Below are 72089 nucleotides of genomic sequence, written 5' to 3'. Positions count from 1 at the left end.
CTTTTTTCTCTCCACCTACGTAAGTGGGTGGTTGATATTTTATGGGCATTTGATAGGAGAGAGTCTCCTTCATCTTAGAACAAGAAATATGGGCATTTGATAGGAGAGAGTCTCCTTCATCTTAGAACAAGAAAGGAAGTCAGAAAAATATACGTTATTAAATAGAGAAAAGTGTGCTCTCTGTAAGTTTCTGAAAAATTCCTTTCCCTCTTCACTTCTCTAAAATTCATTCCCTTCATTCCAAAATAACTAGAGCCCACCACTCCTAAGTTCTCTACCTGAGAATAGTGAGGTATCCATCGTGGTAGTGCCCGTTTCTTATTCAAGTGATTCTTGAATAAGGTTTTCAAAGGTATGGGTTTTTGAAACTCTAGTTTCCTTTTATTTAAGCATGTTGCAATTTATGTAAATGCATAGCTTATTCTTTCTTTCTATAAAAATTACATTCTATGAGAAATGGGAATTGGGATGATCTCTTCTGCTCAAGGTTCCCTTCTATAAGGGATCCTTCAATTGGTATTAGAGCCAGGTTGTTGGTTTACTGATCCCAAATTCCATTTCTTATTGAATTAATTTTACAATGCTGGTGGGTTTTACTATTCTACATTCTGTTCTTGATTCATACGATGAATGGTTTTGTGATGAATGTGGTTTTGTTGATGGATGTTCCGAGATAGGATACTTAGTTTTAAGGCTTTATTCTTTTACAAATTTGGTTTGTAAAGGCCTCTGTTTCTGGCATATTTATGAATTAGAGTATGTATTCAATGTTTTGAGTTGTTCGTGCTGTTCCCGGGGAGCTTCAAAGAGGATATTCAAAGCAATGCTTCAATGAAGAAGAAAACAGTTCTACAAGATCGTGTAGCTTTTTGCTACACTTTTGCTATACCATCATGTAGCTTTTAATAAATGATCGTGTAGCTTTTGGTAAACAATCGTGTAGCTAATGCTATAAGATCTGGTTTTTGCTACAAGATCGTGCAACAAGTTAATGCAACATTTACAACAAGTTTGCTACACGATCACTGTAGAGAGTTTTTTGAAGGGCGGTTCGATTCAAGCGGTTCAAGGCCTGGTTCACTTGTTTCAAACCGGAGGCTCTTATTCTTGTAATAATTAGCTTTTAAATTCCTTTTAGGTGTCCTATCTCGGTCCATTAATTGTTAGATATTAAATATATATATGATGTATGTTTTTTCTTGTATGTCATATTGTATGTCATATAGATTTAAAACCCACCATACGTTATGCATTTATATTCATGCATCATTTAATATTATAAGTGTTATAATAAATATATTTGCATGATTTAAATTATATAGCATGCACATGCATCATATAGTATAAATGTTATAGTATATGAATGCAAGCATTTATAGCATATTCATGCATCAGTTACATTATAATTGTTATAATATATGGTTGAATGAGTGTATGGAAGTATGCTATAGTATGATTCATTACCTTATTATATAATTGTTATATGTGTTAGTAACGAATGGAAATTGCATGAAGTATGACACTACCTTAGGTTAATTTATAATTGTTATGATTAGCTGAAGTATGTCAAGCATGCAATGAATGTTTTAATTGTTTCATTTATTTATAATCATTATAACTAAATAAAATTAGAATTAAAATCAATAATTAAGAGTTTCATGCAAACCTTAGGTTACAATCATTTTTAAAATTGTTTTAAAACATGATCGAGATAGAGCTAAGATCATTTTTCTAATAAGATTAGAAATCTGAGTTTAATTTTTTTAATTGGTTTAATAGGATTAAATTGATTCTTAATAAAAGATTAAATATGTAACAAATATATCTATAAGGGACCTTTTGTCTAAGGTGGGTTTTGTCTAGGCTGGGGTACTTAAGTTGACGGAAACGTCGCACCCCTACCTGGGAATCTACTTAGAAAGGTGCATTAGATAGATTTGTTAGATGCATGAAAGTTTGGATAAAGTCTATTAAAGAGTTTAATGAGATTTCAATCAAAATTGTTTAACCATCAAAGACAAGTGTTGTTTTTGAGCAAATTAAATGTTCACTTAGTTAAAATCAGTAGCTGGGTTTTTCCTAAGTTTATTAACCCTAGGTAAAACACTCAGTGGGAGGAAAATGAGGTATATGATACTTCATTTTATCCTCTATACGTTTCTCCCTGTAAATTCACACCTTGAGATCTACACTTGGCCTCGAGGCACTATGGGTGTCCCTCTACGGGAGGCATTTAGGTAGGTCAATAACAAGGTGAATGGAGAGTGTGTTTATAGTAAGTGGGAGTAGGACGTGTAACAACACATCCCTCGATCTCTCTCATTAGGTTAAATAAAGTTTCATGCATGACCTCGTGGCATCGTGGATGTCCCCCTAAAGGATGAATGTATTGCATGACGCTTTATTCAATCTCCAGAAATGGATAGGGTCGCTTTTGTTTCATGTCCTAATCGGTTTTTCCCTACGGTTGGCTTATTGGGGTAGAACTCTAGAACCTAAAATGAGGTACACTTACAAGAATTGTTAAGCAAGTTAACAGATTTTGGATCGAACAATGGTGACTGTTAGTCATAGTAACAAGATGTTGTTTCTGTCTAATGGTTGAGAATGTCTCATTTTAGTGAAGGGATATTTGATCATCTTACGGTGGCTTTTGTCCTGCCTCACTGAAACAACATTGCAAAATTAGATGTCACTTAGGGTACATTAAAATTTTGCTAAAACTAATTGGTTGTATGAGTGGTTTAATGTAAGTAAACTAATAGTAAAAAGTTTGCTCATTTTCAACAATTATTTTATTACGGTTACCATTACACTAAACTTACTCGCTGCAGATAAATTAACGGGAGAAAATTACACTAGTTGAAAAAACACAATCAACATAATACTCATCATCGATGAAATTCATTTTGTCTTAATGGAGGATTGTCCTCCCATTCTAGCTCCCAATGCTCCTCGAAACGTTCGAGAGACATACGAGCGTGGACACAGGCAAACGAAAAGGCTCGAGCATATATCTTGGCAAGAATTAACAAGGTCTTGGCCAAGAAGCATGAGCCCATGCTCACAGCCCGTGAGATCATGGAGTCCCTGAGGGGAATGTTCGGACAACCGTCTACATAGCTCAGGCATGACACTCTAAAACACATATTTAATGCTCGTATGCAAGAAGGGGCATCTGTTTGAGAACATGTTCTCAACATGATGGTCTACTTCAATGTGGCAGAGATGAATGAGTCAAGCATCAAAGAAGCCAGTCAGGTTAGCTTCATTTTGGAATCTTTGCTTGAAAGTTTCCTTCAGTTCCGTAGCAATGCTATTTTGAATAGGATTGACTACAACTTGACCACTCTACTAATTGAGCTACAAACCTTTCAATCCTTGATGGAAAGCAGGTTGAGGGAGTTGACTATGGGGAGACTTTCTCATCTGTTGCCATGCTTAAATCTATTAGAATACTCTTGTCCATTGCCTCATATTATGACTATGAGGTTTGACAAATAGAAGTTAATACTGCCTTTTTGAATGGCAATCTTGAGGAGACCATTTACATATAGCAACCTGAGGGATTCATAACCTAAGGTCAAGAGCAAAAGGTTTGAAAGCTTAATCCGTCCATGTGAGCTCTAAAAAAGAGCTAAGTTTATGGCCTTAACTTTCCTATGTTTGGGTAATTCTTGTGTTATATTTGTCTTATTTTGTAGGAGAATTGATCCCATGGTGCAAGCACGTTGCAAGGATGAAGAATAAAGCAAAAGGGAATGAAAAATCGAGAGTCAAATGCACCAAATCGAGCTGAGATGACAAAGGAAAATTCTTCCCTATTTCAGCATTGCACGCTCTTCAAAATCCTAGGTCCAATGCTTGCTCGATGCCTGAAGGAAGTAGCATCGGGTAGAGGGCAGCATTGCAACGCTGCCCCGAGCATCGCAACGCTTCGGAGTTAGAACATCGCCACCGTTACAACGCCAGCTGACGCTTGACTCCAACATTGAGAGACAGAATGCTCAGCGTTGTGACACTACGAAGATTGAAGAAAATTCAATGTCGCGTGTGCAACCGAGCATCGGAGGGGAGCACTGTGACGTGGTCGGTCAGCGGATTCACCATTGTTCATAAACCCATGCCAAACACAAATAAAAATCTGTATACTCTGAACTAACCCCTTATACTAATTAGTAGTACAAGTAGTAAGTCTGAGGTCAAACCATAGAGAAGCTGAATATGGATTCTCAAAGGATTGGAATTGTTAGGAAGTAACCGGGGGGGGGGTTATTGTGAGAAAATTTGAATTAAAATTGTTAAAGAACAAAAGTGCATTGGAAAACAAATGTGAGAATTTATTAAATGAATAAATACTTTCCTTGGGTAATTATAGTTTAGTTCATTCCTCATCAATTCTATCACAGATTATTCTAAAGATGCGTGAGAATATTCAAATTAAAACTTAGCCTACTCAATTAGGATCCTAATCGGTAGTCCATAAAATCAAGTTAATTAACAGAAAAGTGATAATCCTCAACCAATCAATCAATCAATAGACATTAAGATTAAGGGTAAAATTAAGCCAATTAATTGATTTCCATCGTCTTACCAATTAATTGAGCGAGATTTATCTAAGTTAGAAAGTAAATGCTTGCTAATTGGAATCCTAAATTAACACAACAAACCAACTTAACTCTTGCTTCTAGGTGATGAAATGATTATAAATTAGGGTCAATCAAAGCAATCAATTAAACATGCACAACTAATTTGTCAGATTATCCCATACATGAAAATTGAAGAATAATTTCAAGATAAATACTCATATATTCATAACAAAAACTCACAGAATTACAATATGAGTCTCAAGTATTGAATTCGAACCTAACTAAACTAACAAACCCAAGCTAAGTTCTCACCCTTTAGCATTTGATCATGCTTGAATTCAATACAATTGGCAAAGGGGAAGAATTTTTACATAATTTTGGTGTAAAAAGGAAGCTAAAGCTATGTTGGGCAAATCGGAAGCGTTCAAGGATTTGTGTACTTGGGATGATAGTGATTATCTTCCTTACGGATGATAGTGATTTGTTTTTAAAAGAAAAGTGAAAATCGAATTTTGCATGTTGCAGAAAATGGAGAATGAATTTTTTCCATTACCTTTATCTTCATGCTCACACAAAGGCCATTAACTTCTCTTCATTAATTCTCCAAGCATGAGCTGCAAGCCATGCACTTCACTTCTTTGCATGTTCATCTGCAATATATAAAGAAGTTTGGAGTCATATGTGAAGAACTAATGCAGAAATTTTGAGTGAAAATCTCTATTAGAAAATTTTGAGTGAACTAATGCACTTCACTTCTTTTCAAATCAACCCTGGACTTACCAGGAAACTCAGTAGGATTTATACTTGGATTTTGCTGAGAAAACTTGTTACACAATGCATTCCTTTCACCGCAATTCATTTCATAAAATCACCGCATACAAGGAACGCATCAAATTTTTGGTGCCATTGCCGGGGACTTCGGAAATTCAGTGTGCTAACGGTAATTTTTCTGATTTCTTTGCAGCTCTCAATCTCTGGAGAATTACGACCCAGAGATTGAAAGGACGTTTCGACGAAAACTGAGAGACATCCACCAACAACAACAACCAGATAAAGACGACATGGTGGAGCAACCTGGAAACGGAGCACCAAATGAAAATAATGTCATGGCGAATCCAATCCTACTAGCAAACGATCGCAATAGGCCCATTCGGGACTATGCATCGCTCAACCTCTATGTTTTCTCCCCAGGAATCATGAGGCCTGCTCTTGATAGATCTCGATTCAAAATGAAACTGGTGATGCTGTAAATGATCCAGACTGCTGGACAATTCGGAGGAAGGCGTGGTGAGGACCCGCACGCCCACCTTTGGAGCTTCATAGAAATCGGCAACACTTTTGTGTTCCCAAATATCTCTATCGAAGAAGTTCGACTAACTTTTTTTCCATTTTCTCTGTGTGATCAGGCACGAAAATGGGCGTACTCTCTCGAACCGGGGGGGATTACTTCTTGGGAACAAGTGATAGAAAATTTTATGAAAAAATACTTCCCACCGATTGAGAATGGCAGGAGAAGGAAATTAATAACAAATTTTGAACAAGACACTAACGAAATGCTCAGCGATGCTTGGGCGAGGTTTAAGAGTAATAACAAATTTTGAACAAGACACTAACGAAATGCTCAGCGATGCTTGGGCGAGGTTTAAGAGGCTGGTAAGAGACTGCCCACATAATGATTTACTAGACTGCTTACAGATGGAGATCTTTTACCAAGGGCTGAACCCTACTTCGCAGACTGCTGCTAATGCGGCAGCAGCTAAAGGTCTGCTAGACAAAACGTATGAGGAGGCCAAGAATATCCTTGATCACATTTAAAAAAATCACGAAGACTGAAGAGAAAGCGATCAAAGATTAAGAATTGGAAACAATGATGCAAACAACGGGGCCATCGCATCCCTTCAGAACCAAATGACTGCAATGATGATTTGATACAAGACATCACAATTAACAACACGGGAGCGAACAAAGGGCAAGTCAATGCAATTTCTCAAATGACCGCAAGTTATGTCATCATCTGTGGAGACGCGCATCCAATGGAAGAATGCCCAGGAAATCCACAGTCAGTATGCTTCATAAAGAATAATCCTTATTCTAACACGTACAACCCCATTTGGAGGAACCACCCCAATTTCGTATGGAAAAATCAACAACAAAGCTTTCAACCAGTGGCGCAAAAAGAAGGGCCATCCAGAATTTTCCCGCGAACCAACGGTCCAACGCACAACCAAGCCAGTAGTTCCCAGACACCGCAATCTTCGTCCTTAGAAAGCTTGCTGAAGCAGTACATTGAGAAAAATGAATCAGTGCTTCAGAATCAAGCAAGGTCCATCCGAAATCTCGAAATTCAGCTAGGACAGATTGCGGGCGAACTTAAAAATAGACCACAAGAAGCTTTACCGAGCTCAATTGAGCTCCCTTGCAACGCTGAGAGTACGAGGAAGGAACAATGCTTAGCAGTCTCCTTGCTAAGCGAAAAAATGACTGTAGAAGTAGAGGAGGAACCCATTACGACTAACTTGAATGCAGTAACAACTGAGGATCCATTGACTTGTAATTCAAAAGAGCTCGAGCAAATGAAACCAGAAGTTGCGTCCATCCTCAAGCCTCTAGATCATGAGATAGAAAAAGTCCAACTACCACCATCTCTGCAAAGATTGAAAAAGAAATAGAATGATGAAGAAAAGATTGTGACAGTGACAATAACACAAAATGCGATGATCCCACCAAAAATGTGCGACCCAAGAATCTTCACGATACCATGCTCCATTGGAAGGGTCTACAGTGGCCAAGCACTATGCAATCGTGGGGCGAGTATAAACGTAATGCCACTATCAATCTTCAAACGATTGAATATGGGCAACCTCATGCCCACAATGGAGACTCTCCTATTTGCAGACAGATCTCGAATACATCCTGAGTGGGAGTTGAAAGATGCCACAATCTCAATTGATAAATTCATCTTGCTTGCAGACTTCATCATTTTGGATTATAAAGCGGACAAAGATGCACCCATCATATTGGGACGACCATTCCTCTCAACCGGTAGCACTCAAATTGATGTGCCAAGGGGGAGATTGTGATGAACATTAATGGGAAAAAGCTCCGGATGAAGGTAGTCAAGATTCCAGAGGACAAAGAAAAGAAAAAAAAGTCGCCATGGACGTAAAAAGTCCAGCTTGAACCGCAAAATAAGCAGTCCCTGCGTTACTATGCAACTCAAACTCATCAGGGATGCATTCCTTTTGAAATATCCTTTTTATACCACTGCTTCATGAACTTTTATCACATATCTTTTAATTGCTATCATATCTTTGTCTTTGCTTATCAAAAAAAAAAAAAAAAAGTGATCGTGCTGAACGATTGCAGTAAACAATTTTGTTAACTCTGTTTTTTTAATATTATTTGTCCCTCTCAATGTTTTTTGCAAACGATCGAGGTACACGATTGTGGAGGTGCTTCACGAAGACGCAACTACTTTATTTTGTCATCGCAATCCAAAGAAAGGAGATCGTCGCAAAGCAGGATGCGTCAACAAATAATATGGGCGACAGCGCAAATTTGGGGGTTGTATCTTTCCTTGATTTTATTCCAAATTTCGTTATCGCATTGCATTTTAATTTTGAAAATTTTTATCACCGCATCCTCTTTGGTTACCACAATCATTTAACATTGATCAATTTAGTAAGTCACCGCATGATTTATCTTTGCCAATTAGATTTCAATGATGAAATGCATGCTTCTATTTTTTTCTTATACACTAGAGTCAACTTAATTTTAGGACAGTCACCTCATGAAATATTTCTAGAAGTTAGTGGTTTGCTAGCTTTCTTTCAAGCTGACCCTTTACAAAACTTCCTAAGAACGTCGCATGACTTCTTTCAATCTATTGGCAATGAGGACATTGCCGCATTTTAAATTTGGGAGTGCGGTGTTCATTTTTCAACCTTGCTATTTTTAGCCTAAAAGTGTGTATACATATATATATATATGTATGTATGTATATATAACACTGCGATCGGATCCTACTCGTAGTTGGATGTCCGCATGACACACGTGGGGGCAAGCCAAAACGAATGTAGGAATAGTGATCAATGCATAAATAAATGACCGCAACTCCACTGCCAAATGGGCATGAGTTTAGTTTGAGAAAGAGCGCCTTGCTCGTAGTTGGATGTCCGCATGACACACGTGGGGGCAAGCCAAAACGAAGGCGAGGCACTTGGATCAACACAAGGTTAGAGAAAAAAAATACTAATAATAATAATAATGTCTAAAATATGCAAGGATAAAAAAAATCATTTAACAACCCAGTGAAAAAGTTTTTTTTTGGAAATAAATCATGCTATGTCTTGGAATCTAGTAAAGTCTTTTTGAAGGTTAAACTTGCGGTCCCTAAAATTTAGAAATATTTTAAGAAGAGACCTGGACAAAAATTAAGGAAATTTTTTGTGTATAGGATTTGAATAAGCCATCCTTGAGAAATCTAGGAAAAGAGTTTGCGGTCGACTTTCTAAAGGAAATCATTAGCTTATGCTTGAGGACAAGCATTGTTTAAATTTGGGGGTGTGATAACGGGCAGAAATGCACGTTATTACAGTGCTAATTTATTAAACAATGTAGGTTTGCATTGATAAAAATATACAAGATTACGTCCAACAGCATTAAGTTCACAATATTGCGGTCGCATGCATCAATCGCATTAAAATAATTAACTTATGTATTTTTGTGCAGAACATGCGTTGATGCAAGGCGAAAAATGCGATCACAAGAAATCAACGGTCGATCGCATCAAGAAATTGGGTTAACGCAAGGCTAAACGAGCGCATCAAAAGATTGCATTAACGCAAGGCTGCATCAAAATATTGTGTCACTGCAAGGCTATGTGGTGATTTGTGCTCGCAAATATCTGCTCAAGAAGGTTGCCGCATAGAACTAGCGCAACTTGGTGGGTGCATCGGGGTGAAAAGCATAATAAATCACGATGGGACAGAAAGCTGATGACAGTCGATTCCTAATTGAGTTGACAAGCTGATGCGTTATTTTATTGAATAGAAATACGGATGATATGCGTTGATGGATTGCGTTGTGCACTCAAGTTTCCCCAGTGGAATTCAAGTGTAAATTCCCCCGAGTTTTCTGGTAAGTCTAGGGTCGAACACAGGAACTTGTGAAAATAGTTGCGTTGGTAATGTTTATGAAAACTTTGCGGTAGCCAAGTAAATAAATAACGTGTTGGGTGTGTTGTTGCGTTGATGAAAAAGAAGTAAATAAAGGTGGCGGATTTGAGAAAGATAGTTGCGTTGATAGATGCAATAAGTATGTGATCAACAGGTTGAGAAGATCTTTAGCTAGCGTTACTCGGAAATGCGTCAGACTATGCGATCATGTTACAACCATGCACAACAAGTCATTTTCCAATGTAAATGTGATGCTCCTAAGTCTAGGATGCGTGTGTTGAATGCAAAATGTCCATAGAGCTTATCCCTAAGTCTCTACTCTTGTCCTATGCGTTGATGAAAAATGCATGAAAGCAAAGTGACCGCATACAATCATATCTTATCGCTAAGATGCATGTGATGCATTAATAACAAATAGTGCTCATTCCTAAGCGCCTATCTCTCGTTTATGCATTCTAATCTTGTTTTTCCAAACCTAGATTCTAACCTGACCTTCCCAAGTCTAGATCCTGTCCTTAGACTACCCTCCCGAGTATCTCTAATAGACGAATGAAGTATTCATAAACAAGACAATCGCAAGAATGAAGATTCCCTCGTTATACTAGCTAATTGCTTCCAACCCATTCAACTAATTTAGTTACTCATGCGTGAACAATAGAGAGTGAATAGATATAGAGAAAGAAATTACATTCTTATAAATAAGTTGAATACAAAATGACAGTGGAAAGTAAAGGTAAAGAGCCTGGTAGCAATTCCTTGCTGACCGAGGCTTTTTACACTGAATCTCTATTCTGATCTAAAGATGTTCCCGCTTTCAATTCGGCCCTCTCTCTATCTTGGAGCTTCCGGTGCTTTCCCAAGCTTACCGGAACGATCTACCGGCACACTTTCTTCCTCGCGTTCGCCTTAAAATGAAAGAAACTATGGATAGAGGCGTGAACTTGTAAAGTGGTGAATTAATTGACGCTTAACCCCTTCTCTGAAGAATGCACTTGGTATTTATAGAGCTTCCATGGTGAAAGGTAGCTTCTCTCTCCTGGTTGTACAGATGGGACAGCTTTAATTCCTGACTGATGCGCCAGATAATTGTCACCGATAAAGCTAAATGTACTTTGTGACCGTTATCGGCTGTCAACTTAATTTGGATCCGACTATCATCAACTTTTTGTCCCATCATTCTTAATTATCCTTTCACCTAGATGTGCCCACCTTGTTTCACTGTCCAAGTTGCGGCGATCCTTCTCGGGCGAATGTGTACGAGCACGATCAACGCAAAGTCTTGCGGTGAAGTTGCGCTCGATCGATAATTTCCTATGATCGTAATCTTGCATTGCGTTATGCATATTCTGCACAAAAATACAAAAATCAATAGTTCTAATACGATGAACGCATGCGACCGCAATATTATAGAATTTATGCTTAATGGACCCAATTTAACATTTTTTATCAACGCAATCCAACATTGTTTAATAACTTAGCACTATGATAACGTATATTTCTGCCCATTATCACCAGCCGCTAACGAACTACTGTAGCAAGTACACTCAACTTTTCGGGGACAAATATTCAGCTCATCAGACAGAGAGTTAATGCCATCCCATCAGTGCAATCATAAGAGAGAAGAAGCCTTTCACCCAGAAGCTCTATAAATACCGAAGGCACCCTTCAGTGAATGAGTCAGCTAGTTAGAGAGTTAGACAGTAGATAATTTTCTTAGCCTTGTTCATAATTTTTATTTTACTTAGAAGGCAGAGCGAGAGAAGGGAAGAAACGCTGGAAGATAGCTCTGGTCAGCTCGAGAGAGAACCCAGAGGCGTGGAAAAACAGAGAGAGGGCCAACTCTCATGACAGCGAGATTATCTTTTGAGCAGAGTAGAGAAAACAGTGTAAAAGCCTTGGGAAGCAAGAGATTGCTACCAGGCTCTTTATTCTTATTCTGTATTGTTATTCTGTATTTCAGTTCTATATCTATAAAATGGAACTTGCTTATCTACATCTGTTCACTCTCTTAAAAGCACACATGAGTAGCTAAATTTACCGAATGGGTTGAGAAGAACTAATCTAACATGACCTAGGATCTTCATTGCATGCGATCATCTTGTCTTATGTTGCGCTCAACACCCCTTTAAAGCTACTCAAGAGAGAGTCTAAAGAAAGAACCTAAGACTTGAGAGAGCTAGATTAGAATCTAGACTTGAGAGAGCAAGATTAGATCTGCATAAGCAAGAAATAGGGACTTAGAGATAAGCTCTGCTTGCCAACATACATCACATGCACCCTAGAGATAGGTTATGATATTATATGGTCGCCTTGTTTATGTGTGTGTCATTTGTCATCACATAGACAAGAATAGAGGTTTATGTGTAGGCCCTATAGACTTATCGCATATATCGCATGCATTCTAAAACTAGAAGCCGTAGCATTTGCATTGAGAGATGATTTGCTATTGTATGTGTGTTGCATGATCACATAACATGAACGCAATCCTAACTTCTCAACCTGTTCCCCGCATACTCATCGCATCTTCCGTACTATTAACTCTTTTCTTAACTCCGCCGCATACTTTTATTATCGCATTCAACAACCCAAAACCAACTCTTTGATTTATTGGTTACCGCAAAGTTTTCTTAAAAATTATCACCACATACCGTTTTCCTTAGTCCCTGAGTTCGACCCTGGACTTACCAGGAAACTCAGTAGGATTTATACTTGAATTTTGCTGAGAAAACTTGTTGCACAATGCATTCCCATGACCGCAATTCATTTTATAAAATCACCGCATACAAGGAACACATCAGTTGCACATGCAAGTTTTCCTAGTAAAACCCAAGTATAAATCTCACTAGGTTTCTTGGTAAGTCCAGGGTTGAACACAAGGAGTACTGAGTTAATATGCGACAATAAATTTGATTCCTTTGCGGTTGTCAAAACAAATAAATTGGATGGTTTTTTATTTAAGTATATTTCCTAAGCGACGGGTTTGAGTAAAGAGTGGCTGAAATCGAGATTTACAATAAGTATGTGATGAATGGGTTGCAAAGAGATTTAGCTAACACTTCCTAAGATTGCGTTCAAGTTATGCGATCATGCTACACACACACGACAGCATGTAATCTCTCAACGCAAATGCCATAGTTCCTATTTCTAGGACGCATGCTATGTATACGATGATGTCGATAGGACTTATATTTAAGCCTCTATTCTTGTCTATGCGATGATGAATGATGCACACATACACAAGGTGACCGCATACTATCATATCCTATTTCTAAGGTGCATGCAATGCATAATAGCAAATAGAACTTATGTCTAAGTTTCTATCTCTTGCTTATGTGGTTCTAACCTGACTCTCTCAAGCCTAGATTCTAATCTGACTCTCTTAAGTCTAGATTCTTTCTTTAGACTACTCTCTCAAGTATCTCTAAAGGGTGAATGACGCATACATAAGACAAGATGATCACATAAAGTGAAGATCTTAGGTCATGCTCGCTAAGTACTTCTTAACCCATTCGGTTGGCGAAGTGTGGAGAGATTGAACATAAGTTGAAATGTAGTTTCCATTGTTTATAAATTAAATGCAGAATATAGAATAACAATAGAAAGTAAAGATAAGAAGCCCGGTAGAAATTTCTTGCTTCCCGTGGCCTTTTACGCTGTCTTTCACTTCAACTCTGCCCAGATGAATATCCTTGCTTTTGCAAGTGTTGGCCCGCTCTCCTTTTGTAGCGCTTCCTAACAGTCTTTCGGGCTGTTCAGGAATGATATCTCGGCGTCTTCTTCTCTTAGCTTATCTCCGTCTTCTAAGTATAAGAATGACTATGAACAGACTAACGGCTATCTAGAGTGTATATGATCTCTATTCTATATAGCAAACTCTTTTAACGATGGTGGCCTTCGGTATTTATAGAGCTCAAGGTGAAAAAGCTTTTCTTTCTAATGATTGCAATGATGGGCGGTCATTAAATCTCTTGCGCTGATGCGCCGATTAATGGTCATCGAAAAGTTGAGTGTACTTGCTACAGTGTGTCGTTAATGGCTTGTCAACTAAATTCGGATTCGACCATCATCAGCTTTTCGTCCCATCATGATTTATTATGCTTTCACCTTGATGTGCCGTCTTTATGCGGCCACCTTCTTGAGAAAATTCTCACGATCGCATACGATCGCATGACTTTGCAATCATAATCTTTCAATGCGTGCGGACGCCGAATTCCTTGGATTGTAATTTTACTTGCGCCAACGCATTTTTCCTGCAAAAAATAAGTAAATTAGCTGCTTTTATGCGATGGGCGCATGCGATCACAATATTCTCAGTTTAACGCTTTTGAACATGATTTTGTATATTTTTATCGTTGCATTCCCTCATTGTTTTACTTATTTGCGTTGTAATAAAGTGCATTTCTGCCCGTTATCAAGTACTCATCTAATAGTCAAGGGACTTTTAGGTTTATTGGATTTCTCATAAGCAATACATCTATTCAATGACACCTTATTGAATTTTTAGAATAAGTTCAATTGTTTATATATCATGAGTTTTAGGACATAAAACCCAACAGAAAGTGCAACTATCGAGCTATAATGGTGTGACTTGATAGTTAACGAATACTGATTAATTTTGTCTAAAGAGTTTTAGCCAATTAATCTTAATCGTTGGAGCTCATGATGGAGGAAATCACAATAGAGATCTCCATGAGCAACGAAACTGATCGTTCCAAATCCCATTGTGCAAGAATAAATGCATTCACAAACATACAAGAATAGTTATGCATTATAAAGAAAATTACAGCATGCTATCTTAAACAAATACAAAAGGAGAGAGACATACCCTTGAAGAACTCTTCTTCTGAAAATATCCCGCTTTCGTTGTCTAACCAAACCTCTCGCTCTCGTGAGAAATGGAACAGTGATCTCTCGTTGTTGGTCCAATCGTCTGGCCAGCAATCTCTCGTTGTCGCTTGCAATCACGAACAGTTTGCTCCTTAAACAAGCACCCTTAGACACTACCACTCGGCAACCTTGGTATTCTCGGAGTGAGAATCTAGGAGGTGTGGGCTCTGTGTGAATTTGGAAGACACAATCGAACTACACGATCAAGCAAGTGGGAGAAGGGTTCTGTCTATCGCATAGACTGAGAATGCTTGATCATTTAGTAAATCTTGCTCTCGTGAGAATTGTATAGTCGATCGCTTAGCAAATCTCGCTTGATTGTTTGCACGATCATTTTGTAAATCTCACTTACACGATCGTTTAGCAAATCTTGCTTACACGATCGTTTAGCAAATATCTCGCTATCGTTTAGTCCCTCGTGAGAGCAATCGTGTAGCCTCTCGTGAGTAAACGATTAGTGATTTACTATAATGAAGCGATCCTTTACCAAATGAAAACACTTTCCATTTTATCCTTTAGTTATCAAATAACTGAAATTAACATCCCACTTGTACGGTTAAAGGAGAAACCACCAACAATTATCACATAATTGTTTAATTATAAATAAATATAATAACTAACTCATCATATTATATTTATAACCTATAGTTTTAATATTACATCATATGTAATATTTAAACCATAGTCCTTTTCTTCTTTATTTAATATAAATCATATTTATATTATTATCCTCCAATTAATGTATCTCATATATCAAATCAATTATATCACATATAATTGAACTAAATTAATTATATCATATATAATCAAATTCCCTCTTGTTAATTTGAATACTTCAAACTAATCCAAAAACTGATTCTCAACTTGAATCCATTGAGCTATCATGGAGACTTTATGGGCCTGTAGTTTGAAGCTCCAACTGTATGTGGATAACTGACAAAACTCTTTAGTCACGAGATCCATCATCCGTTAACTGTGGGCACTCCACTAAAGACTGACAGCTGCACTTATCGCACTATAGATATATTTATGTGTCCATATAACTAATCAACAGTGCAATAACCCTCCAAAAATCGCTCATAAGTATAGTTGAGCCAAATTACCGTTTTGCCCTTGTAGTTACATGTAACTCCTTAAGTACCACTGAATCCTCTAATGAACAATAAGTCATAGTTCTACTATGACTGAGTCCTCTCTTCCAAAGAGAGGGTGTGGCCACTATGTTCAAGACCTAGAATCAACCCTTAAAAGAGCAATTTATCTACTTACCCTTGCTTCGAGGAAGGAATGAATTCTGTCTTGTGTAGTTGAGTTTCCAGCTCCTCAATCAGACGAATCCCCAAAAAGGTTTGCTTGTTGAGTTGGCAATCTGGCCACTCTCACCCATATTAATCAAAGGACCGCCCTCATAGGCAGGAGTTCCCAAAACACTCAAGATTAAGGTCATGTCACCCATGGTCATTTTAGTGAAATGTAAGTCTCAATTATCAACGACGTTATATAAAGAGACTAATCATCTCGTGGTCTAGTCTTTACAAATTCTTTATATAGGACACCCCCACTGGCATGTCTCCATATGAATGGTAAGGATTAGACCATTTGTAGCATTTTACAACACTTATAAATATCTATAAAGCGAGTCGTATCCGTAGTGTCCCCAAGATAAGGTATTTGTCCTTTATTCTTATACTATAGACCATTTAGGTTATTACTTAAGACACGATCCACTTGAATATCTCACATACATGCTTAAGTTACATGAAATAACCACGAATCTTACTTTATTGGATATGAGTAAATGCAAATAAAATAACAATTATTTTATTAATAACAATGTGTACAAAATATTTACAAACTACAAGACCACCGAGAGAATTAGGACACCAATCCCAACACATGATCTATAGGTTCATAAGGTCCCTCTACTAGCTCGTAAAACATGAACACCTTGAATTATTAAATTGAGTGAATTTGGAATGATATCAAATTGAAATGTTCAAATTGAAATTAGGATTTGAATTTGGATTAGTGCAAATTCAAATTAGGGTTTGTATAAATTATATTTAATATAATTATTTAATATTTAATTTATTGAAATTAAACGAAATTGGAGAGTTTATGATATTTAAATATTTATATGAATTAGATTCATGTTTATACTTAATGTGTGATTAATTTGATATTTGATATTAAATTAATTATGTTTAATTAATTGAAATTCAAATTAAGTTCCATGCACCACTTCCAATTGAAAAACAAATTCTAGTCATTTATGCTCTGTCAATGGATTCTATGATCGAATGCCACTAGATAGAATTTGTCAATATGAGAGTCATTATAAGTCGTATAAAACCAGAATTACTACAATCCCTTTTAGAAAAAGGTGGGTTAACTAACGAAAGAAAGATGGAACCAGATGCATTCTTAAAAGAAAGCTTTTAAATTTAATTTAAGAAATTGAATTTTGATATTTGACTAATTATGAATTGATTAAATCAATTTTTTATTAATTTCTGAATTAATTGATTATTGAAATGAAAAATTGGAAAAACTGGATTATATGGGCTTTACCCACAAAACACCTTGAGTAGGAGGTGTTCTTCCTACAAGCATACACAAATACCACTTGAATTGAGCCGTAGGTGTTGGCCATTTGATGGTTGAGGAATGCTTGCATGTTGAAGAAATATAAAACTCTCAATTTTTTAAGAAGAAGGTTGGTGGTTCTTGAGCTGAAAAGAGTTTCTACTACTTCATCTTCCTCACAAGAACCCTTAATATCCTTCACCAAATTCACTTAAATTCGAGTTCCACCACTCAAATTCAAGGCTGAGAATAGTAAAGAAGATTTCTTGGTGGTTCACTATCGATTTGGAGCTGATTCGGAGTGAATAGCAACTTGGATTTGGGAGAAATCGTCAAAGGTACGTTCTTCTTGAAACCCTCTTTTGAATTTATGAAATAGCATGCTTTAGAACTCAAATTAAATGTAATTAGAATGCTTAGTGATTCTATTTGCTTTCGTTGCATGCTTGTGTATTCCATCAATTGGTATTGGAGCGTGATTTAAGCACTCAATTAACGTTAATTTGAGTTTTGGTGGGTGAATTTCTAATATTGCATGTTTATGGACTTATATGGATGTTATTCAGCTTTGACAATAGATTTCTGTTTGATTTCCAAGTTAAATTTGTAATTGGCTCTTGTTTATTGAGTTTATATGTGTGCTCAAGAGTCTGTGATTTATTTGGAGTCATTAGAGTTGAAATTAAGTTATAATTGAAGAAAGAAATGAAGAAGGTCGAGCAGCAGGAACCTGTTCTTCAGCAGCTGCTCAAATCTCATTGTTCAAGCTTCGAGCGATATTTCCATTTTGTTCGATTCGGTGATCGAGCGGTAAGATTTGACCAAATTTGAGGGAGAGTGAGATTTATATACCTAAATGATTCACTTGGATTATATGACCTAAGTATGTTTTGTTGCTAAGTTTTGAAGTCAGTAGTTGGACATTACTTTACAAGTACAAGTTCTTTTTTATTTATTTAGTAACTTAGTAACATTATTAATTTTCGGAGTAATTTATCATGAATGGGTGATTGGCTAATGAATATGAGTTGTGAATGGCTAAGTGTTAGAAAGAAAGAAAGAACAAATTGTGTAGGTGAAACAAGTTGACCCGAGAGTGAGAAGAATGAGTCTTTTGGATTGAAAAATATTTTTATATTAATTTTCAAAATTAAAAATTAATTTTACTTGATAAGTCATTTAGGGCTAAAAAAAATAAGGATAAATAAGAAGAAGCCATGTGAAAGAGCAAACAAGCAGCTTGTTGGTTCAAAATGATTGGATGAAGTAAAAGGCAGTTTTTGGCAGCATATGAAGGGAATTTTCGGAAGGCTGATTCTTCCAATTTGCCCATGCCATTTTGTGTGACTTTTGGACCAAATGAAAGTTGATTGAGTATAGAAGATAACCCAGGGCTATCGAAGTGATTTGAGATCAGAAAGATTGTGAAAACTTGAAGGAAACTGAGGCTGTCTAAAAATCGAGTAAATCTGAGCTTGTTGTTTTGAAGAGGTTTTCAAGGTAGTTAGAGGAGGATTTTGGCACCAAAAATTTTTGGTAAACTAGTTAAGAGACCCTTTTGAGTTCCAAAAAAGTTATTTGAAGTTTATTTGATTGGAAATTGTGTTTTAAAGCTGTGGAAATTCGGGTTGAAGTAGGGAATTCACTGGGCGAAGACAACAGCCAGCCACCCTTAGTCACGCCGAACCCCGCGTGCCCCTATCTACCCTGCCCAGCGCGCGCATATCACGTAAACCCTCGAATCTCACTTAAGCAAGTTAGGTTAAACTTGGATAATAAAGAAAATAAGTTAATATTCTAAAAAGGAAGATTGAGGATGATTAAAAGAGGAGGAAGATACCTTAAGTATTAAGGGTGAGATTTTTTAGGACTAAACATACGATAGAGTTAAGCTTGGTTAAGAAGGGCAAAAATTTAACTGAGTATGAAGCCTATGTGTGGATACCATGAGGCGTTGGTGTGAGGACTCAATGAGTGATGGCCTTGTCATTTAAGGTTAGGCGAGTACCTAGAAGAGTTAGACTTGTTGGCTAAGTGTAGAAGCCAAGAGTAACCATGCGTTAAGCTCGTGAAGCGTGGGCGTATGAGGTATTGAGATGTGCGACAACCAAGGATTGTAGAGGTTATAAGAGGTTAGGTGTTGGCTGAGTGCTTGCCATGCACTAGTAATAGGCATGCGTTGATCAAAGCTTTGAGAGGTTAGTTGAGCAAGGTGCTGCATGTGGCAAGGCAAGGAAAGGCATGAGGTGATGGCATTGCTAAACAATGGCATGAACAGGTTGTCGAGGAAATGGCATGAAGACATGATGCTAAACAAGGGTGTTGCAGGCTAGGAATGGCCAAGGCACTAGCCTTGGGTATAGTGATGGGCCAAGGCATGCGTTGGTCTAGAGGCATGTGGCCAAAGGTAATATGCGATGGCCAAGGGTGATATGTGATGGCCAAAGGGAGGATGCATCCAAGTAAGACCATGCGGCCAAAGGAAGGACTATGCGTCCAAAGGGGTTAGACGTTGGTTGAGTCATGTGGCCAAGTAAGAGGTTAGGTATTCAATTGAGGCTATGCGTTGACAAGGTGTAGATGTGGCCAAGAAGGGCTATGTGGCCAAGGAGGGCTCTGCGGCCAAGAAGAGCTATGCGGCTAAGGGGTGATGCATTGAGTTGAGTAAACTTGGGGAGCAAGGCTATGCTGAGAGAAAATCGGGGCAAGTGGCTAAATCTAGTGAAGTTTGGGTTGAAGCAAGGAGAAGGCGGGTACACCACAAGGTATGCAAAGGGAGGTTATGCATTGGTTTATGAAGATGATGACACTTCAGCCACATGTAAGGAATAGGTGCCAAGGGGGAGGCTTTGGCAGTTGCATGCTGAAGGCAACTGGACATGCAGGACTGGCAAGGTGGCAAGCATCAGGGAAATTTGGGTTTCTATAAATAAGGCTTCTTGGGGCTTATGGTTCTCACAATTCACTCGTGCAATTCAGGTAAAATTTATATGAAAGTGTTGAGAATGGAGTGTACTAAGCGACCTTGGCTGTCGTTCAATTTGAAGATGTGAGTAGTGAGGAATTTGCATTGGAAGACAGAAGGGCCAACTTGACGCATAGGGCAGGCGCCATCACACACGCCCATGCCTAGCGCATAATGCAGGTGCACTTCTGGATAAAGTGAACGCTTGTCAGCGAACACGACCGAGCGACCCAGCGCACGCTACTTACCACCTTGCGCACGCATGCTCACGTCCTCAGACTGCTTAAATAACCTCAAAATCACGTCCTCAGACTGCTTAAATAACCTCAAAAGTTGTGTTTTGGGCACTAGACCTATTTTTGGGTAAATTTGAAATGGGTAAGCTAGTTATTTCAATTTAAATTTGAAATAGGTAAGCTAGTTATTTCAATTTAAGGATATATTTAAAGCAAAAATTGATTTAATTAAGGAATTTTTGAGCTAATTTAGGATTTCTTCGAAAATAAGTAAAATTTGAAGAAACCGGATCAATGGCTTCTCTAGGAGGACTGTAAAGGGAATTAACCAGAGGACTGTGAGTGGTTTTTCTATTTTCATATGTTTGAATTATATATATGTTATTACATATATATATATATATATATATATATGTAAGGTTTGAAAATTGGCATGATCAGGAAATGTGTTTTTCTAGATTTTATTTGTTGATTTGATTCTTGTTTTGTTGTATAACATGAATTGCATTGGAAACTGGGATTGTACCCTAGCGTGTCTTAAGCACGTCTAACGGGAGATTATCGACATGTGCACATTTGGCGGGCTATAAGGGTACTGAGATAATTTCCTCAACATTCATATTGGGAATTCACGGGAACTCCCGAGAAATACATGATCATGTCAGGGGTAGCCAATTATCAAGCTGGAACGGTAACATTCTTATGTGTTATGATTGCTTGAATGTGAAATTGGTTTCCAAAAATGAATTTCTAAAACCAAACTTATTTTTGTTTTCCAATGTTTTATTCCCCCCAGGTAGCGGAAGCTAGACGTTCTGGAAAAAGCCACTCAAGGTCTAGAACTATCACTCTCTCATAGAGCGAAACTCGGATTAGGTTACTCTTGAAAGTAATTAGGATTAACGAGGATTGCAAATGTATTTAGAATGAACACTAGTAATTGTTACTAAAAGTTAATTAAAATTATACGTATTCGTTATCTGGTGAATTGGTAAAGGTTGGACAGTTGATATTAAAAGGGTGGTGTTAGCTATCTTTACATCTCCTTCCGGGTTGGGAGATAAAACTTGGGAGGGGGTGTGACATCTTATGTACCTCACACCCACTCAGCCTCACACCCACAGACATCCTGTCATGCCCAACGTGTGTCCCATGCCCAGCCTCACACGCCCACGACTTCTGCCTAGCGCTCACGCGCATTTTAGTTGCCCTTTATCTTTGCCACAACCATTTTGGGGTTTGGTGAGCATTTTTGGAGCCCAATTAACATTTTCTTTATATTTTAACCTTAAAATGAACAATTTTGGATTATAGAGTGACTTTTGACCCATTTTGGATATTTTTAAAAAAATGGGCTTAAAGGAGAAAAATGTGAAGGTTTAGGGCTTAAAATGAGTTCAATTCGTCTTAAAGAATTGTTAAGGGTTGTTTAGGGTTATTTTAACCATCTAAGTGTTTGGTAACCCTGGGATCTTGTTTCAGGTCAAATTGAGATTGGAAAGGCTTATAAGCCAAGGAACTTAGGACTGTGATTGTGAGTGGTTTATTTTCAATTGTTTTCAATATAAAATATATATTGGAATCGTGAGAGGTTTTATTTAAATATTTTTACATGAAAAGTATATAAGCATGATATTGTGCAATGATTTGTGAAATGTATTGGCATGATTTGTTTTACTTTATGAATATTTCAGAAATGCTTGAACCTTGATTTTTGAATTCTCATTGATTTTATATGAGCTCGATTTATAAAAATGTAGTTTGGAACCTGATTTTTCATTATTATGATTTGTATGTTTTTATAAGAAAACCTCTTGATGGTGAATTTAGTGATGTTGAATGGTTGTGAAACTGGTTTCAAACTACTGATTCTTGTACCCGAGAGATGGTTATTTGCCCATGCTACTTGAATGTGTTTCAGTAGCGTCGCTTAGGCGATTAGGGAGCTACAGGGGTCAAATGTGGCCAGAGCATACTAGGGAGTCTAGAGGAACGTGCAGCTAGACCGCTACCTAGGTTATCAGGGGGCTATCGGGGTCAGGTTTGGCAAGAGTATATCAGAAAATCCAGAGTAACATGGGCATGTGGTGTGTATCCATATTTAGCCTTAAAGCAGCTTTATGTGCACATATGACCTTTTTATTTGGTTTACACCGTGAGGGACATTCTTTGTCCCAAGTCACCCATCATTGTAAGTTAGTATTTAGGTACAAAGTTGGTTTGATTTTCTGATAACTTCTAAATGGTTTATAATGTGCTTTCTATGAGATGTGATCATGTCATTATTCTACTATCATTGTTTTAGATATTACTAAATCTTTTGTACGGTGCCAATGATTTAATGAATGATTTGATAAACTTTTATGATAATTTAGAAAAAGAAATCAAATTAGATCTTCCCTTTTATTCAAAATAAACATGCAAAGTAAATTTAACCAGCATTTGCCACATAATTTTGCACTAGCTTAATAGATTAGGTGGAATGTAAGTGGGATTTGAGGATAATCCCACTTCCATTTTAATTTACTTATTTGATTTAACTTAAATAATTTTAATTTAAACTCTCTTAATTTTTTTATTTAATTTAATTTAAAATTTTTAATATAACCAATTTAATTAAATAATGATTAAATTTTTTAATTTCCAGAATTCAAAATTAAATCAATTTTAAACAAATAAACAAATATATAATTAATTAAATAATTTAATTAATTTAAATTTAATTTAATATCAAATATTAAATTAATAGAACACCTAATCTAAACATGAATCCCTATTCATGTAATTTAATATTTAAATCAAATTTAAATATTTTCAACTCTCCAAAATTGTTTAATTTGATAATTATATTGAATATAATAATCCAAACCAACCGAATTTGAACATTTCAAATTCTCTCAATACGCTATTCTAAGGTTTATTCCTTTTACGAGCTAGTAGAGGGACCTAATAGACCTACAGATCACGAGCTCCAATGATTTGAGATTAATTGGCTAAACTCTTTTAACTAAATTAATCAATATTCGTTAGCTACCAATGTAACAACCCAACTCCCTAGGACTCAAGTTAGGCCGTTACTATAAATATGCATGCATGAAATTTAAAATGACATGTGTTCATAGCTTAATGAAAACCAAATGAATAACGTAAATTAAATAATATCATTAAAATCAAATAATTGAAATCCAAGTCACAGGGTACCCAACAAAAACAAATCATAAAACAAAGGGATAGTTGCAAATATAGACATTAGACCCCAAAGTATTAACATATATAACATATGTAAAAAAAAAAATACAAATATGGCCAAATTTAAATAGTCCATCAGTGATATATCATATTATTGGTAGGAGTCTATCAGTGATAAATCATATCACTGGTAAGAGTCTATCAACAATAGAAGTTTATCGTTGATAGACTTGGGAGTCTATTAATGATAGAAGTCTATCACTGATAAACTTGGCTATATTTGCAATTTTTTTTAAATGATGTTATACACTTGGTTATTATTCCTAAAAATGCTACCAATTGCAATTACCCTAAAAAAAATCTAGAAAGTCTCCTTAAAAGTAAAAAACGCAAATACTAAAACTGTGAGATCCAAATATGAAGACTAGAAATTTAAAATACGAAAATAAATTCTTGAAAACATGAGTGGAAGCATATAACTGATCCCAGTAGCTCGATCACGGATTCCGCTTGTCATTCGCCAACACATCCTTACCCTTACCTAAAAAAATAAGCATGAAAAGGATGAGTATAAAATACTCAGTAAGTAACCCCACTACTGAGATTGGTCTAAGCATCTATATCTTCTAGATGTCATCCTCTAGTGGGATGTATATAATCCACTAGTTATCAAGGAACAACAAATAAATGACTATTTCAGTCCACTCTACCATAGTTTAAAAGAACCCACAACCTCTGGTAAATCCTAAAGAATCCTGTAGGAAACTTGGGAGTCTATTAATGACTATTTCAGTCCACTCTACCATAGTTTAAAAGAATCCTGTAGGAAACACAACTTTTGGTGAATCCCATATGGAGTCACCACCTCTAGTGGGTATCTAACTAGTGGTAAGTGCAACTATCACTAACATAAATATAACATGCGTCATAAACCTAGTCCTACAACATGCAAATACAATCATCATGTTCACAATTCATCCAACCAATCATATAAATAACTATAATATAGACCATGCTAGCATTCATAATATTTTGCATATATAATCAGGAAAACTCATTTAACCTCATGTAATTTAATATAGTCAACCTCTGAATCCTCAAACGAAAGCTGAAATTTCATCGTCTGGCACCTAGACAGTTCTAGTAGTAAGATTACTTACCTCGAAGTTAAATTCAGATGTTAATCCAAGCAAATAGTCTCCAACAAAATAAATCCTAAATTAATTCCCCTAGTCCAAAACACAAACACTCAATTTTAATCCTTGGAGCCAAAACCAAAACATACAAAATTTACTCCAACGATCGCGAATCTGAAGGAACTCTTAAACAAGAGTATCCATGAGTGCGTTCGAATCTTTTCTGTTTCATTGTGACCGAATTACCACACACACATTCTACCAAATAGATATGCATTTTAACATTAATTATAGGCATGCTTTGACAAATAAAATACAACAGATTGAGTAAACGTACTAGCATTCAATCCAACGGAAGCAATACCTCTATGGTCCAAATCGCTCAGCAATCAGTCGCCTAATAGCACGATCGTCTACACGAACGGCAGCACACGAACAAGTAGCAACCGGGGACGACACCACCACTTGAAGCCCTTGGTATTCTCGGAGTGAGAATCCAAAGAGTGGAATGTGATGGAATTGGTAGAGGTAAGAGGAAAGAACGATCGTGTAGAACGACAAGCAAGTTGGAGATAGTAGGTGACTATCGTATAGCCAGGTGCTCGTCACTTAGAGAAAGGTACACGATCGTGTAGGTTTTACTAAGTGATTGTTTAGTAAAGAGTAAACGATCGTTTAGAAAAGCTCAACATGCTAAGCGATCGTTTAGAGAAAGGCAGACGAACCGCGCACACTGAAAAAAAAAGGAACGTGTTATATCCGAAACGTACGAAATATAGTAAATATCGTAAAGGCAGATGTAGTAGGGGTTGCAAACCGGACGATACACAACTTGGTTTTGGAAGATATGGCACTAAAAGTTGTAGAGCTGGTCGTCTTTCATATCGAGCCATTGAAGCAGCGCGTCGGGCTATAATCGGACAATTCCATCGTGCTATGAGCGGACAATTCCGAAGAAATGGTAAAATATAGGTAAGAGTTCTCGCAGATCTCCCTATTACCGGGAAACCTACAGAAGTCAGAATGGGAAGAGGAAAAGGAAATCCTACGAGTTGGATTGCTCGTGTGTCCACGGGACAAATCCCATTTGAAATGGATGGTGTGAGTTTGTCAAATGCTCGACAAGCCGCTACATTAACGGCGCATAAACCATGTTCGTCAACCAAGTTTGTTCAGTAGTCGTAACGTAATTAATTGGTTAGTGGGGCCGGGATTCAATTGAGAACGCGTGCGATAGTTTAGGCGATAGGCGCTATCACATAGGCTCTCAACTAAGGGATCGTGAAGTTTTCACATCGTAAGCAATTTTTTCGAACTCTTTGCAAAATGAAACCAATTTTCATTTTATTCCTCAGTTACAATAACCGAAATTGATTTTCCTATTATCACACGATTCAGGAGAAATTTCCAATCAATTATCATATAACCAACTAATTAATTAATAAATGAATATAATCATATTATATTCTTAACCTATAGTTTGATATCATATATCTACTATAGTAATTTTTCCTCTACTTGATATAAATCATATTTATATCTAACTTCCTCCAAAATAATGTATCTCATACATTTAATCAATTATATCATATATAAATAACCAGTTCAATTATATCATATATAATCGAACTCCCTCTTGTCAATTTGAACATTTCAAACTGACCCAAAAACTGATTCTCGACTTTATCCAAGCTACCTAGGGGACCTTATGGACCTGTGGCTCGAAGCTCCAACGGTACGTGAATAGCTGACTAAACTCTTTAGCCACGAGATCCACCATCTGTTAATTGTCAGGCATTCCATTAAAAACCAACATCTGAACTCTTCTCACCACAGATATATTTCTGTGTCCATCAGATATAACCAATCATGAGTACGATGACCCTTCACAGATGCTCGTAAGTACAATTGAGCCAATTTACCGTTTTGCCCCTATAGTTACATCTCACTCCTTAAGTACCACTGATTCCTTTAATGCACAATACAACATAGTTCAACTATGTGTGAACACCTCTCGAGCCAAGAGAAGGTATGTGGCGCCACATCGTTCAAGCCCTGAAATCAGCCCTTAAGAGAGCTATCTATCTACTTGCCTCAGCTTCAGGGAATGAGTGAATTCCATCTTGTGTAGCTGAGTTCTCAGCTCCCAAATCAGACGAATCCCCAAAATGGTAGGTTTGAGTCGATGACCTGGCCACTCGCACCCATACAAATCAAAGGACCACCCTCAATGGCAGAAGTTTCCAAGTCACTCAAGATTGAGGTCATGTTACCTATGGTCATCCTAGTGAAGTGAAGTCTCTGTCACGAATGTTGTTATATAACAAGACATTAATACTTCGTGGTCAGGTCTTATACAAACTCTTTGTATAGGACGCCCCCGCTCGCATGTCCCCTACACAAATGATTAGGATTAGACCATCTGTGATAAGTCACAACACTTGTGACCATTCCACAAAGCGGGCTGCATCTGTAGAATTACCAGGATAAGGTTTCCCTCCTATATCCATATACTACAGACCATTTTGGTTATCACTTAAGACATGATCCACTTGCATGTCACCACATACATGCTTAAGTTACGTACAGATAACCAGAGATTTTAGGTTTATTGGTTTGTGGTAAAGCAAATAAAACAAACAACTGAGCAAAATCAAGAAGTGGAGTAAAATATCATATATTATACAACACAAGCGTTTGTACAAACTGTTTTCAAACTACAGGACACGAGACTTTAGGGCATCAACCCCAACAGAATAAAATTACCCAAATGAAACTTGATCAATAAACACTCCCAAGATTTCAACTCCAAAATCTCCTTTTAGTCAGATTCTAATTCCAACAGATGATGACTTAGAACATTCAAAATACCAAAATTAAGCCAACATTTAATTCAATAATTAGTGGGTGCCCAGAAACTAAGAACAAGGACCACAAACATTACCAAATTCTTGCTCACTCTTGTATCGAACCAAACAGACAGCAGCGTCCTTCCTTCCAAATCTTGCTCTAAGATTAAACCATGATAAATATGGACAAATCAAATTCAAAATTTAGTGGGCGTCCCATAATTATTCAAGAAACTCAACCAAACAAAATGGATCTTACCCCAAATCCAAACTTCGACAAAACAAGGGTGACCGAAATCTACGCAGTAGACCATCAACGGCTGGACGGACAAAGAAGCGTGAGAGAGAGATCGACGACTGGATTTAAGTTGATCTACCGGTGGCGATGGGGAGAGAGGGAGAGATCGATCGGCAGCGACAATTGATCTACACGTCAAGTAGCGACATGGACGTGTAGCGATTGGCGGTGAACAGAAGGTGTGGGCAGCGCAAACGAAGGCAAGAGAGGCTGGCTAGAGGCGAGCGGCGACGCGAACTGCTGGGCGAAGGAACAAGCGGTAGTGCAAAGGGAGGACGATAAGTGGCGCGCGGCCAAGGGCGACTGATGAGTGGGAGGGTTGGCAACTGAGAGGTTTCGAGGGGGGAGGAGGGGGTCACGTGAGGGATTCACGAGGAAGGGAGAGATTTTCTTTTTCAAAAGAAAAAATGAAAGGTTTTTATTTTATTTAGTTTTTAGTTTAAAAAATAAATAATTTTATTTTATTCTCTATACTTTATTTTATTTTATTTTATCTCATTTCATTCTTTCCTTCAATACACAAATATATATATTTAGAATCCTTTCCTCTTCCTCTTCAAAACCAAATTTCAAAATTAAAATAATTCTCCCAATATAACTTCAATTTTTTCATTAACTTAAAAATCAAATTAATGCGACATAAAATCCAAAATTTCCTTTTAAAAAAAATTCAAAATAACAAAAAGTCCTCAAATATTACAAAATTATTGAATTTAAATTACAAACACTCGAGATGTTACAATCTTTCATCCTTAAGAACTTTCGTCCTCGAAAGCTCATTCCTGAAAAAGCTCTAGGTATTGGGCTCTCACCTCATCCTCTCGCTCCCAAGTAGCCTCCTCGAACTGGTGATTATGCCACAGAACTTTCACAAGTGCTATCTCCCGGTTGCATAATGTCTTCACCTCCCTGGCGAGGATTCTTATAGGCTTCTCTTCATAACTCAAGTTCTCATTCAACTGTAATGGTTCACAGGCCACTACATGTGATGGATCTATTACATACTTCCTCAGCATCGAAACATGGACAACACCATGAACTGAAGAGAGTGATGGTGGCAACACTAACTGATAAGCTAAAGGACCAAGTCGTTCCAAAACCTCGAAAGGCCTATTAAATCGTGGACTTAGCTTTCCCTTTCTTCCAAACCTCAGAACACCTTTAATAGGTGCCACTTTTGAGAACACTTTATCACCAATCTTAAACTCTAGATCTTTACTCCTAACGTCTATATAACTTTTCTGTTTGCTCTGATCTATTTGCATACGAGCTTTAATCTTATGTATTACCTCATTCGTGGTTTGTACTAACTCAGGTCCTAGCAACTTCCTCTCACCAACCTCATCCCAACATATCGGAGACTTATAACTCTTTCCATATAGGGCCTCAAATGGCGACATGTCGATGGTGACTTGGTAACTGTTATTATATGCAAACTCCATCAAATGCAGGTGAGAGTACCAACTTCCTGAGAACTCTATGGCACAGGCACGCAACATATCCTCCAATAGCTTGTTCAAACGTTTTGTTTGCCTCAGTCTGTGGGTGAAAAGCTGCACTAAAATCCACTCGAGTACCCAATGCTGATTGAAGACTATTCCAAAAGTTGGATGTAAAATGAAGGTCTCTGTCCGACATGATGGACACAGGTACTTCGTATAGTCTCACCACCTCCTTCATGTATATTTGTGCCCACTTATTTATTGAAAAGGTAGACTTCCCTGGTATGAAATGTGCTAGCTTAGTGAGCTTGTCTACTACAACCCAAATCATAGTAAAACCCTTTACTGTTCGGGGCAACCCCATGATGAAGTCCATAGACACGTTCTCCCACTTCCTCTATGGTACACTTAAAGGCTGCAACAAGCCTACTGGTTTCTGCCTCGAGGCTTTCACTTGCTGGCACACCAAGCACTTCCTGACAAACTCAGTCATCTCTCTTTTAATGTATTCTACCAGTAGAAATGCTTTAAGTCTTGGTACATCTTGGTACTATTGGGGTTGATCCCTAAATCTCGTAGAATTCTATAGTTTGTAATTGTAATATACAAACATTTTATTTATGTAATAAAATATTTGATGTTTTATTTCAAAATTAGTTGCATTAACCACAAACCAATAAACTTACATCCAAAGTTATCTTGTAGCTTAAACATGTATGTAGAGACATACGGGTGGATCATGTTTAAGTGATAACCTAAATGGTCTGTAGTAGATGGATAAGACTGGATACAATGGTCTGTAGTAGATGGATAAGACTGGATACCTTATTCTGGTGACATTGCGAGTATTGCTCGTTTTGTACAATTGTTGTAAAATGCCACAAATGATCTGAACCTGATCATTATTGAGACATGTGAGCGGGGATATTCTATACAAATGAGTTTGTATAAGACAGGACCACGAAATGTTTAGTCTCATTATATAATGTCGTTCGTAATAGAGACTTACATTCCACCACGATGACCATAGGTAATATGACTTGAATCCTAAGTGAGTTGTGAACTCCTGCCTATGAAGGTGGTCCTTTGATTTGTATGGATGAGAGTGGCCAGATCACCGACTCAACAAGCCTACCATTTTAGGGATTCGTCTGATTGGAGAGCTGGGAACATAGACACAAGAAGGAATTCACTCCTTCCTCAACGTCGGGGTTAATAGATAAATTGCTTCCTTAAGGGCTGATTACGGGGATTGAACAATGTGGCACCACACACTCTCTTGGCCCGAGAGGGGTTCGATCATAGTTGGACTATGATTTATTATTCATTAGAGGGATCAGTGGTACTTAAGGAGTTAGATGTAACTACAAGGGCAAAACAGTATTTTTGGTCTAGCTGTACTTACGAGCAATTTGTGAAGGGTCATCGTATTGTTGATTGATTATGTCCAATGGATATAGAAATATATCTGTAGTGCGAAGAGTGAAACTGACGGTCTTTAGTGGAGTGTTCACCAGTTAACGGATGGTGAATCAGATGGTGAATAATTTAAATTAAGTTTAATTAATTATTCACGTATCGTTGGACCTTCAAGCTACAGGTCCATGAGGTCTCGTCAGTATCTCAATGAGTTTTAATGAGAATTAGTTTTTGGATTAATTTGAATTGTTCAAATTAATTGAGAGAATTAATTATATGTGATATAATTAATTTAATTTAATTATATATGATATAATTACTATAATGTATTTGACATATTAAAATATTAAGTATTTATGAGAGAAAATAAATATTTGAATATGATTCAAATATTAATTATATGAATTGGATTCATATGGTTAAAATTAATATAAATGTGATTTATGTTAAAAGTCATTGATGAGAGAATGGTATGTTATATTTGATATAACATATAGTTTAATATATATTATATGATAAGGTAGTTATCATATGAATATATATTAAATAATTTAATTTAATTTAATTTAATTTATTTAATTTTGAATTAATATTATTTGGGAAGGAGTTGTAATTCCCTTCCCCCTCTTTCTCTCTAAATCATGTAAGTGGGTCAGTTACACACTTTCTTCTTCTCTGTGTGATGAAGAAAAGAAACATACAGAAAAAGCTCACAGTGGGTGTTCTGAGATCTAAGGCTCTTCATCTCTTATCCTCTCTCAATCCCTTCCTCACCAAAATAGTCGAAGCTCACTCCTCCTGGCATCCAGAGAATACTGAGGTTGCTTTTATAGTAGTCAGTGAAGAGGAATCGTGAAGATTTTATTCTTCAAGTGTAAGTCTTCTATTCCCTTTTTCTCTTCTTAGTTTCTCAAGCATGTTGTATGTTTTGTTTAATTAAATGCATCATCTTAGTTTCTCCTGTCATTCTCAAACCCTAAGAAGAATATCAGAGGTTTCAGTTTGGTGATGTCCTAATTGGGTTTCCAGATCGTAATCTTGATCGAGGGTGTTCTTGAAGAAATTCGTTATTCAAAGGAATTTTTTCCTTTCCCTTTTTCTCTAGAAAAGCATGCTGTAAGTTTAAATTAAATGCATAATCTTTCTTTTAATTCTGTAATTTTTGTAAATTATGTGGAAAACGAAAATTGGGACCGATCCTCGTATTCCGCTACGTAAATCTTCAATGGTTTTTCCTTCATGATCATCCATTTCAATATAAAATTTATGTTCTAGGAGAGTTTCTCTCATCTTAAGGGATGGATTTCTCTTGTTTGGCCATGGATTTGGCCTAAATACCTTTTTCGTTGCATCAAAATGTTTTCAGATAGACACAAGATTGTACTAGGCACTTAATGAGGAGCCCTATTGAAAGTGCGATATTCGACTAGAGAATCGCTTCCGCCAAATTTCATTATCTTTTTTAAGAAATATTGATTTTTTTTTGGAAAAGAGAGCTATTGAACCTAGTAGTTTTAAATTTAAACATTTTATTTATTTGTTTATTTTTATCAACTTTTAGCAATTTTGAACTAAATTTTGTTTTGGTGTTATGGTTTATTTATTTATAAAATTTTTATTTTTTTTAGTTAAATAGTCAGCTCGTTTTGTGGTTTTAAAATTGAATGTACGGTAATAATGATCCAATAATAGTTCATTGAAAAGTCCGTTTGTTACCCGTGGTTTTGTGTATAACTACTTTGAATTTATAAAAATAATAATTACATTATTATTCTTGATGGAAAAATAGGCATGCGCAGTAGAAATGAGGATCAATTTTACTCTAATTGCACAAATTAATCATACAACCCTAAATTAATTAATTAGGATTTTTTTCAAATATTATCTTTGAAGCTCCCAAAACTCTTCTATCTGCTCGAACACGAACCGGAAAACCACTAGAGCTGACCTACTATCCTCTGGACTCAGAACCGGGTTGTGGGACCCCATGGATGAAGAACCCGAGAGAGAGAAAGAGATGAAAATAGAAGAAGATGGATTTTTAGGTTGGGTTTGAATTTTGAATTTTTCTCAAAAACAGAGATTTTTTCCAGCCTAAATTTAGAAATCAATTTTGGCATAATGTCAAAAGTCTTTTTTCCAAATTGAAAACCCAAATTTATAGAAAAAAGCCATGCAAAATTGTATGAAACAAATTCATAAAAACCCAACACCTCAAAATCCACTATCTAAGTGGGCTTGATGTCTCCACTATAAGCCAACACCTAGCCCACTATTTTGTTAGTAGAATTATCCAACAAAAGTTTGGATTTTCCCACTAACTTTAGTCAAAAGGCAAAATTGTCATTTTGTTAAAGTCAAACTTTGACCGAAAAGTCAACATTTTGACTTTTTATGATTTTTTTCGTGTTGACTATTTTTGACCTCCCGAGCATGAATCCGCATTCATTTCCTCGAAATTCAAATCACATTTGAATATAAGGTCAGTCAAAATTTGACTTTTTAAAGTCAAACGTCAACTCTTTGACTTTTTACATCTTTGACCATTTCTATTATTTTCGAGCTTCCAAATATGAACGTATTCATATTCTTGATATTTAAATCACATTTAAATATTAAAGCTGTTTCTCTAAACTGAAAAATCGACCACTATATCACATATACTTGTCGGTTTCTCTCTCTTCACCTAATTCAAACAATTCAAATTATTCTATCATATTGTTATAGATTTATTCCATATGAGCTAGTAAGGGAACCTAATGGACCTATAGATCATGGGCTCCAACGATCCGAGATTAGCTGTCTAAACTCTTTAGATGGAGCTAATCAATATTCGTTAACTCACGGGTCATTCCACTATAATCCCGTAGTTGCACTCCTCTCATTATAGATATATTTGTGTCCATATGATATAACCATGATTAGTAAGTTAATCCTTCATAGGTTGTTCGTAATCTCGGCTGGGTCATAAAAACCCCCGAGACTACATCTTATTCCTTAAGTTCCACTGATCCTCTAATGAACAATTGGTTTAAGGTCCAACCTATAAACTGAACCCCTCTCGGGCCAAGGAAAGGGTGGGGCCCCTTGTTCAATACTAAAGGGAACAACCTATCTACTATCCCTATAACGGGTAGAAGTGAATTCTGTCTTGCACCCTACGTTCCCAGCTATCCACCTGATCTTACCCCTGAAATGGGAGGCTTATTGGACCAGCGATAATGAGCTGCCCTCACCTATGCAGATCAAAGGATAATTCCGAGTGAACAGGAGTTCATAGTTAGCTCAGGATTAAGATTAAGTTACCTAGGTCATCAATTAATGAAATAGTCAATTTTATACATTAAATGACATTTAAAATGTAAAAAAGTGATTATTTCATGGTTCAATCTTATGTAAAATCTTTACATAGGATGCCCCCATTTTCATATCTCCACATGAACGGTTTAGGATCACATCGTTTGTACTAACTACAAAATGGGCCGCATCCATAGTGTCCCTAGAATAAGGCGCCCAATCTTATTCATACACTATAGACCATTTTAGCTATAGATTTGAACTTGATCCACATTTATGTCACTACATAAAGTTCAAACTTAAACTTAATAGCTCTGGATCCTTAGTTTATTGGATTCATGAATATAGAATTTAATTTTACTAAAGATTTTCAATAACAACTTTATTGAACAAGAATATGATATAATAAACTACGAGTTTTAGGACATAAAATCCAATAAACTCCCACTTGGACTAAAATTCCTAGTAGGATCAAACAATGCTGAATTTAACTGTGAGAAATTAATATTACATATGAGTACAATAAACATATGAATACAATAAACTAGGACATTCACGCCCAACATAATCTCCCACTTGTCCTAGTTTAGAAATACTGTAGACCTAAACTCTGTAGGTGACCCTAAAAAACTTTAGCCGTGAGGGTTTTTGTAAAAGGATCAACAATGTTTTGCTTAAAAGATATTTGGGTCACTACAATGTCACCACGGTGTACGATTTCCCAGATAAGGTGGTACTTGCGTTCAATGTGCTTTCCCCATTTATGGCTTCGAGGTTCTTTTAAATTTGCAACTGTACCACTGTTGTCACAATACAAGGTGATGGGTAGATACATATTTGGAACAACTTCCAAATCTGTCAAGAATTTCCTCAGCCATACTGCTTCTTTTGCTGCTTCGCAAGCAACTATGTATTCAGCTTCCATTGTGGAGTCAGCTATACAGGTCTGTTTTACGCTTCTCCATACTACCACTCCTCCGTTAAGAGCGAACACTAATCCAGATGCAGACTTTCTAGCATATTTATCAGTTTGGAAATCAGAGTCAGTGTATCCAGTAAGGATCAGATCCTTAGCACTATACACGAGCATGTAGTCCCTAGGTCTCCTGAGATACTTTAAGATGTTATTAACAGAAGTCCAATGATCAAGTCCAGGATTAGACTAGTATCTATTAACGATCCCTACTGAGTAGCATATGTCAGGTCTAGTACATAACATTACATACATTAGGCTTCCAACTGCGGAGGCATAGGGAATATTTCTCATATCCTCAACTTCTTGAGGTGTCTTAGGACATTGTTCATTTGACAGATGAATTCCATGTCTGAAAGGCAACATACCTTTTTTGGAATTCTGCATTTTATATCTAGACAACATTTTGTCTATATAAGATGCTTGAGACATGGCTAGTGTCCTATTCTTGTGATTCCGAACAATTTGGATCCCAAGAATATACTGCGCATTTCCTAAATCTTTCTTTTGGAATTGTGTATCTAGCCATTGCTTGACGTCAGTAAGATATCCTACATCATTCCCAATGAGCAGAATATCATCGATATATAAAACAAAGAACACTACTACAGAATTAACGATCTTTTTGTAAACACAAGGCTCGTCAACATTCTGTTCAAAGCCATAAGATTTGATTGCAGTATCAAACCTTATATTCCAGGATCTAGAAGCTTGTTTTAATCCATAAATAGATTTCTCAAGCTTACGAACCTTTTGTTCTTAACCCTGAACTATAAACCCCTCTGGTTGAACCATATAGATACTCTCTTCAAGATTGTCATTCAAAAAGGCAGTCTTGACATCCATTTGCCAAATTTAATAATCATAAAAAGTTGCAATGGATAAGAGTATTCTTATCGACTTCAATAGGGCAACGGGAGAGAAAGTTTCTTCATAGTCCACTCCCTCTCTCTGGGTATAACCTTTTGCCATAAGTCGAGCCTTAAAAGTCTGTACTTTACCAGCTTGATCTCATTTTCTCTTGTAGATCCATTTGCAACCAATTGGTTTCACATCGCTTGGTTTATCTACAAGAGTTCAAACTAAATTAAAGTACATTGACTCCATTTCGAGGTCTATAGCTTTTATCCACTGGTCATGGTCCACATCATTCATTGCCTGTTTATAGGTCAATGGATCCTCTACGCCCTCATCAGGTATGATGATTTGAGTTTCGGCTAAACCCAAATAGCGGTCAGGCTGATGAACAACTCTCCCACTACGTCAAGGCACTCTCAACTCTTGAGAAGGATGTGACTGACCAGAAATACTAGCTTTATCTACTACTTTAGTAGATGAACTAGGTATATCTGTAGCGTCTTTTGAAATTTCTTTCAACACTATTTTACTACGTGGTTGATGATTTCTAATGTGGTCTTCCTCTAAGAATGTGATGTTTGTTGATACAAATACCTTGTTTTCTTGAGGATGATAAAACAGACCACCCCTTGTTTCCTTTGGATAACCTACAAATAGGTATAACTTTGATGATGTTCCAATTTCTTGGGATTTTGTAACAACACATGTGCTGGGCAACCCCAAATTCTAAAGTGACGTAAACTACTTTTACGCTCTTTCCATAACTCATAAGGTTTTTCTGAAAAACTTTTAGAGGGAACGTTGTTCAAAATATGGACAACAGATTCAAGTGCATAGCCCCAAAAGAAATCAGGCAATTGAGCATAGCTCATCATAGAGCGAACCATATTTAATAAGGTTCGGTTTCTTCTTTCTGATACACCGTTCTACCGAGGCGTACTAAGTGCAGAGAGTTGTGACTGGATCCCGTTTTCTATCAAATAGTCTTGGAATCGTATGTCCATATACTCTCTACCTCGATCTGATTGAAGTGTCTTTATTGTTTTACCTAATTCATTCTCAACTTCTGCCTTATATTCTTTGAACTTTTCAAGAGAATCAGACTTGTGATGAAGTAGGTAGACATGACCATACCTTGAATAATCATCAATAAAACTAATGAAATATTCATACTCACCTCGAGCCTTGACATTCATTGGTCTACAAAGGTCCAAATGTACGAGCTCTAAGGATACTTTGGCTCTGAGACCGTTTAACTAAAGGTCCAAAAATAAAGTAATTTATTAAAAGATATATTAAGTTGCAATTAGTTCATTAAAAGTATTGATCAATGACAATATAATAATTAATTGGATAGAATAACATTAGTTTAGTTTAACTAATACTTTGAAAAGCTATGGTTGATCATTAATTGGCTACTTATTATCTATTTCTTTTATATCTAAAGGTTTTTTTTGCTCCACAAAGCGTCAGCAGAAGATATTCAAACCATAGACATTGCATTTGAAGCAACATGCCTTAATTAGTCAAACTATGTTCCATCAACCGTAGAAATGTCATAATTATTGAGCTATATGTTTACGCTCAAATTAACTTTTATGTGGATAAGCTATCAAACAAACATAAATATTAGGTTCTGATTCATATCAATGTTGAGTATAGTGTATGTCCTAGAAAACATGTCTTATTGACTTTAGTGCAAATAGGAGGTTGTTTGAATCTATGCTAGAGAATCTTGTAATTAATAAATTATTTAGGTCCTGTTTGGTTTTCTGTTGGATATTTGTGAAACTGGTCTTCGATAACGAATCTGGTAATGGTTTTTTTAAAACCAGAATCCATTAAAAATATGAAAGAAAAGTTGAAAAATTTCCAAATAAACCCTCTCTTTTTCTTTCTCAACCTCCAATTGGTGGTACCACAAACAAAATTAATTATACTTTCATAGTTTTAACCAAATTTTAAGACAAGGAAATTTTTCCAAAACTTTTTTTAAGGAGTTTCTAAATTTTGGTTACGAATTCAAAAACAGTCTATGAGTGAAATGAGAAGAAAAGGTAAATAAATAAGCATATTATTGAACACTGGATCAAATCCGAGACACTGAAGTTATGGTGTAGAGAAGCAAGGAATGTAAATCAGACAAGTAAGCAAAACAATAGATTCAAGGGAATTGGTCTTAAGCTACAAATGTAATACCAGTACACATGCTTCAAAATTGTACATGAAGTACCATTGAGATAAAATATTACCCTGCAAGAGTACTTGAGGGACCATTACACAAGTCAATAAGAAACATAAGCCTTATTAAGCTAATATGTTAGAGTTCTGCCAAGTAAATGGCCCATAACAATGCATGAATCATGGACAAAAGAAAGAATTTGAAGTTAAACATCAAAAAACTTTGATCTCTCCAGCATACAATTGCAACAACCAAGTAACATGTTCAGCAAATTTGGTCACATACTTCTCCAAGAAAGTCTTTTCTGCAGGACGTACTATACTGGTAATGCTCAATTTTTTCTTTAATAAACCTTTTGAATAAAGACTTTGAACAACAGAACACCTAGGGATTATCCTCTTCTCCAAACTATAGATCATCACAGAGGGGTTTGTAGCAATATCCTCTGGCTTGAACCTCATTTTGTGCACAAAAAAGTCCATAGTCTTATAGATATTCTCCTCAGATATAACCAGACATGGAGGATACTTTTTAAAAGCTAAAAGAGTTTGATCCTCTGACCAACCATACTTCCTGTAAGCTTCAATTTTTCTTTCCCAGGTTGAAGAACTCATACTAGAGAGCACTCTAATGGCCTCAACAAACACGTGTTTTGAAGGGTGAAATCCCATATCCTTAACTTGGTTAACAATGCTGGAGAATTTGGAATGTTTTAGGAATACTGAACAAGGGGAACTCGAAGTCAAAAACGAAATCGAAACATCAGAAACTCTAGATTTTTTTAGTAATTCAATGTTGGGGGCAATTTTATGTTGTAAATTCTGAAGAAACGCCCTTGGTGAACGCTTAAGACATTTAATGACCTTTTCATCTCCAGCAAGCACAGATTTAAGGTAGTTGTAACTTGGAATTATATGGTTTTTCAAGCTACTCCCCAAAAACCACGGACATGAATAAACAATTTGAATAGATTCCGACTTGGAAAGCCCAATGGAATGCAGAAATTTAAATTTGGGCAAAAGTGTTCTATCAGCGTTAGAAAACAAAAAACGGGGGTAATGCTTAACTATCCTAAAAATCTGAGATTCGGTGAACCCTTGTGTTCGTAGAAGCGAGAGAACCAAATCAGGTTGTTTAGGAGTTTTGAAATTTACCTTAGACGCAACCTCCAGAGCAGTCTGTAATGGCATTCCGCATGAATTGACGAGGTATGAAACTGTGAAACCATGTAATTGTAAGACCCCATCGCCCAAAGCTCCAAGCGATCCTTTGTCGGGAAGCGATGAGAAGAATTTAGAGGTAAATGGAGCGTCTCGATGAAACCCTAGATTGTCGAACAAAGTGGTGGTGAATGCGGTGCGCCGGGTAGAATTTGGGAGTTTGGGCCCTAGAATTCGGAACATTTTGAAGAGAGTCATTGCGAGTCTGCTATGGATTTTTGAACATGCTACCTACAATGGAAGCCATTGACGAGAATTGAGAGAAACTCACGCTCGCAACTCGATACTAAATTCATAGACGTTTTTTATGGATTTATGATAGCTGACCCACCTCATAAATAATTTTAACTTGCGAAAGAAGGAGAAGAGCTTAGTTCAAATGGCATAATGTTCATATTATCAGTTTTGATGTTCGATTTTTCTACTCACATATTAATTACAATACTTCTTTAAAAAAATTCTAACTTTTATTTATGTCAAACTCCATTTATACTTCTTTATTATCGTAGGTCTATGGTGATTTCTAATTTTTTTTATTCAAACACAATAAACAAAATGTGAGAAAATAAAGAAAACATGACAAACTAACCATACACATTCTAACGTATAGCAAGAATGACATTTATAACCTCAACTCATGATCTTATTTTTTTTATCCAAAAATACAACAAACTTTAAAAAAATAATAGAAACACAACATAAAAATAGAGATCGCGTTAGGTTGACATAAATATAGTCATCCATAACGTGATACATTCTAAGAACAATGGGAATGGGATGTGGTAGTGTGATGTACATAAGCGGAAGCTTAAAATTCATGCATTTGTGAGGGATGAGTCATAAAAAATAAAAGGTCTTTGAAAAGGATCATTGGTACAAAAAAACTCAAATTCAAATCTAAGGTTAAATGGAAAATTTGTATTACGTGATTTATAATTATAATTTAGTTTCTATGATTTAATAAAACTATTTTAAATACTCCTTACATATGATAACCAGGAACTATTTATGAGATTTGATGAAATTATAAGGTTTAAATTTTAACTTTTAAACATCGAATTAAATTAGGATCTTTCTCCCAACTATAGAAATGTAATTTAACCTAATGTTCCCTTTTTAAAAAAAAAAAAAAAGATAAGGTAAAATGAGTTGATTTGAAATCATTTTAAAAATTGGTTATGAATATTGCTAAGAATATTTTGCTTTCAATTTATCACAGTAAGTTTTAGTAATGGTTGGCACTCAAGTCTCGTCTACATTGGTATATATCATTGGCACAACTCATCAGCTAAAATCCAAGGTATTGGCATTTTTCTTTTGGGATGTGCATTCCACTATGTCTCCTCTTGGTATCATATAGGCTTAAGCCTTGCCTTCAGCAACCCTCAACATTTGCCTGTGAAGGTTGGATCATTGACTTCTTAAGGAGTGATGCAATTGTTCACATGTGGTGAAGTAATTAATGCTCTTCATAACAGTTACACTTCCTGAGTATCAATAGGCAGTTGTGTCAGACTGCCTCCTAAGAGTGCTAATTTGCACTGGAGCATTCTAGTCGTTGGATGGTCGTCCATCCGATAGATGTCATTGATTGTAGATTTATATAAATAGTGACCTTTGGTCGTGACAATGGATTTATTATTCTTGCGTCTGACTTTATTAGACCCAAGTAGTCAAGTAGTGGTAAGTTGTCGAATTTCTTTTTTCGTAGTCGTTCTTCTTGCTACCTATCTGTTATGGTTAGACAACCTACTCATGCTCCTCCTATGGAGCTTGGTAATATGGATGGATCTCCATCTCCGCTCGTCCCGTCGCCAACCTCTTCTAGATCTGACGGTCGACGTTGTTCAAGCTCTCTATCGCAGCCATTTTGGGTTGATTTTTTTTTTTTTTTTTGTCGGAATCTTGGTCAATTTTGGGTAAGATTTGAGTTTTAAGTTTTCCTTGGAAGATTTTGGGTATTCATTTGTTTTGGGATAAAACTGATAATGCCAATTATGTTTGGGCTCAGATTCGAGCTTTGGAGGGATTTTAAGGTCGAAAGCACGCGGTGTGACATTACAAATGTTTGATTTTGGTAAGTTTTCATACCTAGGACCCTTTTGGATTAAGAGTAATTGTTGAAAATTTAGTTATTAAACTTTGGTTTTGATTTATGTTCAGATTGGACACATAAATTGAACATTGGAACTTGCTTCGAACCAAGCCACAACTTTGGTAAGTTAAATTGGGACATCTAGATTAATTTGGTTAATTAGATTTAGACCCTAAGGAATAATTTTAAAATTTTGGATTTATTGTTTTGGGCCAGGTGTACTAAATTAAAATTTCTAATTTATGTTATAGGTTGAATTCAAGTCTTCCAAAAGTTTTAAGAAGATTAATTATTTGGATTAAAATTTGTGATCAAATTTTGATGTATGTAATCTTACTATTGGATTTGCCTATGTGCCAGACAACGAAATTTAAGTTTTGTTTGAGATTCTGAGGTTGTTTGTAAAGAATTGCATGAGGATAAAGAAGTTGCTCTGATTATGCATGAAAGATGTCACGAATGAACTTCACTATTGTTGTTATATGAACTTCTGATTGATCTATGAGTATATGAGATGTATTTACATGTTATGGGACCATGTTATGATGCATGTGATGTTTACGATAGTGATAGTATCCTTATCTAGATACCCACTAGAGGTGGTGACCTCCTTCGGGGTTCCAGAGATTGTGCTTCCTACGAGATTCACTAGAGGTGGTGTTTTCTTCAGGATTCACTAGAGGTTGTGTTTCCTTCGAGATTCACTAGAGGTTGTATTTCCTTCGGGATTCACTAGAGGTGGTGTTTCCTTCGGGATTCACCAGAGGTTGTGTTTAGTTTGGGATTCACTAGAGGTTGTGGGTACTTTTAAACTACAGTAGGATGAGTTCAAATATTCATTTATTTGTCTTCCATGAAAACTAGAGGATTATGTGCATCCCACTAGATGTCGCCATCTAAAGAACATAGATGCCTAGTCTGACCCAGTAGTGGGATTACTTACTAAGTATTTTTATACTCACCCTTTCTCATGTTTAGTTTTTTTCAGGTAAGGAGGACGCGCTAGCAAATGACAAATAGAATCTGTGACAAGCTACTAGGACCAGTTATATGCTTCCGCTCATAGCTTCAAGATTTTCTATATTTTTGTTTCTTGTCTTGGTATTTAAAACTCACAATTTCGTTATTTGCATTTCTGACTTTTAAGAAAGTTTTCTAGATTGGTTTTTCTTTTATGATTTGTTTGGGTACTCTATGACTTCGATTTCAATTATTTAGTTTTAATGAAATCTTTTAATTTACGTTATTTATTTGGTTTTTATTAAGCTATGAAAAGTTATCATTTTAAATTTCATGCTCACATGCTTACAGTAACGACTTAGCTTGAGTCTTAGGGAGTCGGGCCGTTACAAATATATTGGAGGAAAATTTTGGATAAGAATTTGAAAGTAAAGAAAATAAAAATAATTAAGATTTTGAAAATTAAAAGGAATTTGAATTTTAAGAAGAAAAATGGAAAATTATGGTTTTAAATTTTATCCTCTTTAATTTTGGAGTTTGGATCTAAATTAGAGAAGATAATTAATTTAAATCGAGTTGATAAGAAAAATTTGGATTTAATTTAAATTAATTAGATTATGGAATTTTTAGTTTAGTTAGATTATGAAATTTCTAATTCAATTAGAATATGGATTCCCAAATTAATTGGAATATGAATTTTCTAATGAACTCAAATATGCATTTCTTAATTAGAGAAAATGTCATATTCAAAAAGGAAATCTAATCTATCTACTACTTTGATTAATCTACTACTTCAAGTTATGAAATCCCAAGTAATTTAGGATTATGATTATTTTTCTTCTGTAAATACAACCATCTACTTCATTCCAAACTGTTCACTTCACTTTAAAGGGAGGTCGATTACAAAGAAAAATCCTTGGTACTTTCACATTTCTTTAGTCGTTCACCATTTTGCATTTGTCGGTCACCGCCACTTGCTAGATTTTGTTTGGTGAGTTGTTGATGAGTTTTCTTTGGATTTCTTGATGAATTCTTTAGTACACATTGAATTTTGGGTCAAACTTGATTTACACATAAGCTTTGGAGCATCAATTTAGTAGGATTGTATCAACAGCAGTGGAAGCACAAAAATCATCTAAGCACTAAAATTCACTAATTTTGGCATAATATAAAGCATGCTTCTGCAGAAAAATGGGTTTCAAGGTATACCTCTTGTAGAACTTCTTCAAAGCTTCTTCTTCAGCTACAATCTTCTTTATATCTTGTTGTATACCACCTCAAGATCTTCTCCACTATTCTCTTGGTGCTGTAGATTGAGTTGTGGGACTTAAAACAAGCTTGAATCAAGGGATGAAGGAGAAAAGCTCACTGCAGCAACCTTGTTGAAGAACCATTCTTCAAACCAGTTTTTCTCTATAAAACTCTATTGATTGCATGCCCGATTTTCATTCCAATCTCTTCATTATATTGCAAATCAACATGCAAAGAGAATAGTTGCATAAGTTCCAGCTCATGCTTGGAGAATACAAGACCAAGATATTGCAATATGTGTGAGCTAATTCAAAGATGGATAATGGAAAAATCCATTTTTCCATTTTGTGTTTTTGTTTTTCAATTTTCCAATGTTATCTAAAAATCAAAATTTGATTTTATAAATTCTATTTTGATTTTAAAAATGAAAAATTAATTAATTTCATAAATTAATTATTAAATAAAACTTAATTAATTTAATATCAAATATTAAATTAATTTTAACACATATCCATCTTTATATATTTAAATCATATTTAAATATATAAATTCTCCTATTCCATTTAATTCTAAAATTAAACATAATTATATCTCATATAATTAATAATTCCCTTAATTCTAATTTGAACGTTTCAAATTAACTTATTACGCTATTCTAGAGCTAGTCCGTTACGAGCTAGTAGGGGGACCTTGCGGACCTACAGATCATGGGCTCCAACGATCCGAGATTAATTGGCTAAACTCATTAGACCAAATTAATCCCCATTCGTTAACTAATGAGTCATTCCACTAAAGCCCATAGTTGCACTCCCTTCACTGTAGATATATTATGTCCATATGATTTAACCATAATCAGTAAGTCGACCCTTCACAGGTTGTTCGTAATAACGGCTGGGTCAAATATCTGTTTTACCCCCGAGATTACGTCTTATTCCTCAAGTCCCTACTGATCCTCTAATGAACAACTGATTTGTGATTCAATCAACAAACCAAACTCTTTCAGCCAAGTGAGAGGGTGGGTCCCTTGTTCAAGACCTAGATTCAGTACTTGAGAGAACAACCTTTCTCCTATCCCTTAATCGGGTAGGCGTGAACTCTATCTTACATCCTATGTCCCTAGCTATCTATCTGGTCTTATCCCTGAAATGGGAGTCTTATTGAGCCAGCGCTGTTGAGCCAACCCTCAACTATGCAAATCTAAGGACAATCCCGAATAAACAGGAATTCTTAGTTAGCTCAGGATTAAGATCTAGTTACCTAGGTCATCTAGGTGAAATAGTCAGTCTTAAACAGTAAACAGTGTTATAAAGTAAGAGTGACTTATTTATTGGTCTTGATCTTATGCAAACTCATTGCATAGGACACTCACACTCCTCATGTTATAACATGTACGAATTAGGATCACATCGTATATAACACTTTACAACTACAGAGTAGGTCGCATCCAATGGTATTACCAGAATAAGGTACCCAACCTCATTCATATACCATAGATCATTTTGACTATTTACTGGAATCTGATCCACTTTTATGTCTCCACATAAAGTTCAAGTACTCATACAATAGTCATGGTTTTTAGTTTATTGGATTTAGGCTTTCATACAATTTATGAGATAAATAACAAGTATATTGATTATAGAAAATGTTTATCATTTTACAAACTGCGAGTTTTTAGGACATAAAACCCAACAATACTCCCACTTGGACTAAAACTCTAGTGGATCAATATATACAAATATATACAATGTTGAGTTTACATGTAGAGAATAAAATGTACAAATACAATAAACTAGGGCATCACAATACCCATCAATTCTCCCACTTGCCCTAGTGATACAAACTCGTAGACCTAGTCCTATTAGGTGACCCTCGAACACTTTAGCCGAGAGGGCCTTCGTAAATGGATCAGCTATGTTTCTTTTGCTGCTTCACTTGTAGCTACATACTCAGCTTCCATTGTGGAGTCCGCAATATAAATCTGCTTGATTCTCCTCCACACAGCTGCTCCTCTGTTAATAGTGAATACTGACCCTGAAGTTGATTTCCTCGAATCAATATCGGTCTGAAAGTCAGAATCAGTGTATCCAGTAAGGATTAGATCCTTAGGACCAAACACGAGCATATAATCTCTCGTTCTCCGAAGATATATGAAAATTTTTTTAATAGCAGTCCAATGGTCATGACTAGGATTGGACTGGAATCTGCTGACAATTCCTATGGCATAGCATATATCGGGACCAGTACACAACATTACATACATTAAACTCTCAACTACAGATGCATATGGAATTTGATTCATCTCCTTCAACTTCTTGAGGTGTCTTAGGACTCTATTCCTTAGACAAGTGAATTCCATGCCTAAAAGGTAAAAATCCTTTCTTGGAATTTTGCATTTTATACTTAGACAACATCTTGTCTATATAAGATGCTTGAGATAATGCTAATGTTCTGTTCTTGTGATTCCGAACTATTTAGATTCCAAGAACATATTGTGCTTCTCCCAAATCTTTCATTTGGAATTGTGAAGCCAACCATCTCTTAACATCAGCTAGATATTTTACCTCATTCCCAATGAGCAGAATATCATTAACATACAATACTAGAAAAGCGACAGTTTTGTTGACGATTTTCTTGTATACACAGGGTTCGTCAACATTTTGTTCAAAGCCATAAGATTTGATCATAGTGTCAAATCTCATATTCCAGGATCGAGATTTGATTGAAATTGTATGATATAATATCTGAGGGCATTTTGGTAATTTTTCATGACAAAATATATATATATATATATATGTGATATAGGGTAACTGCTAACCTACTTATTCGATAGTGTACACCTTACGATTGATTGTGTGTTCCTTCGGGTTCACACCTAAGACTATTATGTGACACTTGGGTTCACATTTATGAATGTTTTGTGTACCTTCGGGTATACACCTATAACTGACATGTGCTCCTTCGAAACACACCTACGACTGATATTTTTGAAGGAAATTTTCGAAAAGATCATTTGAGCGGAAGCAAAGATCGTCCCAAATTCAAATTTTATTGAATATAAAGTTTTATAGTAAAACAACAACAAGATATGCATTTACTTAAATTTACAACATGCTTTAAAACAATCACATACGGTTTCAGAATCCCTTACCTTTGAAGAACCCTTTCTTCAAGAACTCCCTCATACAAGCCACGAATAGAACTCCTCCACGTGGATCTCCTTCTTCAAGAATAGACACCACCACTTGAGAACCTTATGTATTCTCTTGGAATAAAGGATTCAAGCAAGAGTTGTGGGCTTTGCTTGAATCCTTGGAAGAGGGAAGGATACGGAGAGGAAGAGGGGGATGGGAAGAACTTTTCTTCTCTGTGAGTTTTTCCTTAAAGAGAACACTTCTTCTATGAGAGAATTAGAGAAGAAGATGATCAATTCATTCAACTTCTTGAATCCCACCTAAGTTAACTTGAGAGAATGGGGGGAAGGAGTTATAACTCCTTCCCTTTTTATTAATTTAAATTAAAAATTAGAATATATATATATATAATAACTACTTTATTATATATACATTATCTGTTATATCAAATATAACATATAGCCTATAGTTTTATATTGTATCAAATACTATTGGGATTGGTGTTCTAATTCTCCCAGAGTCTCGTAGTTTGTAAACAGTGTCTACATATTGTTATTAATAAAATAAAAGTTATTTTATTTACATTTACTCATATCCAATAAACTAAGATTCCTGGTTATTACATGTAAACTTAAGCATATATGTGAGACATACAAGTGGATCATGCCTTAAGTAATAACCTAAATGGTCTGTTGTATAAGGATAAGGAGGGATATCTTATCCTGGTGACACTACGGATACGAATCACTTTGTAGATGTTTACAAGTGTTGTAAACTGCTACAAATGGTCTGATCCTGACCATTCATGTGGACATGCGAGCGGAGGTGTCCTATACAAAGAGTTTGTATAAGTCCGGACCACGAGATGATTAGTCTCTTTATATAACGCCATTGATAATTGAGACTTACATTTCACTAAAATGAACATAGGTGACATGACCTTAATTCTGAGTGTTTTAGGGACTCCTGCCTATGAGGGCGGTCCTTTGATTAGTATGGGTGAGAGTTGCCAGATTGCTAACTTAACAAGCCTACCTTTTTGGGGATTTGTCTGATTGGGGAGTTGGGAACTCAGTTACACAAGATGGAATTTATTCCTTCCCCGAAGTAGGGTTAAGTGGATAAATTGCTCCCTTAAGGGCTGATTCCAAGTCTTGAACATAGTGGCCACATCCTCTCTTTGGAAGAGAGGACTCAGTCCTAGTAGGACTATGACTTATTGTTCATTAGAGGAATCAGTGGTACAAAAAGAGTTAGATGTAACTACAGGATTGGCCCAACTGTACTTATGAGCGATTTGTGAAGAGTTATTGCATTGTTGATTGGTTATATGGACATAGAAATATATCTGTAGTGAGAAGAGTGCATCTTTCGATCTTTAATGGAGTGTCCAACAGGTAACAGATGGTGGATCTCGTGACTAAAGAGTTTAGTCAGTTATTCACGTACCGTTGGAGCTTGAAGCTACAAGTCCATAAGGTTCCCTTGGTAGCTCAATGGATTTAAGTTGCGAATCAGTTTTTGGGTCAGTTTGAAGTGTTCAAATTGACAAGAGGGAGTTTGATTATATATAATATAATTAAATTGGTTCAGTTATACGTGATATAATTGATTTGATGTATGAGATACATTAATTGGAGGCATTGATATAAATATGAATTATATCAAGGAGAAAAGAACTATGGTTTAAATATTACATATGATGTGATATTGAAACTATAGGTTATAAATATAATATGATAAGTTAGTTATTATATTTATTTATAATCAAACAATTATGAGATAATTGTTGAATTGGTTATTCTTTTCTTTATTAATCGTACAAGTGGGAGGTTAATTTCAGTTATTTGATAATTGAAGGATAAAAATGAAAAGTGTTTTCATTTTGTAAGGTATTGCTTCATTAAGTAATTCACCAATCGTTTACTCACGATAGCCTACATGATAGCCCTCACGAGAAACTAAATGATAGTGAGATATTTGCTAAATGATCGTGTAAGCGAGATTTGCTAAACGATCATGTAAGCGAATATGCTAAACGATCGTGTAAGTGAGATTTGCTAAAAGATCGTGTAAGCGAGATACTAAGTGATTAGGCAAGAGTCTAAGCGATCGTGTAAACAACTGAGCGAGAGACTAAACGATTGGCTAGACGATTCTCACGTAAGTGAGATCTACTAAACGATCAAGCATTCTCAGTCTATGCGATAGACAGATTCTTTCTCCCACTTACTTGGTTGTGTAGTTCGGTCGTTGGATTCCTCCTTCCCTCTACCAAATTCACATAGAGCCCACATCTCCTGGATTCTCACTCCGAGAATACCAAGGTTGACGAGTGATAGTGTCGAAGGGTGTTTGTTCGTGTTGAAGTCTGTTCGTGATTGCAAGCGACAATGAGAGATTGCTGGCCAAACGATTGGAGCGGCAACAAGAAATCACTGTTCCATTGCTAACGAAAGCCAAAGGTTTGGTTGGATAGCGACAACGAGAGATTTCCAGAAGAAGAGTTCTTCAAGGGTATGTCTCTCTCCTTTTGTATTTGTGTAAGATACCATGTTGTAATTTGGTATAAGATGCATAACTAATCTGTATATTTATGAATGCTTTGTATTCTTGCACAATGGGCTTGGAAAGATCTTGCTTCCGCTCATGGAGATCTCGGTTTAGGTTTTGATATTCCAAATCCATTGTTGTCAAGAATTGCATTTACTTTTATGGTGGGTGTTAAGCATGTCTATATTATGTTTAAGTGTTAAATGTGTTTGTAGATATAGATTAAGGGAGTTTATGGGATGATTTCCTCTTGTTATTGCTTTCTTTTACATTTTCAAAGTTAATTGTAAGGGCCCCTGTGTTTTTGGGCATATTAACTTGCTATCGAGTCTGTAATTCAAAGTGTTTGAGTATGTTCGAGTCGCTCGTGATGAAGCTTAAAGGCATGGAGATGCATTCTACTTTAAGGAAGAAGAAGACCAAGCATTGGTCAGATTGTGTAAACGACGAGGTAAACGATAGTTGAGTATGGGATACTCATTGTAAGGTAGACGCACGCACACTAAACAATCATGTAGGTCAACATGCTTCATCGCATAGTCATTGGCTACACGATCGCGGGGTAAATGTTACTTAGCACTTGTTCTTCGATCATCTAGACGATCATGCTTCATAGCATAGTAATCGTCTACACGATCGATTAAACTTGCATTTAAACTTGGTCTGCTGCATGATTAAGTGGCCTTCATGCTTAATCGTATAGTCAAAGGTACATGATCGTTGCTACACGATCGTGGTTACTCGTTCATCTTTACTATACAATCACAAAGAAGGCTTCGCCTGGGTGGTTCAAGACCCGGTTCGCTTGTTGAACCAGTTTCTCGATGGTTTAATGTAATAGATAGTTTTATTTTTGTTTTTTAAGGCTAATCATCTCGGTCCATTAATTTTGGTGAATGTATATAAGATGTATGTTTAAATTATATGTCATATAGTATGCTATATAGTTTTAAATCCCACCATATGTTATGCATTGGTCATGCATCATCTCTATATTGTAAGAGTTATGATATAGTAGTTTGCATGATTAAATTACATAAGAGCATGCTCATACATCATGAAATATAAGAGTTATGTGTATGCATTAAGCATATTCATGTATCATCTTTATATTATAAGAGTTATAGTATAAGGGTGTACGGAAGCATGTATGTTTGGTTCATTGCTTTGTTATATAAGGGTTATATAAAAGTAACAATGAATGAACAATGCATGGAGCATGACACTTAAGCTTATTTATAAGAGTTATGAATGCCTTGTATGTGTTGCTTTGCATTATGAATGGTTTTGGTTGTTTCCGTTTATAAGTGTTATAATAGAAATTAGAACTAAAATCGATAAGAAAGAGTTGCAAACGAACTTAGGTGAACTCATGTTTTAAAAGGGTTTTAAAATTGGATTGAGATAGACCTAAGTTCAAGGTTCTAATGAGATTATATACCTAAGTTTAATCTTTTGAATCAGTTTAATTGGATTAAATTGATTGGAATAAAAGATTAAATTTGTATTAAATCTATTTATAAGGGACCTTTTGTCTAAGGCGGGTTCTGTCTATGTTGGAGTATTTAAGCTGATGGAAATGGAACACCCCTACCTGGGAACCTACCTGGGAATGTGAATTAGATAGGTTTTCTGCAAGCATGCGTTGATCAAATACTTCGTTAAAGAGTTTAATGAATGATTATCAAAAGTTGTTCAACTTTCCAAAGTAAACATTACTTTTGGGCAAACCTAAAAAGTCACTTAGTTAAAACCCTTAGCCATGTTTTTCTAAGTAAACTAAACCCTAGGTTATAAAATACTCAGTGAGAGGAAAAGATATATATGATATGTCAATTCCACTCACGGTTCTCCCTGAATGTTCTGTTGGGAATGTCCTAGAACTCGCAGTTCGTGTTAAACATTTCTATTTAATCAATAACAATGACTTGTTGATTTTGCATCTTATTATGAAAATCCAATAAACGTATCCTTGGCTATAGTCTGAATGCTGTAACTTTATATAGTGACATAAACATGATCAAGTTGATAGTATATAGCCTAAATGGTCTAATAAGTATATGGATGAAATTGGGTATCTCATCTTGATAACACTATTGGATGCGACCCACTCTGTAGTTGTTACAAGAAGTTGTAAGGTACTACAAACGATGTGATCCACAAATCGTTCATGTTGAGACATGAGAGTGGGGGTATCCTATGCAATGAGTTTGCATATAGACTGGACCACGAAAATAGTCAATTTTCTTTATAACGACCGTTTACTGTTAAAACTGACTATTTCATTTATTATATAACCTAGGTTAACTCAATCTTAATCCTGAGCTAGCTATGAACTCCTGTTTGTTCAGGATTATCCTTTGATCTGCAAACGGTGAGAGTAGTCCAACAACACTGCTCAATAAGCTTACAATTTTGGGGATAAGACCGGATGAATAGCTGGGGACATAGCCTTGCAAGATGGAATTCACTTCTACCCTATTTAGGGTTAGCAGATAGGTTATTCTCTTAAGTACTAAATCCAGGTCTTAAACAATCGGGGCCCCGCCTTCTCATGATAGAGAAAGGATTTGATTCATAGAGATTATGAATCAAAATTGCTCATTAGAAGATCAGTAGGAACTTAAGGAACAAGATGTACGAGGGTAAAACGATATTTTTGACCTAGCTATGATTACGAACAACCTGTGAAAGATCGACTTACTGATTATGGTTATTAAGTGGACATAATATATCTACAGTGAAGGGAGTTGAACTATAGGCTATAGTGGAGTGTCCCATTAGTTAACGAATGAGGGTTAGATCGGACTAATGTGTTTGGCCGATTAATCTCGAATCGTTGGAGTCCAAGATCTGTAGGTCCTAGCTCGTAAATGGATAAGCTTTAGGGTAGCTTGAGATATTAATTTGAAACGTTCAAATTAAACGAAACAAGAGAATAAATGTTTAAATATGATTTAAATATATAAAGATGATTATTGTGTAAAGTTTAATTTAATATTTGATATTAAATTAATTATTATTTTATTAATTTGTGAAATTAATTTATGAAAATCAAATTTTGAATTAAAATGATTTAATATCTTTTTTTTTTTAGAAAAGAAAATGAAGATCGTTTTGCATGATTTTACATAATGGAAAAAGAGTTTTCTCCATTATTATCATCTTTATGCTCACACACAAGCCATGATCTTCTCTACCTTGATTCTCCAAGCATGACCTACAAGCCATGCACTCCATCTCTTTGCATGTTCATCCTAGTATATAAAGAAGATTGGAGTTATTGGAGAGTAGAAAAAAAACACAGAATTTCGAAAGATTTTTCTCTGAAGAAGAAGCCGTCTTCTTCAGTTGTGCTGCTGTGAGTTTCTCTAGTTTATCCACATCTTCAAGCTGTTCTTGAGTCCCACAACTCTGCCTAAAGCTCGAAGAGCATAGTAGGGAAGGCTTTGAGGTGGTTCACGTTCATAACAAGGGCAGACAGCAGCTGAACATGCATTATCTTGAAGAGTTTGTCAAAGGTATGTCCATAAAACCCATTTTTTTTAGAAGAGCATGCTTTAGTTTTTGCTAAAATTAATGAATTAGAAAGCTTATGAATCCTTGATACTTCTTATACATGTTGTTTTACTCTTTCAATTGGTATCAGAGCATCTTTTAAGCTTTCAATTCGGTCTAATTTTGGCAAGGTGGGTGTTTTTTCATGAGATATATGAAACTGATGCACTACTATGGTTTACTCTGATTTGGCATTTTAATTCTCTTTAATTTCTCAATTAAATTTGTAATTAGCTCTTGTTTGATGAGCATTTATGTGTTAGCAAGAGTCTATAATTTATTTGGAGTCATTAGAGTTGAAATTAAGATGTAATTGAAGAAACAAGCGAAGAAGGTCGAGCTGCTGTTCCAGAGTTTTCAGCTTTTGCTTCAATCTGTTGCTGAGGTCCAGTTGCTAAACGATCGTCTAGCTCCAGACGCTACACGATGAGAAGAAAAGCTATACGATCGTTTAGTAATATGCGCTGGTCGTTGATAACGGGCAGAAATGCACGTTATCATAGTGCTAAGTTATTAAACAATGTTGGATTGCATTGATAAAATATGTTAAATTGCGTCCATTAAGCATAAATTCTATAATATTGCGGTCGCATGCGTTCGACGCATTAGAACTATTGATTTTTGTATTTTTGTGTAGAATATGCATTAACCTAATACAAGATTGTGGTCATAGGAAATTATCGGTCGAGCGCAACTTCACCGCAAGACTTTGCATTGATCGTGCTCGCAAACATTCACTCAAGAAGGATCGCCGCAACTTGGTCAGCGTAACATGGTGGGTGCATCTGGGTGAAAGGCCAATTAAGAGTGATGGGACAGAAATCTGATGACAGTCGAATCCAAATTAAGTTGACAGCTGATAACAGTCACAAAGTACATTTAGCTTTATCGGTAACAATAATTCGGCACGTCAATCAGGAATTAAAGTTGTCCCATCTGTACAACTGGGAGAGAGAAGCTGCCTTTCACCATTGATGCCCTATAAATACCAAATGCATTCTTTAGAAAAGGGGATAACAAATTCACGATACATATAACCAGTTGCTTCTGTTCATAGTTTTCTTTTCCATTTTACGGCGGAGCAAGAGAAAAGTGGTGGAGCCGGAGATCGCCCAGGGCAACTTGAGAGAGAACCTTGGGGCGTAAGAGAAGAGAGCGGGCCGACTCTCGCGAGAGCGAGATTATCTTTAGAGCACGAGTAGAAGCAGTGTAAATGCCTGGCAGAAAGAAATTGCTACCAGGCTCTTTATTATACTTGCATTGTTATTTGTACTTCATCTTCATATCTATTCAATGGAAGTTCTATTTCTACATCTGCTCACTCTCTTAATACACATGAGTAGCTAAACTAGTTGAATGGGTTGAGAAGAACTAAGCTAACATGACCTAGGAAGTTTATTGCTTACGATTGTCTTGTTTTATGCTGTGCAAAATACCCTTAGAGTTACTCGAGAGAGAGTCTAAAGAAAGAACCTAATGTCTCGAGAGAGCTAGGTTAGAATCTGGACTCGAAAGAGCAAGATTAGGCTTGCATAAACAAGAGATAGGGACTTAGAGATAAGCTCTATTTGTCAATACTACATCGCATGCACCCTAGGAATAGGTATGATATTATGTGGTCACATATTTGTGTGGATGTCACTTCGTCATCGCATAAATAGGAATAGAGGTTTATGTGTAAACCCTGTAGACTTATCGCATATATATTGCATGCGTTCTAGTAAGGAAGCCATAGCATTCACACCGAGAGGTGGTTTACTATTGTATGCATGTTGCATGATCACAAAGCATGAACGCATTCTAGGGAGTGTTAGCTGAAACGTTTCTCAACCCGTTCACCGCATATTCATCGTATTTCCCATTTACCAACTCTTTTCAAAATCCGCCGCATTTGTTATTTATTTTCATCAACGCAAACAACAAACCCAACGATTTATTTATTTAACTGGTTACCGTAAGTCTTCATAAAAATCACCAACGCAACTATTTTCACAAGTCCCTGTGTTCGACCCTGGACTTACCAAAAAACTCAGAGGAATTTACACTTGAATTCTGCTGGGGAAACTTGAGTGCACAATGCAATCCATCAACGCATATCATCCATATTTCCATTACATAAAACAACACATCAAGTTTTTGGCGCCGTTGCCGGGGACTTCGGCAAAATAGTTTGTTAACTATAATTTTTTTGATTTCTTTGCAGGACTCTCAATCTCTGGCGAATTATGACCTAGAGATTGAGAGGACTTTCAGAAGAAGATTAAGAGACTACCAACAATAACAAGTAAAAACACCAAGAATGGTGGAGCAACCCGACGCAAGGACCGCTAACGCAAATAATATAATGGCCAACCCCATCTTTCTGGCGAATGTCGCAATAGACCCATCTGGGACTATGCGTCACCAAACCTCTACAATTTCTCTCCAGGAATCATGAGGCTGGCGTTAGATGATCTAGGCTACTGGACAGTTTGGAGGAAGGCGTGGCAAAGACCCGTACGCCCACCTCCAGAGCTTCATAGAAATTTGCAACACTTTTGTGTTCTCAAATATCTCAACCGAGGAAGTTCGACTAACTCTGTTTCCCTTTTCTTTGTGTGATCAGGCGAAGAATTGGACATATTCTCTCGAACCAGAAGAGATAACTTCATGGAAACAGGTGGTGGAAAAGTTTATGAAGAAGTATTTTCCACCAACTGAGAACATTAAGAGAAGAAAATTAATAACAAATTTTGAATAAGAAGATGACGAATCGCTTAGCGATGCTTGGGCGAGGTTTAAGCGGCTGGTAAGAGACTGTCCATACAATGGCTTATCAGACTGCCTGCAAATAGAGATTTTCTACCAAGGATTGAACACCTTTTCGCAGACCACTGCCAATGCGGCAACCACTTGGTGGTCTGCTCGACAAAACATATGAGGAGGCAAAGAGTATACTTGATCGCATTTCCAAAAATCACGAGGATTGGAGGGAAAGCGATCAGAGGTTAAGAATCAAAGAAAATAACGCAAACAATGGGGGCCATCGCATCCCTGCAAAATCAAATGACTGCGATGATGAGTTTAATACAAGGCATCACAATTAATAATACGAGAGTGAAGAAAGGGTAGGTCAGCGCAATTACTTAGACGAACGCAAGTTGTGTCTTTTGCGGTGATGCTCACCTGATGGAGGAATGCCCAGCAAACCCGTAGTTAGTATGCTTCATGAGAGATGATCCCTTTTCTAATACATACAACCCCGGGTTCACCACCTCAATTTTGCTTGGAAGAATCAACAACAAAATTTTCAACCTATGGCACAAAAAGAAGGGCCACCAAGATTCTTTCAATGCAACAACAGTCAACCGAGCAGTCAAGCAAGTAGCTCACAACAACCACTGCAATCCTCTTCTTTGGAGAGCTTATTGAAGCAATATATATAGAAAAATGAGACGGTGCCTCAAAGTCAGGCCACGTCCATCCGCAATCTTGAATTACAGATGGGCCAGATTGCGAGTGAGCTGAAAAATAGACCGCAAGGAGCGTTGCCAAGATCAACTGAGCTCCCTCTCAATGCTGGGGATAATGGGAAGGAACAATGGTTAGCAGTCTCCTTGCTAAGTGACAAAATGACTGCGGAAGTAGGGGAGAAGCGCATTGCGACCAACTTGAATGCGGTGATAACCGAAGACCCGCTGACTTATAGTTTGGAGAAGCCCGAGAAAACAGACCCTGAAGTTGTGTCCACCTTTAAGCCTCTGGATCTTGAGACAGAAGAAGTTCAACCACCAATAACTCTGCAAAGACTGAAAGAGGAACAAATTGAGGAAGAAAATATCGCAATAGTGGCTACAGCGCAAAATGCTATGATCCCACCTAAAATGGGCTACTCGGGAATCTTCACGATCCCATGCTCTATCGAAGGGACCTTCAGTGGCCAAGCACTATGTGATCTTGGGGCAAGTATAAACATAATGTCGCTATCAATCTTTAAACAATTGAATGTCGTCACACTTATGCCCACAAAGGAAACTCTCCTGCTCGCGGACAGATCTCGAATACATCCTGAAGAAGAGTTGAAAAATGCTGCAATTTCAATCAATAAATTCATCCTGCTGGCAGACTTCCTCATTTTGGATTATGAAGCGGAGGAAGATGCGTCCATCATATTGGGATGACCATTCCTTTCAACCGGTTGTGCTCAAATTGATGTGCGCAAAGGGGAAATTGTAATGAGTTTCATGGGGAAAAAATCCAGATTAAGGCAGTAAAGACCCTAGAAGACAAAGAAAAGAGAGAAGCCAACATGGATGTGAGCAAACCAGCTGGAAATAAGTGGTCCTTGCATTATCAAATGATCGTAACTTATTAGGGACGCAAGTTTTGGGAAACCTCAATTCTTCAACTCTTTTCTCCACTACTCGGAATTTTCACTATCTTTTCTATTCTAGTTTATCCTTATTTTACTATCACTATCGTTATTATATATATATATAAAAATTGCGATAATGATTTTTATTTTGTTTAAAATAATTTGACCCTCTCTTTGTTTTTCTTACAACGATCGAGGCACTGGATTGCGGAGATGTTACGTGAAGAAGCACTTATCTTATTCCATCATCGCAACCCAAAGAAGAGAGATCTCCACAAAGATGGATGCGTTAATACAATGCGGGCGACAGCGCAAAAATTTGGGACTCTTCCTTATCTTTATTTCCAATTTTGCACTATCACATTGCATTTTAGTCTTCAAAGTTTTATCACTGCATCCTCTTTAATCACCGCAATCATTTGACATAGATAAATTTAGTGAGTCACCGCATTCTGTTTCTTATCCAAGTATGATTTCAATGATGAAAAATATGCTTCTATTTCTTTTGGATACATTAGAGTCAACTTAGTCTTAAAATAGTCACCTCATGAAATATTTCTCGAAGTTAGGGGTTTGCTAGCTTTCTTTCAAACTTTCTTTACAACGCATTCTATGACCATTGCATGACTTATTTTAATCTTTTGGCAATGAGGACATTGTCGCATTTTAAATTTGGGGGTGAGGTATTTATTTTCGACCTTGCTATTTAAAAAAAAAAAAAATTTGAGAACAACAACTCCACTGTCAACACAATGGGAAACCCATGTTGATAAGAGTTAAGTTGTGAAAGGCACTTACTCGTAGTTGGATGTTCGCATGACACACGTGGGGGCAAGCCAAAACGAAAGTAAGTCACCAGGATCAACGCATAAATAAATGACCGCAACTCCACTACCAAATTGGTCATGAGTTTAATCTGTTTTTGAGTTTAGTATGAGAAAGTGTGCATTGCTCTTAGTTGGATGTCCGCATGACACACGTGGGCGCAAGCCAAAATGAAGGTAAGGCACTTGGATCAGCGCAAGGTCAGAGAAATATATATATATATATATATATATATATATAGGAAGGATAAAATCATTTGACACCTCGGTAAGAATTTTTTTTCTTTTTTGAAATAAATCACGCGATGTTCCGGAATTTAGTAAAATCCTTTTGAAAGTTAAACTTGTAGTCCCTAGGTCTTAGAAATATTTTAAGAAGAGACTTGAATAAGACTTAAGAAAATTATGGTATATAGGACTTGAATGAAGTATCCTTGAGAAATCTAGAAAAAGAACTTTGCAGTGGACTTGCTAAAGGAATCTTTAGCTTATGCTTAAGGACAAGCATTGTTTAAATTTGGGGGTATGATAATGGGCAGAAATGCACGTTATCATAGTGCTAAGTTATTAAACAATGTTGGATTGCATTGATAAAATATGTTAAATTGCGTCCATTAAGCATAAATTGTATAATATTGCGGTCGCATGCGTTTAGCACATTAGAACTATTGATTTTTGTATTTTTGTGCAGAATATGCGTTAACGCAATAGAAAATTGCGATCATAGGAACTTATTAATCAAGTGCAACTTCACCGCAAGACTTTGCGTTGATCGTGCTCGCAAACATTCACCCGAGAAGGATTGCAAAAACTTGATCAGCGCAACATGGTGGACACATCTGGGTGAAAGGCCAATTAAGAGCGATGGGACAGAAAGCTGATGACAGTCGAATCCAAATTATGTTGACAGCCGATAACGGTTACAAAGTACATTCAGCTTTATCGGTAACAATCATTGGGCGTGTTAATCAGGAATTAAAGCTGTCCCATCTGTACAACTGGGAGAGAAGTTGCCTTTCACCATTGATGCCGTATAAATACCAAGTGCATTATTCAGAAAAGGGGTTAACAAGTTCACGATACATATAGCCAGTTGCTTCTGTTCATAGTTTTCTTTTCCATTTTATGGCAGAGTAAGAGAAGAGTGGTGGCACCGGAGATCGCTCAAGGAAACTTGAGAGAGAACCTTGGGGCGTAAGAGTAGAGAGCGGGCCGACTCTCGTGAAAGCGAGATTATCTTTAGAGCACGAGTAGAAAAAGTGTAAACGCCTAGCAGCAAGAAATTGCTACCAGACTCTTTATTATACTTGCATTGTTATTTGTACTTCATCTTCATATCTATTCAATGGAAGTTCTATTTCTACATTTGCTCACTCTCTTAATACGCATGAGTAGCTAAACTAGTTGAATGGGTTGAGAAGAACTAAGCTAACATGACCTAGGAAGTTTATTGCTTACGATTGTCTTGTTCTATGCTGTGGAAAATACCTTTAGAGTTACTCGAGAGAGAGTCTAAAGAAAGAACCCAATGTCTCGAGAGAGCTAGGTTAGAATCTGGACTCGAAAGAGCAAGATTAGGCTTGCATAAACAAGAGATAGGGACTTAGAGATAAGCTCTGTTTGTCAACACTACATCGCATGCACCCTAGGAATAGGTATGATATTATGTGGTTGCATATTTGTGTGGATGTCACTTTGTCATCACATAAATAGGAATAAGGTTTCGCATATATATTGCATGCATTCTAGTATTAGATTCCGTAGCATTCACGTCGAGAGGTGGTTTACTATTGTATGCATGTTGCATAATCGCAAAGCATTAACGCATTCTAAGGAGTGTTAGCTGAAACTTTTCTCAACTCGTTCACCGCATATTCATCGTATTTCCCATTTATCAACTCTTTTCAAACTCCGCCACATTTTTTATTTATTTTCATCAACGCAAACAACAAACCCAACAATTTATTTATTTAACTGGTTACCGCATGTCTTCATAAAAATCACCAACGCAACTATTTTCACAAGTCCCTATGTTCGACCCTGGACTTACCAGGAAACTCAGAGGAATTTACACTTGAATTACGCTAGGGAAACTTGAGTGCACAACGCAATCCATCAATGCATATCATCCATATTTCCATTACATAAAACAACGCATCAGTCGTTGAGATGTTGAACGCTAAACGATCGTGTACCTGCGGGAGCTAAGCGATGCTTTCATTTGCTATATGATAGTATTACGATCATTTAGTTTTTGTCGTGTGAACTAGACGATTTTTTGATTTTTCTAAACGATGGCGCTATACGATCATTCAGCAACGATGCACACTAAACGATGCGATGAATTGCTATGTGATAGCACCAAGCGTTCGTTTGGTCGCGGAGCTAAGCGATCGTGTAGATAAATGCTATACGATGCGATGATGTTCTATACGATGGAGCTATGTGATCGTACAGCTACGGCGGATACTAAACAATGACTTGAATGTGCTGGGCGATGGTGTTATACGATCGCTGAGAGTGAGATTAGCGAGATCGTTGAGAGAAGATCGTTTAGTACTATGCGATGAAGCTAAACAATTACACTGCGATGGAACTAAAAAATCGTCTAGTCCTATGCGATAGAGCTAAACGATCGTCTAGCTTCTAGCAAACACTATGCGATCTTGTACTTCCTTTCAAGCAAAGGCGACGACACTAGACGATTATCTCCAGGCGCTACACCATCGGCCTTAGCATCATATTGAGGTTGGACCGAGAGCAATCGGTTCGACCAGTTTACTCCAGGTTCAATCCGGTTCAGCCTCTAATGGTTGTGGTTGGTCCGGTTCAAACTTTGTTGGTCCGATTCAGACTCGTCCAGCTCGGTTCAAGTTGTTTTGGGTTCGATTTGGAGCGGTTCGAGTGATTCAAAGATGGTTTTGAAGCTGTTTGTAATAGTTAGCTATCTGTTTATGTGATAATTAAATAAATTCATGTATATGCATACAGTATGCCATGTAGATTTAAAACCCCACTGTAGAAAGCATGTTACATGCATTGACAGTATGTTATAATTGTTATAATATATAGTATGCATGTTAGGGTTATGTTTAATATAATAGTTATATTAGATACCTTTGTTGAAGGTTGTGGATGTTTAAGCATGTCTAAATTTTGTAATTTGTTATAAAATTGGTTAGACATTTAAAATCCATAACAAAGAACGGCTGCATGCTCACATAGGTTAACAACTAATTTTAATCGTTAAAATAGATTGTTACCTTATAAAATATGGTTACAAACTTATATCGGTTCATAAACCTGTCTAAGGCTGGGGGTACTTAAGTTGACGGTTTACGGAAGACCTCCTACATGGGGATTATGACCGAATAATTGAGAGTTGTTAACTAATTTTATGAGCTTGCGTGAGTGATGTGAGGTAATAAAATAGTTTATCACCTAGACAATGTAGGTTAAATCCAATTATAAGGGTTATATTTGGATAAACAACTTAGACTTAGGTTGTATGAAATTAGCCGTCATGCCTAAGTAAATTACCCAAACATTTAGAACACTTCAGTGGAAGATTAACAATATATTTTGATATATAGTTATTAGCTCTCACGTCCTCAAGAGTTCACACTGTGAGATCCATGCTTGGCTTCTTGTCGATTTTACCTCGACTGCTCCATACGGAAAATGTTTGCATGGGTCAATAACAAGGTGAATGAGGGAAGTAGTTCATAATAAGTGGGTGAAGGAAATGTGTCAACATTGTCCTACGGTCTCCTCCACTAGTTTGAACCGTGAGATTTCTATGTTGCACCTACTATCATTTTTATGCGGCACTAGCTAGCCGTTAATCACGGTGATCCCTACAGAGGGTTGTAACATGGGATTCGGAACAACCCAAGCTTTAGTAAAATGAATATGGTCTTATAGTTCCATCTTGGATATTGTCTTCTCTCTCGAAGGCATATTCATACTGTCCTATAAGATCTGAAAATGGTGGGTCACACTTACAAGAATTACTAAGTGTTGGTAAAAGATCTTGACCCAAAACGATAACCAAAAGAACTATTGGGATATGAGTTATTCTAGATAATATTATTTGGTCAAGAACTGTCTTGCTTCTGTGAAGGAATTCTTTACTGGCCCATGGTAGCACTTGTTCTAAATCACTTAAGTATCGTTGCAAATAAATAAAGATTTATTGGGCACTTTATTAGTTTTGCTAAAATGGATTTAGATGCATATTTAATAGAATTTGTTTAAAATGTTTCAGCAATGTCGAACTCAATTATGCAACTGCTTGCTTTTGAAAAATTTAACGGAGAGGGTTACTCCAATTGGAAATCCAATATCAATACAATATTAGTAGTAGATGACTTGAGGTTTGTGTTAACGGAGGAGTGTCCTCCAGTTCCCAATTGTTCGGGATGTTCGGGATGTTTATGAGAGGTGGGTAAGGGCGAACGAAAAAGCCCAGGCCTATATCTTGGCGAGTATATTTGATGTACTCAACAAAAAACATGAGGCCATGCCCACAGCTCGTGAGATCATGGCATCATTACAGGAGATGTTCGGGTAACCATCATCATCTGTTAGACATGAAGCCATTAAATATGTGTATGTGACACGTATGAAGGATGAGACCAACGTGAGAGAACATGTTCTCGACATGATGGTCCATTTTAACATTGCAGAGGCTCATAGAGCTATGATAGATGAAACAAGTCAGGTGAGCATGATATTGGAATCTCTTCCTGAGAGCTATCTGCCATTCAGGACAAATGCTGCCATGAACAAAATCACTCATAACTTGACAGTGTTGTTTAATGAATTGCAAACTTATCAATCGATGATGAAACTTAAGGAAAAGGAAATAAATGTTATTTCTAAACCAAAAGGGTTTTACAAAGGGTCTACATCTGGTACGAAACCCGTTGATGATAAGAAAGCTGGTCCTTCTTCTTCTTCAAAAGATAAAACCGTACAGATGGAAAAGAAAGGAAAAGGGAAAAAGAAAACCGCTGCGAAGAAAACCAAAAACAAAGTTCCTATTTACTAGTTGTTGAAACATGTATAGTGGAAAATTCTCACCATACCTGGATATTAGATTCAGGCACCGCTAATCATGTTTGTACTTTTCTACAGAAAACTAGTTTTTGGAGAAGACTTTCTGAATATGAGATAAATTTCAAGGTGGGTACAGGTGAAGTCATTTTAGCTAAAGCAGTGGGAGATGTGAAGTTTTTTTTGAAGATTCTTTTATCTTACTCAAGAATGTATTTTTTGTACCTAAGATGAAAAGAAATCTGATCTCCATTTCTTGTCTTTTAGAAAATATGTACAGTGTATCTTTTGATTATAATGAAGTGTTTGTTTATTCAAGAGGTGTTCATATTTGTTCTACTAGACTTGCAAATAACTTATACATATTACAACCAACGAAAGCAAAAGCTATTTTAAATATAGAGATGTTTAAAATGGCTAAAACTCATAACAAAAAGCGAAAAATTTCTTCTAACTTCTGTCTTTGGAACCTCATGCTTGGTCACATTAATCTGAGAGATTGGTAAAAAAAAGGGTCATGTAAATCAGTTAAAAGACAGTTCCCTACCTCCATGTGAATCATTTCTTGAGGTAAAAATGACAAAAAGATCTTTTTCTGACAAAGGTTTTCGTGCCAAAGAACCTCTTGAACTTATACATTCAGACCTTTGTGGTCCGATGAATGTTAAAGCTCGAGGAGGATATCAGTACTTTGTCAGTTTTATTGACGATTACTCTCGATATAGCTATATTTACTTAATCAGTCACAAGTCCGAAACTCTTGAAAAGTTCAAAGAATTTAAGGCTGAGACTGAAAAATCAGTTAAGTAAAAGAATTAAACACTTTGATCTGATCGATGTGGTGAGTATATGGATTTGCAATTCCAAAAATATCTAGTAGATCATAGAATTCAATCCCAACTCATAGCACCTGGAACACCACAACAAAACGGTGTTGCAGAAAGGAGAAATCGAACCTTGTTGGACATGGTTCGGTCTATGATGAGTTATGCTCAATTACCTTAATCCTTTTGGGGATATGCAGTACAAACTGCAGTTTATATTCTAAATGTTGTTCCATCCAAAAGTGTTTTAGAAACACCATATCAATTGTGGAAAGGACGCAAAGCAAGTTTACGTCATTTCTGCATCTGGGGTTGTCCAGCATACGTGTTGGTACAGAATCCTAAGAAATTGAAAACACATTCAAAATTATGCCTATTTGTAGGATATCCCATGCAAACAAAAGAAGATACTTTTATGATCCCCAAGAAGATAAAGTGTTTGTATCGACAAATGCAACTTTCTTGGAAAATGATCATATTAAGAATCATCTACCTCACAGTAAACTAATATTGCAAGAACTGTCTAAAGATACTACAGATAAATCAATAAGAGTTGCTGATCAAGTTGGTCTATCAACAACAGTTGTTGTCCTGTCACATCCATCCCAAGAGTTGAGGATGCCTCGTCGTAGTGGGAGGGTTATTCATCAACCTGAACGCTACATGGGTTTAACGAAAACTCAAAACATCATACAAGATGATGGTTTAGAGGATCCATTAACCTTTAAGAAGGCAATGGAAGATGTTGACAGGGAACGATGAATAAAAGCCATGGACGATGAAATGAAGTCTATGTACTTCAACTCAGTCTGGGAACTTGTAGATCAACCACAAGGTGTTACACCTATAGGTTGTAAGTGGATATACAAGAGAAAACAAGACCAAACTGGCAAGGTACAGACCTATATAGCTAGGCTCGTGGCAAAGGGTTTTACCCAAAGAGAAGGAGTTGATTATGAAGAAAAATTTTCTCCTGTTGCCATGATTAAATCAATAAGAATACTTCTTGCCATTGCCACATATTATGACTATGAAATATGGCAAATGGATGTCAGGACAGCTTTTTTGAATGGCTATCTTGATGAAAGTATTTTTATGTCTCAACCAGAGGGGTTTGTCAAAACAGGACAGGAACAAAAAGTCTGTAAGCTTAATCGATCCATTTATGGATTGAAACAAGCGCCTAGATCCTGGAATATAAGATTTGACACTGCGATCAAATCTTATGGCTCTGAACAGAATGTTGACGAACCTTGTGTATATAAGAAGATAGTCAACAAAACTGTAGCATTCTTAGCTGTGTATGTTGATGATATCTTGCTCATTGGGAATGAGACAAGATTTCTTGCTGACGTAAAGAGAAAGTTAGCCTCACAGTTCCAAATGAAAGATTTGGGTGATGCTCAGTATGTTCTAGGAATCAGATCTTTCGAGACCAAAAGAATAGAACATTAGCACTGTCTCAGGCATCTTATATTGACAAGATTTGTCAAGGTATAATATGCAAATTCCAAGAAAGGTTTATTACCTTTCAGGCATGGAATTCATTTGTTGTAGGAACAATGTCCTAAGACACCTTAAGAAATTGAGGAAATGAACAGAATTCCATATGCTTCTACAGTGTACACGTCCCCACATATGTTTTGCAGTTGAAATCATCAGCAGGTTCCAATCTAATCCTGGACACGGTCATTGGATCGCTATAAAAAATATCCTCAAGTATCTTAGGAGAACGAGGAACTATATGCTTATGTATGGACCTAAGGATTTGATGCTTACGGGATACACTGATTCTGATTTTTAGACTGAAGTAGATTCCAGAAAATCTACTTCAGGATCAGTTTTCACTCATAATGGATGAGCTATAGTTTGGAGAAGCATCAAGCAAAGTTGTATCGTTGACTCCACCATGGAAGCGAAATACGTGGCTGCATGCGAAGCTGCTAAGGAAGCAGTATACTACGCAAATTCTTAGCTAATTTGGAAGTTGTTCCGAATATACACCTACCTATCACACTGTATTGTGACAACAGTGGTGCTGTTGCTAACTCAAAGGAACCTAGGAGTCACAAGCATGGAAAACACATTGAACAAAAGTACCATCTCATCTGGGAGATTGTACACAGAGGAGATGTGCTCGTCATAAAGATAGCCTCTGAAGACCTTGCTGATCCATTCACCAAAGCCCTCTCGGCTAAAGTTTTCTAGGGCCATTTAGTGGGTATAGGACTCTGAGTAGTGTAATATAAGGCTAGAAGAATGGCTATGGTATTGTAGATCCCTAGTTTATTGTATTTTTCCCACTATGTATCTCAACATTATATTGTATATATTTGTTCTCACTAGAGTTTTAGTCCAAGTGGGAGATTGTTGGGAATGTCCTAGAACTCGCAGTTTGTGTTAAACATTTCTATTTAATCAATAACAATGACTTGTTGATTTTGCATCTTATTATGAAAATCCAATAAACGCATCATTAGCTATAGTCTGAATGCTGTAACTTTATATAATGATATAAATAGGATCAAGTTGACAGTATATAACCTAAATGGTCTAATAAATATATGGATGAAATTGGGTATCTCATCCTGGTAACACTATTGGATACAGCCCATTCTGTAGTTGTTACAAGAAGTTGTAAGGTGCTACAAACGATGTGATCCACAAATCGTTCATGTTGAGACATGAGAGTGGGGGCATCCTATGTAATGAGTTTGCATATACACTAGACTACGAAAATAGTCAATTTTCTTTATAACGACTTTTTACTATTAAAACTGACTATTTCATTTATTATATAACCTAGGTTAACTCGATCTTAATCCTGAGCTAGCTATGAACTCCTGTTTGTTTGGGATTATCCTTTGATCTACAAATGGTGAAAGCAATCCAACAACACTGCTTAATAAGCTTACCATTTTGGGGATAAGACTGGACGAATAGCTGGGGACATATCCTTGCAAGATGGAATTCACTCCTACGTTATTTAGGGTTAGCAGATAGGTTATTCTCTTAAGTACTGAATCTAGGTCTTGAACAATCGGGGCCCCTCATTCTCATGATAGAGAAGGGATTTGATTCATAGAGATTATGAATAACAATTGTTCATTAGAGGATCAGTAGGAGCTTAAGGAACAAGATGTAGTCACGGGGGTAAAACGGTATTTTTGACCTAGCTGTGATTACGAACAACATGTGAAGGATCGACTTACTGATTATGGTTATTAAGTGAACATAATATATCTACAGTGAGGGGAATTCAACTATGGGCTATAGTGGAGTGTCCCATCAGTTAACGAATGGGGGTTAGATCGGACTAATTAGTTTAGAGGATTAATCTCGAATCATTTGAGTCCATGATCTGTAGGTCCGCAAGGTTCCCCTACTAGCTCGTAAATGGATAAGCTTTAGGGTAGCTTGAGAGATTAATTTGAAATGTTCAAATTAAACGGAACAAGAGAATAAATGTTTAAATATGATTTAAATATATAAAGATGATTATTGTGCAAAAATTAATTTAATATTTGATATTAAATTAATTATTATTTTAAATTAATTTTTGAAATTAATTTATGAAAATCAAATTTTGAATTAAAATGATTTAATATCTTTTTTGTTTTAAAAAAGAAAATGAAAATTGTTTTGCATGGTTTTACATAATGGAAAAAGAGTTTTCTCCATTATTATCATCTTTATGTTCACGCACAAACCATGATCTTCTCTACCTTGATTCTCTAAGTATGACCTACAAGCCATGCACTTCATCTCTTTGCATGTTCATCCTAATATATAAAGAAGATTGGAGTTATTCGAAAGCAGAAAAAAACACAGAATTTCGAAAGAATTTTCTCTGAAGAAGAAGCTGTCTTCTTCAGCTGTGCTACTGTGAGTTTCTCTGATTTATCCACATCTTCAAGCTGTTCTTGAGTCCCACAACTCTGCCTAAAGCTCCAAGAGCATAGTAGGGAAGGTTTTGAGGTGGTTCACGTTGATAACAAGGGCAGACAACAGCTGAACAGGCATTATCTTGAAGAGTTCGTCAAAGGTATGTCCATAAAACCCTTTCTTTTAGAAGATGCTTTAGTTTTTGCTAAAATTAGTGAATTAGAAAGCTTATGGATCCTTGATACTTCCTTTGCAAGTTTGCGATTCGTTCGAGAAATTCCTACCTCTCTATCGAGATCTGAGATGTGTTTTACTCTTTCAATTGGTATCAGAGCATCTTTTAAGCTTTCAATTCGGTCTAATTTTGGCAAGGTGGGTGTTTTTTCATGAGATATATGAAACTGATGCACTGCTATGGTTTACTCTGTTTTGACATTTTAATTCTCTTTAATTTCTCAATTAAATTTGTAATTGGCTCTTGTTTGATGAGCATTTATGTGTTAGCAAGAGTCTATAATTTATTTGGAGTCATTAGAGTTGAAATTAAGATGTAATTGAAGAAACAAGAGAAGAAGGTCGAGCTGCTGTTCTAGAGTTTTCGGCTTCTGCTTCAATTTATTGTTGACGTTCAGTTGCTAAACGATCGTCTAGCTCTAAATGCTACATGATAAGAAGAAAAGCTATACGATCGTTTAGTAATATACACTGGTCATTGTGATGTTGAATGCTAAACAATCGTGTACCTGCAGGAGCTAAGCGATGCATTCATTTGCTATACGATAGCATTACACGATCGTTTAGTTTTTGTCGTGGGAACTAGACAATTCGTTGATTTTGTTAAATGATGGTGCTATAAGATCATTCAACAATGATGCATGGTAAACGATGCGGTTTGCTATTCGATAGCACCGAGTGTTCATTTGGTCATGGAGCTAAGCGATAGTGTAGATAAATGCTATACGATACGATGATGTTCTATACGATGGAGCTATGCGATCGTTTAGCTGCGGCGGATACTAAACGATGAGCTGAATGCACTGGGTAATGGTGTTATGCGATCGCTGAAAGCGAGATCAGCGAGATCGTTGAGAGCGAGATCATTTAGTACTATGCGATAGAGCTAAACGATTACACTGCGATGGAACTAAACGATCGTCTAGTCCTATGCGATAGGGCTAAACGATCGTTTAGCTTCTAGCAAACACTATGCGATCGTGTACTTCCTTTCAACCAAAGGCGACAACACTAGACGATTCCTTCCTTTCAACACGACCGTGTACTTCCTTTCAACCAAACACTATGATATAATTGAATTGGTACAGTTATATGTGATATAATTGATTTGATGTATGAGATACATTAATTGGAGGAATTGATATAATTATGATTAAATCTAGGAGAAAAGAACTATGGTTTAAATATTACGTATGATGTGATATTAAAACTATTGGTTATAAATATAAATGATAAGTTAGTTATTAAATTTATTTATAATTAAGCAATTATGAGATATTTGTTGAATTGGTTATTCTTTTCTTTATTAACCGTACAAGTGGGAGGTTAATTTCCATTATTTGATAAATGAAGAATAAAAATGAAAAGTGTTTTCATTTTGTAAGGTATCGCTTCATTAAGTAATTCACTAGTCGTTTACTCACGAGAGCCTACACGATAGCCCTCATAAGAGACTAAACAATAGCGAAATATTTGCTAAACGATCGTGTAAGCGAGATTCTAAGCGATCAAGTGAATTTTGCTAAACGATCGTGTAAGCGAGATATGCTAAACGATCGTGTAAGTGAGATTTTCTAAACGATCGTGTAAACGAGATACTAAGTGATCAGGCGAGAGTCTAAGCGATCGTGTAAACGATTGAGTGAGAGACTAAACGATCGGCTAGACGATTCTCACGTAAGCGAGATTTACTAAACGACTAAGAATTCTTAGTCTATGCAATACACAGATTCCTTCTCCCATTTGTTGGGTCATGTAGTTCGGTCGTTGGATTCCTCCTTCCCTCTACCAAAGTCACATAGAGCTAACACCTCCTGGATTCTCATTCCAAGAATACCAAGATTGCCGAGTGGTAGTGTCAAAGGGTGTTTGTTCGTGGAGAAGTCGGTTCATGATTGCAGGCGACAACAAGAGATTGCTGGCCAAACGATTGGAGGAACAGCGAGAGGTCATTGTTCCATTGCTCATGAGGGCCAGATGTTTGGCTAGACAAAGACAGCGAGAGATTTCCAAAAGAAGAGTTCTTCAAGGGTATGTATCACTCCTTTTGTAATTGTGTAAGATAGTGTGCTGCAATGTGTTATAAGATGCATAACTATTTTGTATGTTTGTGAACGCTTTTTATTCTTGCACAATGGGCTTGGAAAGATCTTGCTTCCGCTCATGGAGATCTCGGTTTAGATTTCCTCAATAAACATAAACTATAGATTTTATTCTCTCTCAACTATACAGTGCATTTAATATAAATCACAATTATATTAAATCTTCTTATATGAATCTCATCTATATAAATGATATTTGGATTATATCTAAATATTTAATTCCTACCAATATAAATCATATTTATATTTAAATTTAATTACATGAATCTCATTCATATAATTAGTATTTGAATTATATTCAAATTCTTCTCATTTATAATGTATCAAATGCATTATAAATAATTATATCATATATAATTAATTCCTTCAATTAATTTGAACACTTCAAATTAATCCAAAGATTAAATCTCAATTAAATCCCTGTTGAGCTACAGAGGGGACCTAATGGTCGGTAGATTGAAGCTCCAACAGTACTCGAATAATTAATTAAACTCTTTAATTAAATTATCCAACATCCGTTAACTGTCGATTACTCCACTAAAGACCAACAACTGCACTCTTCGCACTACAAATAAATTTTTATGTCCATTGGATATAACCAATCAACAGTACGATGACCCTTCATAAATTTCTCGTAAGTATAGTTGAGCCAAAATACTGTTTTGCCCCTATATTTACATCCAACTCTTTAAGTACCATTAATTCCTCTAATGGATAATAAGTCATAGTCTCACTATGACCAAGTCCCTCTCGGGCCAGGAGAGGGTGTGGCCACTATGTTCAAGACCCGAAATCATCCCTTAAGGGAGCAATTTATCTACTTGCCCTACATTGGGGAAGGAGTGAATTCTGTCTTATGTAGCTGTGTTCCTAGCTCTTTAGTCAGACAAATCTCCAAAATGGTAGGCTTGTTGAGTTGGCAATCTGGCCACTCTCACCCATACAAATCAAAGGACCGCCTTCATGAGTGGGATTTCAAAACTCACTCAGAATTCAGGTCGTGTCACCTATGGTCATCCTAGTGAAATATAAGTCTTTATTATTAATGACGTTATATAAAGAGACTAATCAATTTCGTGGTTCGGTCTTATACAAACTCTTTGTATAGGATACCCCCGCTTGCACGTCTCCATATGAATGATCAAGATCATATCATTTGTAGCACTTTACAACACTTGTTACACCTACAAAGTGGATCATATCTGTAGTGCCACAAAGATAAGGTACCCAACCTTATCCATCTACTATAAACTGTTTAGGTTATTATTTAAATAAGATCCACTTGTATGTCTTTACATATTTGTTTAAATTACATGAAATAACCTCGGATCTTAGTTTATTGAATTGAGTCTATGCTTATAAAATAACACTTATTTTTATTAACAACTATATGTTTATACAAAGTTTACAAACTATGAGATTACAAGGAGATTTAGGACACCATTCCCAACAATTTGTACCTTCAGGTGTACATCTATGATTAACGTGTGCTCCCTCGGGACACACCTAGGATTGATATGTGTACCTTCGAGATACACGGCTATGAATGATATGTGTTTTCTTTAGAATCACATTTACGATTGATTTGTGACCCCTTTGGGTTCACCATGACTGATATGTTATAGAACGTATACTGTCGCCTAGATAGAAAGATTAATATGTTACCTAGAGGGCCTGATAGTTAGAGATGTCCACGTGGCAAGACGGGGCTAGGGATACCATTTTTCCACGGGGAATTCGCAGAGATCGGGTTTCCCGTGGGGAAATTTTCCCTGTTACCTTTTTTTTGTTTTTTTTTTTTTTTGTAAAGAACCAATTAATTTAAATCACTAATGTGAGAAAATTTTAATTAAATAATTAATTTTATCACTAAATTATTTATTATGGTTATTTTTACATGACAATTTGAATTTAAAGATAAATTACTCAAATTTTGGCCTAAAAAAGCTAATTAATT

At 36.3% G+C, this 72089-nt stretch overlaps 1 protein-coding gene, 1 long non-coding RNA gene and 1 other non-coding gene across 3 annotated transcripts; all 3 read right to left on the bottom strand.

Annotated features, from left to right (window-relative positions):
• Positions 1–6163: 6163 nt before the first annotated feature.
• Positions 6164–6268, bottom strand: LOC150035958 (small nucleolar RNA R71). Its single transcript, XR_016529921.1, has one exon. It is a non-coding gene; the product is annotated as a small nucleolar RNA R71 (small nucleolar RNA).
• A 17314-nt stretch (positions 6269–23582) lies between these two features.
• Positions 23583–31040, bottom strand: LOC150035957 (uncharacterized). Its single transcript, XR_016529877.1, has 2 exons — positions 25130–31040; positions 23583–24170 (listed from the first exon to the last, which is right to left on the bottom strand). It is a non-coding gene; the product is annotated as an uncharacterized LOC150035957 (long non-coding RNA).
• A 7069-nt stretch (positions 31041–38109) lies between these two features.
• LOC120078689 (uncharacterized) lies at positions 38110–39626 on the bottom strand. The gene has a single exon (XM_090314208.1). The coding sequence runs from the start codon at positions 39499–39501 to the stop codon at positions 38296–38298; it is 1206 nt and encodes a 401-aa protein (XP_090170334.1). The 5' UTR covers positions 39502–39626; the 3' UTR covers positions 38110–38295.
• Positions 39627–72089: the final 32463 nt, after the last annotated feature.

The sequence above is a fragment of the Benincasa hispida genome, chromosome 5, assembly GCF_027475165.1.
Source record: "Benincasa hispida cultivar pf3 chromosome 5, pf3_genome.v1.1, whole genome shotgun sequence".
NCBI classification, from domain to species: Eukaryota; Viridiplantae; Streptophyta; class Magnoliopsida; order Cucurbitales; family Cucurbitaceae; genus Benincasa; species Benincasa hispida.
Note: the sequence above shows the minus strand (reverse complement) of the source record. Positions and strands in the feature narration are given on the sequence as shown.

Bases quoted from the DNA above. Each gene is read 5' to 3' on its own strand.
- LOC120078689 (XM_090314208.1), bottom strand. From the start codon at position 39,501: ATGACTCTCTTCAAAATGTTCCGAATTCTAGGGCCCAAACTCCCAAAT.